Source organism: Amphiura filiformis, chromosome 5, assembly GCF_039555335.1.
Source record: "Amphiura filiformis chromosome 5, Afil_fr2py, whole genome shotgun sequence".
Classification (NCBI taxonomy): Eukaryota; Metazoa; Echinodermata; class Ophiuroidea; order Amphilepidida; family Amphiuridae; genus Amphiura; species Amphiura filiformis.
In genome coordinates this window covers 24,721,823-24,789,921 of record NC_092632.1, presented here as the reverse complement: position 1 = coordinate 24,789,921, position 68,099 = coordinate 24,721,823, and the positions used below count along the sequence as shown (strand labels likewise).

At 36.5% G+C, this 68,099-nt stretch overlaps 1 protein-coding gene across 1 annotated transcript; it reads left to right on the top strand.

The window, feature by feature from the left end:
• Nucleotides 1–10,767: 10,767 nt before the first annotated feature.
• On the top strand, nucleotides 10,768–54,810 carry LOC140152844 (ATP-binding cassette sub-family C member 9-like). Its single transcript, XM_072175367.1, has 32 exons — nucleotides 10,768–10,833; nucleotides 15,810–16,470; nucleotides 17,190–17,429; nucleotides 17,841–18,014; nucleotides 18,432–18,590; nucleotides 19,704–19,859; nucleotides 20,066–20,200; nucleotides 24,116–24,278; nucleotides 26,196–26,236; nucleotides 26,883–27,113; nucleotides 27,851–28,018; nucleotides 28,174–28,252; nucleotides 29,112–29,223; nucleotides 30,065–30,181; nucleotides 30,524–30,689; nucleotides 31,044–31,181; nucleotides 31,426–31,675; nucleotides 32,110–32,315; nucleotides 33,590–33,753; nucleotides 34,283–34,352; nucleotides 39,388–39,545; nucleotides 39,858–39,950; nucleotides 44,505–44,607; nucleotides 45,180–45,296; nucleotides 46,737–46,848; nucleotides 47,516–47,643; nucleotides 48,076–48,154; nucleotides 48,281–48,389; nucleotides 49,482–49,585; nucleotides 51,419–51,552; nucleotides 52,414–52,476; nucleotides 52,886–54,810. The coding sequence occupies exons 2-32, from the start codon at nucleotides 15,868–15,870 to the stop codon at nucleotides 53,021–53,023; spliced, it is 4,710 nt and encodes a 1,569-aa protein (XP_072031468.1). The 5' UTR covers nucleotides 10,768–10,833; nucleotides 15,810–15,867; the 3' UTR covers nucleotides 53,024–54,810.
• Nucleotides 54,811–68,099: the final 13,289 nt, after the last annotated feature.

The window sequence follows — 68,099 nt, the reverse complement described above, 5'->3', positions numbered from 1 at the left end:
TTATGGCATTTTGATATTTAACAGTACTCGAAGTTAACTTTATAAATCTGATGATTTATACTTAAAGGTGGGATGAAAATCCGACGATCAATTGAAACTTTTGACCTTTCGTATTGAAGATATGGATTTTTTCCCCAAAACACCAAAAAAATTAGGTCTTTTTGGGAAAAAATCCATATTTTCAATATGAAAGGTCAAAATTTTCAATTGATCGTCGGCTTTTCCTCCCAGCTACATACACTTTAAAAATATGTCATTAGATTTATAAAATTTACCTCGAGGACTGTTATATATCAAAAATGTGAAAAATATCAAATTTTAATAATTTGTCATAAAATTTGTATTATATCGTAAATTTCAAAAAATGAAAATTATTTGATATCATAAAGAAATTCTTCGTATTCAGAATGCAATTCGATATGTCTGATGTGCTCTCATGTCCCACAAAAAATACTGTCGAAACGCTCAAAACGCTCATTCCAGCTCCCTGAATAATTTTACATCAAATACACTGCGGCAAATGATTCTGTCAGTACTATTGTATAGACCCAGTTTGTAAAATAGCGCCCGTCCACAGGTCCACGACGGACTATTTTGTCATTGGACGACGGACACCTTGAAAATGTTCCCAATATTATTAGTGGCGTACCGACTGTCGAAATGCCGGGACAAATTGTTGATGTTCATCTTCCATTTTGACACACCTACCAAAAGAGAAACATTATGTAAAAATAAGCAATGCTAGCAACAACTTGGTGTAAATGTCATAAGTCAAAGAAAGGGGGTTCAATCAAAACTTACGAAAGGTATGTTACATATAAATTTATTCCGCACAATTTGATACCTCATTTGTCCAAATCGACGCAGAATTGGTGACACAAATCCACAATGACCTTTTGAATGCAATCACCTCAATTTAAAAAAACAATTAAAGCATGAGGGGCTTAGATTCCTATCAAAGTCAAAGTCATACTGTTTAGAGAAATTTTGGTTCCTTAAGCTATATGCATGTTTTCCCTATATGCCTTCTTAATGCTACACGATGTATTGTTGGTCGAAGCAGCCCAAAATAATTATCATTATCTAAATCAATGTATTATTGAAAATTGACGTGTTGGAAAAAGTTCATTCTACTAAACGTATACTTTGAAAACCTGCTTGATTTATATTGTTGTTAATGAGTTATGTACGTTTTACGAAAGAACCACAGGACCTACAAAAGTATAAATGTGATATTTGAATTCTTCTACACACTCGCTATGAAATTAGCAATGAAATTTTTGCCAAAGCTCACTACCATTGTCTGAAAATGAGCGATGGATGTTAAATGGCATGTTAGATGCTGGAATGTCAGTCAGTGAGGCGGCGAGGCAGTTAGGGGTAACAAGGAAGGTGGTCGGAAAGAAGAGAAACTGACGGCAACAGGGTGCTGATCATCCCAGTCACGGCCAATGGTGACCTCAGTCAATCAAGACGCTTCGATAGCAAACAAAGTGGAGGGGAACAGGAAGGTCACAGGTGAAATGAGAGCATGCGCCGCAGATGTCTGGCACTGGCAGTCATTGATGCAGCAGGAAAGCAGGAAAGCAGGAAAACCACATCAATATGAATTACTGCAACTTTAAAATCCTGGATAGGTGTATTTAGAAGGTCATTGTGTCATCAATTCTGGACAAATGAGGCATCAAACTGCGGAATAAGTTTATCTATAACATAGGCCTAATTTAAGACCCCGTTTTTGACTTATGAACCAAAACTCTTTTTGGGATGGGTTTATATTTTAAAAAATAAAACGTTTGTCTAGTATGATTTGTATAATTAATTATTTCCTCTGAATGACAATGATTTTAAACATTTTCTACGTACGGAGAAATAAAGCAAGAAAGATGCCAATAAATAAAGTGTGCAGTATTTTAGGTCATTAAACTATTGACCTATTAAGAAAGAAACGATTTACATGTAGTTAAAGGTCATGTCTATTGCATATACTAGACTTCTCCGTAGTCCACTTGCCCATTGTGCATATTCTGGCTATTGCATTTAAGCTTAAAACTCTGATTTAATTAATTTGTGCATAATTGATAGATTTTCACATCTGATCTTTAGTTCAGTCACCGTACTCCCTCTGTTTGTTACCTTTAATCGGGCCTTCGCGAATAAACTGTTAGATTCCAAAATCAGAATTGTTCAGTATTAAAGTGAGTCTGAAGTGAGCCATTATTCAAGAATACTTACTTTTACTGTAACTAACTCTTTATGACCATTTTACTATTAATTTTAATACACATCAGTATACTTTTGAGCTCCAACGGATGCGTTCATCATGATTTAATAAAAATAACATATTAAATATGTTTTGGCAGGTCGAAGGGGGGGGGGTCAAACGATGTTTGGCAGGTCGAAAAGGGGGTGGGGGGCAAGCGATTTTGTTGCATAGATATTTTGGGCACCATTTCTATATTACGCCCTAAAAAGGTGTAGGAAAACATTGGGAAAACATTAGGAACACGTTCAAATATGCAAAATTTCCTGTTCGCTGCGTTCGCATTTAAGGTTTTAAATTCTTGTTCCCCAAAATCTTAGTGTGGCACGACGAAAGGGGGGAAGAGGTTTTTGGCACGTCAAAGGGGGGGCAAAGATTTTTGGCACAGCCAAAGGGGGGAACGATTTTTGGTAGACCTCTTTGGGAATTCACCACCCCGGGGTACACATTATTATTGTACAAACCCTAACATTGCTCTAAAATATTTTTTATTTTTTAGTCCAAATTTTTCTTATCAAGTTGATATAGCCTACATATGAATTGTAATATCACAATTTACTAATATATAATAAAGCAGCGGCCTGAATGTGTAAAAACCATTAAGTATGTCATTCTTGATTCAGATTTTTTTTCTGATAAAAACAGTATACGTTCTGTGCATTGAGAGTGTTGACATTTCAAGACAACACACTATTTTCTAGGTCAAATCTGTCTCGTTCGAAGGAACTCGCCTCTTACAATTGGTTTTTGCAGGATATCAATTTAAAAGACTTATTTTCTCAAAAAAGGAGTAATTTTCAGCTATTTTCATTGTCCTCATAAACTCAATTTCCCCGGGAAAATTTGTGGTCAATTTTTTCAACCCCCCCCCCCCTTTTTGCATCAGCCATCCCCCTCCCCTAATGCTGGTTTCATACTTTCCTACCGCTTGCCGCTTTGCCGGTCTGAAGATGATTTTACTTCACTGCGCAGTCGCACCAGAAAAGCTCAGAAACGCTAGCGGTGACCAGCGGCAAGCCGATATATAGATCACTCCACCGCTTTGCCGCGGCGGTAGCACCGCTGGAAGGAATTCAAATCAACTCGGAGCGGTGCCGCTCTGACGTATGAAAACAAAATACGATTTTGGAGCGGTGCTGAGCGGCAAGAGTGGCTTTCAGAGTCATGCCACCGCAGTGCCGCTCAGCGGTGTGCCCGCTCCGTTTGCAAACAAGTGCAAGCGGCATGATGAAGCGTCACGCCACTCAGCGGCAAGCGGCAGTATGAAACCAGCATAACAAGTGTTTGTGAACGGTCCCTAAAGCCGTACTTCGTGATCCACAGCCTCATCCACCCAACTTACTCCAAAAAAGGTGAGATTTTTTTATACCATCATAAACCACTGACTACGGTACGTAAGCTTTCTTGTAGATTCGGTCGATTGACAAAGGTATCGTTCAATCCGTATCGTTTAATTCTTTTAAAGGGAATCATAATTTATCTATAGTCTCTGACTGACGTATGTGACCCGGTGCTGCGTGCAAAACCACACAAGTATGAAGTTGATGCAAAACTACATACTTCAGCAAAATATGTATTTTATAGTCACGGACGGACCATATTCGATATCAAGGGGGGCTAGGCAGCCTAGTTGGGGTCGTGACAATTTTTTTCAGCACCGGTGAAGCAAAACCATTTTTAGCACCTCGATGAAGCAACAAAAAAAACCCACGAATTCAAAGCCATTCTGGTTACAAGTACATTGGACATAGTGCAGTTTTGTCCACTGCAAATTCACCGTGACCTTTTCAGCCATCAACCTGCTTAGTGAAGACATGGAAATTATAGTATTTACATGGTGAAGATTAAACCGAAATATGCAGTACTAAACAATAATAGTAATCGATTGTCCAATGCACATTTCTTACCACGTGATAATATTAATCCATTGAGCGATCGAATTGTCTGCTACGGTCGACTAATCCAATCGATAATGACGCTATTGACATGTACGGGTGGAGCTGACTGAGTTTTGGAGATTTTTCACTGGTTTGCTATCATTTACTCATCAAGGCGCTCCAACGTTATTATAAGGACTATGCTATTAAGATTGACATGTAGACAATAAACCATACTTGATTGACAGAAAGTATTAAATTAGCTTAAATTTGTACCTATTACGGTTTGGTGGCACTTCTCTTCCAAACGCGACCAAGTCAGGGCGGCCCGGTGAAGCAAAATATGCATTGGATTAACACGGGAGTTTGGATAAGATTGTAGATTTCCTTTCTCATACAAATGCATGCTCCCCCGTTATTAAAGCTTGTACCGGATTAAAAATTCAGATATTTTGAAAAGAATAAGTAATTGAAACATAGAGCAAGTACTAATAGCTACTAATCAGAGCTTTTATACCGTTTTTGATATGACGCAAACTAGCCTCATCTCCTGGCCCACAGCACAGCAGCGCTACTAGTACGGGTCAATTACCTATGTGAGTGCCCCTGTGGTGTGTGCATACATGCATGTAGTTAACAATAACTGCATGATGGCGTTGAAGAACTGTGTCCTGCAGGTAGAGCATGATTGAGAAAATACTAAGGTTAAAACCACAAAAAGGAGGCCATATTTTGTGAATATTTTCAGGTCAATGTTATTAGAGGTCACTACCACACGGCCAGTAAATAATAGACATGACCGTTTCCAAAGGCCCCATATGCACATTGCATTGTCAGTTTCCTCAAAAATTCTTTTATAAGTGGCCTATAAAAATTGTTTTATTGGCGTAACTAAAATTAGGTCCAACCCTAGATTGCCAAAAAATGTATTTATTAATTTTAAAAAAAATTGTCATTAGGGAGTGTTCATAAATACTTTGGTAGGGGGGCTGGAAAATATGTAGGGGGGTCATAAAATTTTAGGACTTCTGAATAGGGGGGGTTAAAAAGTTTTGGGTGTATGAACAGGGGGGTTAAAAGTTTTGGGGCACGTAGAGGGGGGGGGATGTAAAAACTTTAGTAACATTAGTCCTGAAGCACAAAATATAAAATAGCCTGACATTTTTTCCCGCGCTACGCGCCCAAATGTTCCAGTAAGACCAGAACAAAAGTTCATTCTAGGTAAGGGTATTTGATCGGGCCCTTTATGTATTTTGATAAGTCATTCAATAGTCAAAGATATATAAGTATGAAATGTTAAAAAATTGTCTTGTTGTCTATAACTTAATTTTGAGGTTTGTGTCAGTTCCTTCTGGTCTGCTCTTTAAATCACTAAAAAGATGCAATATCTTTGTTCTTCTCCCGGGGTTCTTCTTTAGTGTTGACAATTTTTACAATGATGTTTCATGCAGTACAGATTATTAATTTATTATCACTATATACTAAATCATGTTGCATTACAATCACAGGCAGAGGAAGCTTAGAGAACCGGGTTACACATTTCCACCCCCTAATTTTTCCACGGGGGACATCCTCCTAAAATTCATAGTCTTGAGAAAAAAAAGCACTGTGTTTTGGGCTCAAATAGGCTAACATTGCAAAATTGTGCGCTTCGCGATCATGCGAACTGGCCCATCAAATAGCAAAATACACCCGATGATTTCGGCAGTAGCGTAGCCAGGGGGCAGGGGGGAAAGTGCCCCCATCCATGACAAAGACGAAAGAAATTGTCTCCTGACAAAAAATGAAAGATAAAATCTGGAGAGCAAAGGAAAAAAAAGGGGAAAGGGGTCCTTTTCCACCCCGATCATGGGCCAAAATACAAAATGTTTGCGCACTGTGTGCGCACATTATCACAATAAAGGCATTTTCATTTCCATCATGGGCGAAAATAGTGTAAAACACAAAATTTTTGCACGCTACACGCACACATCGTCCTAATAAAGCCTTTTTTGGAAGCTCAAATACATGAAATGCTCAAATACAGTCTCTCTAAAAAACAAAACCAGTATATGTATTAATTTATTTGCAACTGCAATTTTTTTTGTCAACTGTGCCCCCAAAATTTTATTCCCCCCCCCCCAGTTCCAGTAAAACCAGAACAAAATATTCTCGTCCCCCGACCCCCTAAATTTCAATGCTTCCATCGCCACTGATTCCAATCATATTATGGATGGTTTTTTATTACTGGGTTGCATAAAACATACTTACAGCTGTATGAGGTACTTTACAAAATGATAAAACATTTCCACAATTTCACATATTTTATATCAATGACATGGACGAACAATTTCATTGCACATCAATACAAATTTTAGTATCATTAATATGTTTCCTCTGTCCTTTGATGTAGAATGGTACATTAAAATGAGGGGGGGGGGGTCAAAATAGTTTTGAACCTAATATGAGGGGGGGTCAAAAAAGTTTAAGGTCCATTAAGAGGGGGGGGGCAAAAAAGTTTTGGGTTCACGAAGAGGGGGGGTTAAAAAAATTTTTGACATGAAAAAAAATATTTTCCAGCCCCCCCCCCCACCAAAGTATTTTTGAACACTCCCTTAACAAAAGAAGAACTAGAGCTAATTGCGCATACACATATACGCGACCTTAGCAATAGCTAATTAACTAGGCCTATGGCTAATTAGCCCATCAGTAGTATAATATGCTGATTTTACTGAGAGGTCTTTTTTGAAATGCACTGTAATTTGAAATTGACCATAGGGACAATGGGAGCAAGGTTAATTTGTAAGCTCACCTATAGCATATGTGAGTTCAAAAGGTCCAGCAGTTTGGTGTAATTCATTGGAATATACATGAATAACTACAACAGAAGTTTGTAGTATCATATAATTAGACCAAGTAAAATAAAAAACATGTTTCAAGTCCAGGTTTTTGTAAAAAAGGAGGAAGAGGGGGCTTTTTATTTTATATTTTCATGGCAAAATCGGTGTGATTACCCATCATTTGAGCTGTTTTAAGCATACACAATAATGCCTGGAAAAAGGAGGAGGCCTCTTTTTATTTTTGTTCTGAGGATATAGGCCGGCCCCTCTCATTTTCATAAAACCTTCCAAAAGTGTTTCTTGTATATTAGCAAGGCTTAAGAAATATTTCTGCTTCCAAGATATATTTTTTGAAAAGTTATAACTGAATAAATATATAATTGAAGAAACCTCAAAAAGGAAGCGGGTGGGTACGTGAAACATGTTTATTTTTTTTATTTGACCTTATAATTATTAATTATATTACATAATTATTTTCCATAGTTGTGAAATCATTTTGTTAACCAAAAATTATTCAATATTCATGTAAATATTTCTGTGCAACTTTGGTCATGCGCTATTGGAGTGCGACTTCCTAAGGTATTTTTCTACATACCGGAAGTAATATCTGCATGACCTTTGACCCCAATGACCTTGGACCCCAATGGATGAATACAATGTGTAATGTTATCATGCTATATTATAATTTGTGGAATGACTTAGCATTTTTAGTAACAGAACAGAAAATCAGCATCAGCCATAATGACCTTCGTATGACCTTTGACCTCAAGGCTAATGCATGCGTCAAGTGACATCATCTTGCGGTGTAATTTGTGTAAGGAGTAGCAGTTTTAGGAAAAAATAACAGGAAATAACATTTTCGGCCATAATGACCTTTCCATAACCTTTGACCTTGAGTTGGTCACGTGACATTTGTGCCACCAGCTATTGGTCCTGATGACCAAGTAACATTGTTGTACCATATATATTTGCGACAGCAGCAGCATTTTAGGGTATTTTGTCATATACCGGAAGTATCCCCTTAATGACCTTTGACCCCAATTCTGAACATTAACCTTTAGACACTGGGTATAGCTGATGCATGTACCCAAGTGCCATCATCGTGCTGTATAATTTGTGGAAGAAGTAGCATTTTTAGTGAAATCACGTTTTTGGCCATTGACAGGAAGTGGATGACCTTTGACCTGAAGTTGATCATGTTTCATTTGTCCCCCCACCCAATGGTCCTAATAACCAACTATGGTCAACATGGCTCAAAGCATATGGCTACGGTGGCTCATTATAAGATTGACAGAAAGAAAGAAAGAAAGAAAGAAAGAAAGAAAGAAACAAAGAACTTGACAGAAACAGACCTTAGCAATTTTGCAAATTGCTAAGGAACAATTTTGCAAATTGCTAAGGAAAAACGATCCAAGGCCTAAATGCAACAGCTTTAAAAGTTGCATTGGTAACATTTTATGCAGAGAAGGTCCTTGAACATGTTGAATATATACTAAAAAAAATAAATCCCTACCTACCTACCCTATTTTTGTTATGTTCATTACGTTTGGGAATTGGAAAGAACCTTCTGTTAAATCATGCATGACTCAATTACAAATCTCTACATCCCTTTCTTCTTGTCTATTGATATTTTGAATAGTGTTTATCTTTCCCTAATAGATAGCGCCCTGATCGATTCTTCCTGCATATCAATATGCTTCATTTACATTACATTACAGAGATCGGACACTAATCCCTACCATAACAAACCATGTATAGACTCTACATGCAAATACAGGTGATATAACAGGTCTATATTACAGGATTAGATTAGTAAACTATGATCTATTTGCAAGTATTATATTGATTGAGCAGGAAAGATTTGATACTATTTTTTTGTATAGTAGTCTAGTTGCCGGCGTGCGTTATTTCTTTCTGCAACCATAATGGGCCACAATGCGATAACACATAGTACATACATGTAATTAATAGGCCTATGAGGCTAGATATAACACGAGTTTATTACCATTAATATTTCCTCTTACTTAATAAAATAAAAAGAAATCGATAGAATTAAAATTCTATAACGGTTTACCTGGGGTTCGAACCCACAACCTTTGTATCCATAGTCTAATGCCTACACGACTGTGCTATGATTCGTTGTGCCAGAAAGGTGTTTGTTTATGATACTTATTGATTACGGAATAAACTGCATACACACAATATACTATTACTAGTATAATAAATACGAATATAATCCTAACCCTAACCCTAATCCCTAACCCTAACCCTAACCCTTACCCTAACCCTAACCCTAATCCCTAACCCTAACCCTAACCCCTAACCCCTAACCCTAACCATAAGACCCTAACCCTAAGACCCTAACCCTGACAATAATGAACCTTGCCTCGGACTATGCGGTTAGTGATATATTGCGGCCCATTATGGTTGCAGAAAGAAATTATTTATGTCCTCTTTTGCACAATTACTGTATTTTTGTGGGACCTGAATTTTAAATTTTTATGATGATGACATAGACTCGCTTGCCAGTCCTATATACGCCGTACCTATGTATATTGAGGACTGGCTTACGCCATTTTGGATGTCAATGGGAAATACACACTTAACGATTTGCGCCGGTTAGAAACTTGAAAAAAAATCTTTAAAATTTCATCAATGTATATAAATGTGGTACCAACTGTATTGTGCTTGATAATTTAAGACTCGGTTGAAACAAAATTAAGGATCGAAAGCATTTAAGTGTCCAAAAAGGCAAAATTATCGTCAAAGTTCTGCCGAAATCGGCACCCTTGCGAAGGGTTCAGAATTCGAATCGGGAACGAAAATATCCGATCTTTGCGATCAAAAACACAAAATTACAACTTTAAACATACTATTGGCAAAAGACATTATTACCAAACAATATAGAATAGAAAATTTGACATCATTTTCTCAAAATATTGAAAAAATTTGCTCACTAGACATCGAAAAAGTACGCAATCCAATTCCCGTTCAAACGCGTGGGAAACTGAAAGTGCATAATCGTGACTAATGATGACATGTATGATGCAAACTCATAGGTGTTGTGCGTTTGGCAAGTTGGGAGGGGTGGGGGTTCAAAATGACCCCATAGGATTATAAAATTGCTCAAATACCTCTTTCAAATATATCAAATTATTTACATAAATAAACAAAAACAAACAAATAAATAAATAAATAAATAAATAAATAAATAAATAAATAAATAAAAAAATAAATAAATAAATAAATAAATAAATAAATAAAAAAAAATTGAACAAATTTGAGCGTAGCATTAAAATCGATAATTCAAGAGGAATAATCATGATGGGTAACCATAGTTTTTGGGACAGGATTCAGTTTATATGGATTGTACTATAGAATGCGAGCCATATTCTTTTAAGGGATTTTAATTTTTTTTTTAATGATTCACACTTCATGGCATTGAACTTTGCAGTATGCCCTCTGTTCTGATCACTTTAAAAACTTCATGCTGCTCTACGCAACTTAGAATATCTGTGAATCAACGTATTATTTGGTGTAATGCAAGGTGTAAAGTTCAAATTGTAGTAACAGACCTTGTTGGCTTCTTCATAGTATAGCAGCCAGGACAGCTGTTTCATGTACATGTACCTATTTGCCTGGGTGACTGGGTCTATGCCTAACCACAGATATTGGAACACAGACTCCTAGCATGTACTATTACTATATTGCTAGTAATATTTAGTGTGTGACAAACGACAAGGTGTTTGTCTTTCAGGTCCTTTAACTTCATATAAAATTGCCTCGAAAAGGATTAAAAATAGGGTCCTATGTTTCTGCCGTTTCAATGAGCCACACGAAATAGACGTATATGTGACCAAAAATCTACAGGAAGGTGAGTACAAATTTTATGGTACATGTATATATGCCTACCGTTATAAGCTGTTATAATAGGCATGTATTATGAATTTTATGATAACAAAATTAGAGCTAAAATATGACGGCATAGATTAAGATTTCCTAGCACTCCTAGCGATTTTACCAGTAAACTTTGAAGTGTGTTTGAACTTAATAATATTCAAAGTGTGATGGTGTATTTATGATTATATAAATAACTAGGGCAGCTGTGAGACCACCACCATAGTGATACATTTTCCCATCATATTGAAAATTCTTTTCCCTTCCAACTGGACATATTTTAACGTTTAACCAATTTTGATTTTGTTCATTTTTACCGTGATATGGAGATACTTTCAATAAGTTTCAAAAGTTAAAAATTTAGCCCCTGCATGACCTTTGACTTCGGATTACTTTCAATTTTATTTCTTGAACATTTTTTTCCGGGGGGCATTGAGAGATTGAGGGGGCAAGGTGAATTTGAGGGTGGGGGCAAAATCAACCAATTTTGCGCACAATTACCGCAAAAAGGTTACTTTGTAATTTTGGGTTTTTACTGGGGGGAAACAGGGGGCAAGAGTTCTGACGGGGGTATTTGCCCCCCCCCCCATGTCCCCCTCCCCCGTGGTGCCGCCACTGTTTATAATATTAATTTCATTATTAATGATTGAATTAAACGAATTTCAAAAGGTGAGCCGAGGTAGAGGCTTTTACAACTTTTTTTACATTGTCAATATGAATATAGCCAAGCAGCTCCAGGATTGGGAAAGTCATCAGGTTACGAAGTGCTCCATAAGAAACCGAAAAATGGATGTCTAAAAATTATGTTATCCTTGCTTTATGACAATAAATAATTTAATTAAACTTGATCAGTCGTTTCAAAACTTGCTTTTCACAGCTACCGCGTGACTATAAGGGGTGGTGCAATAATTATGTGTACCCCTGGGGTGGTGAATTCTCAAAATGGTCTGCCAAAAATCGCTTGCCCCTCCTTTGGCCGTGCCAAAAATCTTTGCCCCCCCTTTCGACGTGCCAAAAACCTTTGCCCCCCTTTTGCCGTGCCACACAATCTTTGCCCCCCCTTACACATGCAAGATTTTGGGGAACCAGAATTTAAAACCTTAAATTGTCTTATCATATAATGCGAGCGTAGCGAGGAGGAAATTTTGCATATTTGAACGTGTTCCTAACGTTTTCCTACGCCTTTTTAGGGCGTAATATAAAATGGTACCCAAAATATCTGTGCCAAAATTGCTTGCCCCCCCTTTCGACCTGCCAAAATCGCTTGACCCCCTTTGACCTGCCAAAAATGCTTGCCCCCCCTTTTGGCCTGCCAAAAATCTTTGCCCCCCCTATAATTCACCACCCCGGGGGTACACATAATTATTGCACCACCCCTAATGTCAGTAGGGATAAATATTATCAATACTAAGCAACTTAGGAAATGTAAATGTGAACAACACATGCCCATTGTTGACAATGCCAGCGAGACACAGAGTCAGTCCGAATAACTTCAAGTTGGAACTGGGAAATGCGCATAAATGTAGCTAGGCTTATATTACGGAATGCTATAATAGTGCCAGACTTCGCAAGATAATTAGATAATTATGTTTTAATGTTTGCGGTTCTTTGTAGCCCTGCGGGGCAATCTAGTTGGATATCCAAATTTCGCGGTTTGTGGTTTTTGTAGCCCTGCGGGGCAATCTAGTTGAATATCCCTATTGAGCGGAGGTTGTAATGGTGGTCTTTCGCGGTTTGTGGTTTTTATTTCCCTCATTCTTCAAGCCCTGTCCTTGAAGGATAATTTATAGCTTTAGCTTGTTGAATAACCATGCTTCGCGGTGTGTGGTTCTTTGTAGCCGTGCGGGGCAATCCATATCTTGAAATGCCAAGAAGGTATGACCCTCCAAATGGTGTCAAATGAAAGAGAAAAAAGTAAAGAATGTATCATTTTTCCCATCGGGGGTAACACTCTTCAGAAGACCAGGGTCAATATTCATATTTTGAGTCCTTTTCGAAATCCCAAGAAGCTGTGACCCCCGATCCGAGTGGTGTCAAATATAAGTGGTGTCAAATTCCAAGAAACTATAACCCCACATCTCAAATCTACCACAATATACTGCCAAAGGTCCATGGTTCAGCTATGGTGCGGTAACCGCTCTAGTTTTTTTCGAGATTGTTTGTCATATCGTGTCGTTTTAGCGTTACATGGATTGGGTTAGGAATATATTAGTATTTATGTTAATATTTGGGACTGTGGTATTGGACACGGAGGCCAAGAGCCAAGAAGCCAAAATAACATCACCAGAAAGCTCAGAATTACCAGACATCACATTTTGTGAAGTAGAAACAGCAATCAAGGAGATGAAGAAAACAAGGCACCAGGACTAGATGAGATAACAAAGGATATTCTCGAGGAGGGAGGAAGTGAAGTAATAACCCATCTAGCAAAACTGTTTAACCAAATCATCATCAAAAATGCATCCCACAATCTTGGAAGGAAGCAAAAATCATTCTTCTTCACAAGAAGGGAGACAAAGCAGACATCAAGAATTACAGACCCATTAGTCTTCTCTCACATCTGTACAAAATTTTCACAAAAATTCTTCAAAATAGACTAAAGAAAGAATTGGATGAACATCAACCACGAGAGCAGGCAGGTTTTAGAGAAGGTTTCTCAACCATGGACCACCTACTTGCAATAAACCAACTCATAGAAAAGTCAAACGAATACCAACTTGACTTATGTATTGGATTCATTGATTACGAGAAAGCATTTGATTCCGTAGAACATCAGGATCTCTTCCAAGCACTGAGAGAAATAGGAATAAATGAAGGGTATGTTTGTATTCTGGAGGATATATACACAGATGCAACATCTCGAATCCATCTGGATACTGACGTTTCTAAAATTGTTAAGATATCCAGAGGAGTTAGACAAGGAGATACGTTGTCACCAAAGATATTCACTGCAGCTATGGAGGCTATCTTCAAAAAAACTACCTTTGGATGAAAGAGGAATCAATGTTGATGGAGAAAAATTAACAGATCTCCGATTTGCAGATGACGTTGCCCTTACTACCTCAACAGTGGAGGATATGGAAATACAACTTAATGACTTGAACAAAGAAAGCAAGAAGGTGGGATTGAAAATGCACAAAGGAAAAACAAAATATATGACAAATATGGCAACAGATAAAAAGATCGTTATTGAAGATCAGGAAATTGAAAGAGTACAAATATCTGGGCCAAACACTGAGGTTAAAGGATTGTTCGAAGGAAGAAATATTGAGAACTTGAGGATAAAAGCAGGATGGAGTTGCTTTGGAAGACATAAAGAAATCTTATGCAACAAAAATATACCCATGTCACTCAGAAGGAAAGTATATAATCAATGTGTCCTTCCAACAATGACGTATGGCTCTGAAACATGGTCATTAACTAAATACTTAGAAACTAAACTACAATCCGCTCAAAGAGCAATGGAACGGCAAATGTTAAACATCTCACTGCGAGACAAAGTAAGGTGCTCGACCATCAGACAGCTGACCGGTGTTGCAGACATTTTGAGAAAAATCAAACAATCAAAATGGAGATGGGCTGGACATGTTGCCAGAAGAAATGATAACAGATGGACAAAGAGATTGTTAGAATGGCAACCAAGAATGGGGAAAAGAAGAAGAGGTAGACAGAAGAGGAGGTGGAGAGATGATATAACATCATATATTGGTACAACATGGGCGAGAGTAGCATTAGATAGAAAGGTATGAAGTGATCATGAGGAGGGCTACATCCAACAGTGGATGGACATAGCCTAGATAGATAGATAGATAGATAGATAGATAGATATTGGATTTCAGGTATCACATGCTTGATGTTGAAATAGTGCAAGTAAACATGGTGTTTCACTTTCGCATTTTGTATGCTTATAATTCCCATAAATCATAAATACTGTGAAGTCAAACTGAAGTTTTTTTGAAGTTCTTCCAAATACATGTCGTTTGGGCTTTAATCCTGAATTCCATTACAAGAATAACTATAGATTGTTCTTAGGACCCTGTTTTATTAGGGTTACTGAGGGTTCGGCATATGATTAGTGTGAATATTATAGGTAAGGTTTAGGAGCAGGATTTAAGGTTAGTGTTACTGGGTTAGGCCTATGTGATTTAAGCATATGCCCTTCCCAATAATTGCAATGATTGCAAAACTCGATTTCAATTTTCAAAATACGTTGCGAAACGAGTTGCAAACTGATAGATTTTAAATTAGTACGGAAATGTTAAGCATTATTAACCTTGGTATACTGCTAATATAAGTTCATATTTCTGTAAACGGGAAAACAAACACGTACAGGGCTAACGTTATATTACACCTTGAACTTGTCCTATATTGTGAACTCAGATTGTATTACTTCCTACAACTCAATAAAGCACTGTCAGACTTGAGAGCTCTAAAAGACACAAACTCAGTTTAAGAGATTATATATTCGGCAAAATGTTTGTTATAACATTAAACTTTGAACATTGGCTCAAAGGATAGTGTGTTCTTATCTTACCATTTGAAAATTAAAATTGTGTGGGGTATCAAATGATCAAAGAGCGTCGAGCGTTTTGAAAAAACCGAATTTTTCATCATACTGACTCATGTCGACCCCTGTACATTATTCTATTATATTTATGTATTGGTCAACTGTGGATAAAACATGCATTTTGCAATTGCGTTTTTAAACTTAAGCATCATTTTTGTTCCTACTTTTTCATCAATATGAAAATCGACACCAGAAACTAAGCTAGCTCAATAGCCTTTAAAAGTGCGAAAAACTGTATTTGTAGTCCAATTTTTGACCTAATTTCAAACATCTCTATTTGTTATCTTTGCTAGACAGTGAAACACCAAAAACACTTGGCACACAGTGTCATCGCCCCGATATCTTCATGACATACTGACCGCCCCTCGTACAACTTTCTTTTTTAGATATGCCCAATGATACACCAGTGAGGCTCTCTACATCATTCATCAACAGTATTTTGCAATGGCGACCGAAGATGAAAACAGATGGTCTTGGTTTTGTCACGAAACCAACATCTCATCTGAAGCAGGAGATGATGGGGCATACATGACCGAATGCACAGTCAATTTTGCCGCCTTTTTGCTTCATCTTCTATTTGTGATCATTGCATGTCTTGTACTTATATGGAGAAGATGGTGCTGTGTTTTCCGTGACGTGACATTACCATATCTTATCAAATGGCCAGGGCATAACACAAGATGGATTCTGTCATTTCTATTGGTGGTATTAGCTATCGCTTCATTAGGAGAAGGGATTTTAACAGAGATGGCAAGAAAGGAACCAAGTCCTCAACTGCAATTTTATCTTCCGGCATGTTTACTCCTTATTGCAACTATTGTATCAGTGTTATATTACCAACTGACCGAAAACTGGAAATCACCAGGATTACTGTGGTTACTTCTTGCATATTGGTTTTTCTGCATCATTATAAATATTATGAGAATAACACATCTCTTTCAAGAAAATGTTGCTGGTATTGATGCAGCTATCCTATGGATCACAGTTTTATTGTTGGTGTCGTATGTACTATTGCTAGTATTGGAACTTAATTTAGTCACTCTTAAGGTAGGTATCATTTATATAAACATAATAATATATTAAGACATCATTCTGGGGCGAGATTCATTTCAAAATGAACGCTGGTATCAACCTCCATAAGGCTGCTTTGCCCACATATTATAATCTGTGCTTTGCCGCGTTGCGACACAGATTTCCTTCTATACTTTGTGGTTGCAACCACCTTCATGACCTTGAAATGCGGTTGGCAAACAGATATACTGGCCGTTGAGGTATAACAAATTGTATACAAATTGCTCAAACTTTCACAGTCGTGACATTTTAAGCAACTTTATGTAATTTGATCACTTACGCAAGTATTTTAGGTCATTTGGTAATCACTTGTACATATTACCCATCCATAGAATTTGAAAATCATTTTCAAAACAATGCTTCATAATCCTATTCGGTAACGGCAAATCTCAAAATACCAGAAACAAGTTTAAAAAGGGAACAATAATAAAAGGCTCAAAATATCTGATATTGACTTGTTTTTATACATACATAATACCCATATAACCATGGAATCAAACAAATTGGTTTTTAAGCTCAAGCTTTAATCATTTTTTAGCTTATTTTCTAGATAATTCTTTATAGCCAGATCAGAATCTCAAGACAATTAAATTTGGACAAGATCTGGACTTTATGTTAATGGGTCACAACTAAAGTACAAATTCAAACATTGAATTACAACTCACATATTAAGAATTTTGTTTTCATGGATTCAGGTTTGCCGGATACGCGAAGAACAATATGATGCCTCCAGTAGCGAATCAAACAATGATGATATGTGGTACACAGAATACTATGTGTCCTTTCTCTATTACATCACATTTTGGTGGATGAATTGGGTCTTCAAGTTGGGTTTTCAACGGCCTCTCGAAATCAAAGATCTGGGAAGTTTACCTAAGAATCACAGAGCAGAACACCTGTATGAGATCTTCAAAGTAGACTTCCAAAAGGAATTGGTATGTAAGATTACCTTTATTGTAAGCATTATGACTCACTATTTGTTAGTAATGGTTGGCATATAATTGTACCTCCCTTTCGTCGTCCTTTGCAAATCCCTATTTTAATGTCTGTATTACCGTTGCTGCACTTTTTGTGTCATTATTGTTATTGCACTGATTAATTAATGTCGTCGTTGTTTGCATGGTGTTGATATATTCATCTTCACCGTGTGAGTCAGCAAGATACAGAACTTGATAAGCACACAGTCTTGTGCTGGGTGTGAAAGGCATGCTATGGATTTTTAAAACATTAAATGGAGAGACTACTGTCTTCGTTGCATTTTATAAATGTTAATGTAATTTAAAATAGGAATACAATGTATTAATTTCATTAATAATTGATATTGTCGTTTCTACAAATACACATAGGAATACCAAACGTCAATCGGTAAGAGTCCGTCTGTTTGGAAAGTTTTCTTGCGAGTATTCAAGGGTGAAATCTTCTGGGCTGGAATTACTCGTCTCATTTATGATATCATGTGTCTTGTTGGACCACTAGCTCTTAATGGAATCGTTGCTTATGCCATTGCTTATGGAGAAGAGGTAAGGGAACCGCGTGTTATCCTTTTGAGCCCTTTGGTTATTTTTGTTTTTCATAAATTGAATCGATTAAAGTGTTCAAAATGTCATTTCATAGTCTTAAAAGCGATATCTCGAACGGTGCAATACAAGACAATAATATTGTGTTTATCACGTCCATTATAATACTGAGTCAGTTGTAAAATAAAATGATATGTATTACTTATGTAATTATTTAAGGACTCAGAAGCCCTGCAAATAGAAATAATAAGTCATCATTTAATAATGAACATCTTCTAATGAAAATGACACGCGTCGCGTTGATTAATTTAATGTTTATATCTCTTCTATTTTAAACCCGAATGGTAGAAGTTATTTTTCTCGAATGGGAAGTTTTTATGTTGCTGTAAAAGTCTATTTTGTTTTTCTTTGTTTTGGTAGATTGAAACCCATTACTATATTACAGTCAAAGAGTTTTTCCTCAACGGCTACATTTTGGTAGGTGTTATGTTCCTCGCTAATATTCTGCAGTTTTTTTCGTGGCAGCAAAATCTATACTTGAGTAATGTTATTGGGCTACATATACGGACTTCACTACAGGTACGGGCATCTTACCAATTAACCATTCAAACTCATTTCGCTTTACCAATGTAATGAATTTAGTTTATTATGTTTTATGTAGAGTCTGCGTATGTTCGATTATTATCTTCGTGGTACCGTATTGATGCGAAGGTCTCACAGCACAACATACATACGAATACATAAACGTGTGAGCTCACAACATCCACTTTCTGACACCCAAATATCCTGTATAACACCCCACACATCTCATACACACTCCCAGACCTACATACCCCTCCCATCATAGGTATTTGAGGAACTCTCAAATACATATGCTCCCATACAGTGGAAATACCTAATCACAAACAAACAATCGTACAATATAGAATTATAGCAACATACATATCATTTAAATTCAAGCAAGGTGGTACAAGTTTTGATGCCAATGATACCTTTTCCAGATAGGACCGGGACACAGCATAACTCAACCACCAACAACAACAACACACCACCTGCTGCGTACATCTTCAGAAAAAAAAGAAACACTTGAGTATAGGGCTACATGCATGGGAAGAACCGGCATATCTGACCATGACCATTGACTTTCAATCAACAATACGCCATCTATATGATTTCGAATACAGACGTACACACACCACACGTTCTCCCCACATCCTGTCATATCACATACACCCCCCCCTTCACACCCCCCCCCCCCGCGACACACACACCCACCCACACTTATACATACCTGCGCATCCTGCATATTCGCATTTTTGCCCAATATTTATAAGCTTTTATAATTCAGGTTTTTGATTTTCGGTTTTTTAAGCTCTTCGTCCTTATTATGGCAATTTGCAAACTCACGAGCTTTGTATTTCTAGCTTCTAGTTATAAACATGAAAAAGTGTTAGGAGGTTTAAATGTGATAGATCATTAAACATGCGTTTAAAGTTTAAATGTGTGAGAAAACATAAAAGTAGCACTTCCATAACTCGGTCTCTATTTTTGTAATCCTAGGTTTCTTCTTTTGTTAATCTATCTCTTAATTTGATGTATACGCATCTCTTTTATACTGTGATAATGGCGTCGGATGAGTAGGCCAAGATAATTTTGTTGAAATATAAATTTGTATTCGCTTTATTTTTTTAGACGATGGTATACGATAAAGCACTACGTCTGTCAAGTTATACTATTTCGGGAGGGAGTATGACAGTTGGACAGATCACCAATCACATGTCCACAGATGCTTTCAACCTGTTCTTCTTTTGTCAGAGAATGCACTATCTATGGGCTGTTCCTCTCAGAGTACGTGATGACTTAATGGTATTTAATTTTCGAGAATGCAAAAGATGGCAACTTTAATGCCATGTCTACTCCAGTTTAAAAGAAAAGGCAAAACTGACCAAACCTTGTTTTTGGTCAAATTAGTAAAACTTTGCAAAATTTCATAATATATTTCAGTATTAATATAATAATTTCATTTTCTGATTTTTTCCATTTCCTGTCTCCAGCTTATTACAGTAACAGCTATGCTATATCTCCAAGTTGACTTGGCTACATTTCTAGCTCTTGGTACAATTCTGATCTTCGTTCCTGTACAGCTTATAACAGCACAAATACAAACAAAGAAGCAAAAACTTGTCATGGTAAGAGTTATTTAAGGATACATACTCTTGAATTCCATCCAACTTGTCCATGTTTTACATTTTGCATATTTATGAAGTACATAAATGTATTCAACACTTCAGATATTCAATTTGCAAAATTTGTGCCTAAAAAGTGCTTTTAAAATGATTGTAGTATATGGTCGAATCCAACCAAAAGTGTCCACGGGCCAAAAATAAAAGTCCGAAATAAAAATGTCTCCACAATTTTTTCCTTTTGCCCATTGATTGATGACATATTGGCCGTATAGGAACCAAAAGTGCCATTACTAATCTTGAAAAATAAATCCAGGACGTGTGATAGTAAATGTGATATCAAAACCCAATATTACCTACGAATACCACTAGGATGCTTTCACTATCGCAATACTAATCAACCTAAAACAAATGGAATATTCCCATTAACGCTTTTTTTCGTGTAATGTAGACCACAGGGTGTCAGGAAAATGCTAGCTCAACCAGAAAATATTTGTTTTATTTTTATAACGCGATCAATATGATCTTAGTCAATTTATGCTAGTTTATTTTTGAAAATGAAGTTTAGGTCAGTTTCTGTATTTTATTTATCAAATGAGTATGAATCAATTTACACATTGTATAAGAACGAGTAGGATATATGTTTTCAAGAATATTAGGAATTATACGTATGCACCTAATGCTTTATACAATGAAAAGGTGAAGAAACCCGGGTATTCGTAGGTAACATGAGCGATTTAACAATATCTATATTGAGTTTAGAGGTTTAAATTTTGCTTTTATGATAATGAATTAATAAAATGATAGTTTTAGATCTCTTTCAGATGGTACGTCCAAATGAATAAATGCTATTATACCTTAGATCAAAATTGATGCTTTTAGCAAGATTTTGACCACTTCATTTTGATATACAAGTAGTTAATCAGCAATTTTACATAACAAATATTTGTTGAATGAATCCGTATATGGGTAATAATAGTGTCCTGGGGTACCGCTTAAAGTTTTTGACAATTAATTTCCATTGGTAGGGACACTTCATTACACATGTCATGTATTATGCTGTATTCGTAAGTAACATTTCAGTATTTGTAGGTAAGAATTAGACTTTTGGTGGATATCGCAATCAAAACTTTTAAAAATTTTTATAAAGCACTTTAAATGTATTATTTTCTTTATGTGCGTTTATTGATACTTTAGACCCTATCATGTATTAATAATGTCGGTTCACAGCGGTTGAAAGAGGATTGAAGTAAGAAACAAAGGCACTAAAGTGACTTTAATTTGCTTAATTGCACACAAATCGCTTAAAACCGTTATTGCAGACTTGTGAAGTCCATCTTGGAGTCAGTTACGTCTTGTGGCCTTTCGTTTGAGGGCAACTACAATTAGCTTTATACCAGGGTCCATCACTGTGTTGTCTAGATCATGAGACAATGAGAACAGTCGTTTTTTCCATGGTATTCGTAAGAAACCTTAGCGAAAACGTCAAAAGTTACCTTCGAATAAATCAATTTGGACACAAATTACTCGGAAACCAGAAGGTCGGTAAACATTTAAAATGAAGCACACATGACAGTTGACAAATCCAAGTATTTATCCCCTTCTAATCTTCTTTGAATCTGATTTTTCTTTCAAATGAGCAGACCGTCGTCTATTTCAGTACATATTTTTCAACAATTAAGCCGTATTTAGTTTTGCATGGTGGGCATGTATGTGAATTCGCAACTTTCATTGACATATGATTTGATAGCAAACATACAGGCCTTCGTTATGTACCAAAATGGGCATTGGCATGAATGGCGGTTTTTCACAATACTGTCATGATGTCAAACGGTTACCGAAATTTACCTACGAATACTTGCTTTTATTGTTGACATCTCAGAAATATTTAAACGCAGGCTATTGAAACTTGGTAGAAATAAAGAGTGTATTACCCTGCACCTATTGCTTAACTATTGTTTACTATTCTCTCACTTTGTGGAAATGGCACAGCTTTTAACATGTATTCGGAGGTAATGCATATTTTTACCAAACCTACCTTTGTGCCATTTAGAATTTCTGGCAGCTAAACACAATAATAAAGATGTCCGAATGCAATGCATTTCAGTATTGGACATATCAAAGCTTGTATCAATTGCGCATTTATTAGTGATTTCCATTTTTAAAGATATATCTAGTGCTATGAAAAATTGTATTCGTAGGTAATGTAAAAAAATACCACTCAAAAAATTATCACAAAAAATTCATAATTGTGTACAAATATGTGAAAAATTGAACAGGCAATCTATGAATACACACCTTTCAGGAAATCAATTTTGATTCAATCCAATGACTTCTTTTCATAACTGATTTAGATGTTTTTAAAAACACTTTAAGAAATATTTTGAAAAAATGGGTAAAAATAGCATGTTTTGGGGTCTCTGTGTCTAAGTTTTTCACAGACGGGGGTCTCATTATATATGGCGCGAAGCGTATGATCAAGGCGAATAAACACAATACAAAAACGAATGCCAATTGATTAATACTTTTAAGTTATGGCCCTGAACATGCCGTGTACACTTTTCGTTGGATTCGACCATATATTCATTTTTACCCTGCATATATGTTGTTTACAGTTGCTAGGTGAGGCAATTGGGATTGCCAGACCCAGCCATAAACATTTTTAACACAGCTGAGCATAAAAATCCCTCTCATTCACAATATGTATTATCACAAGGCAGAGAAAATCCATAAAAATCAATATATTCAGGCAATGACATAACACCAGCTCTGTTTCAGCATTATTGAACACCATCCCACAATTCACCTGATTTTGACACCTCTTGATCTAAATAGCAGTGTATTATAATACATGTTAGTTTGTCACACATCAGCACACATGTATTGACTGCATTGATTTGTGGGAAGTGCTTTGACTTGAAAGATTAGGCTCTTCACCAACCTTCAAATTTTTCATCACTGCTGTAGTTTGGACATACAAACTTTGTACCTATGGCTTAAGTAGGATTCAGTGATATATTGCAGCTAGTTTAAAATAAAAAAATATGGGTCAAGAAAGAAAATAGAAGAACTTTAATGAATAAGCTTATGACCAAATGTGGAGCACTGAAAATGTACGTTTTCTAGAACTTGTAAATTATATTTCGGAGGTTCATATACCAAAGTTTGATAGCAAATTCATTGTGGAATGTTTGACATATGCCTACAATTTGGTAGAGAAATCGGTGTGAAGTATGGTATGATATCAAGCAGGAGTTCAGTGACTGAAGACAAGCGGTTCGTTATTTATGATAAGAAAAGAGGTACCGCTAGGATGTACCTCATTTCCTGTCATATATACTGAACCGCTTGTCTTGAGTCACTGAAATTTCAGTGTAGTAATTGCATTCCTTGCCCCAATAATATACATAACTTTTGTTACCAGCGTGTTATTAGTTTTTGAGAAAAATGCAAAAATAGTCACAAATCTACCACATGGGTGTAGTACCCCCTTAATGTGGCAAATTCATCCCATTTTTTTGCTCAAAACCTCAAAAGAGGCAGTAACTTTAAACTGATTTAAAGGGGAATCAGCGTTTTATAATTCACAAAGATGGATTGATTTGAACCCTTTTAGAACTAGAATGTGTAAAAATCGTGGCAATTGCAAACGTGAATTAAAGCATCCCAATAAAGACATAAGATGATGCACACGAAGAATAATATATGTATTCGTATTTATACACAAGTGCAAATCGAACAAGAAAAACTTTATTAACATGCAGTTTATCTGGAGCTAATTGACTATTTCAATTAGGCCTAAAAGCCAAAAAAAAGTGGGAGATTAAATAAGAAGACCGAAGAGTCCTTAATGAGTATAAATAAATACGTATATAAAAATGATAATGTAGTCCTAAATGCCTTTTTATTATTTTATTACAGAAAAATTCAGATGAGCGTCTCAAGCAATCTAACGAGATGTTACTAGGAATCAAACTCCTTAAGATGTACGGATGGGAGGAAATGTTTTGCAAGGCGATTGAAGCTGTACGAAATCTAGAAATGTCGTCTATTTTCAGTTACAATGGCTGCTATAGCATTAACTGTAAGTTTTGGATCCCTGTTTTAAGCTAAGTTTATAATCAGTCGGTAAGCGAGTAACTACTGAATTTTGGCCGTTCAGTTTCCCAAAAAGCAAAACCCCCTTGGTCAAATATCAATCGATCGCTTGTCGATTAGTGACCTATCAAAGGTCTTCGGAACAAGTGACAAATTCTGAACGGCTTACAATAACATTGTACATGTATGATCATGATCAGAAGTAACTTTGCTCTGACGCCGACCTATTTTGCATCCGATAGACAGATAGAAAGAAAAGAAGGAAAACTGATGCCATATCCTCTCTGACGTACCACCAGAGTTAGTGGGGGTACGCAGTGGATGGGTTGGGGTAGACATTGGGTCTTTACTGTAGTTTAATACTGTGGTCATGTGATGTTGGCGGCCCAACTAGGCTAGTTTGAATGGCCAAGTGGTCCAAAAACGTGTAAGACAAACGTGTAAGGTTACACGTGTAAGATGCAATCTTACACGTATATGGTTGCATCTTATACGTGTAAGATTGCATCTTAAACGTGTAATGTGGCATCTTACACGTGTAATTCTTAAGTTGACGAATCACAGAGTAAGAAATCACAAACAACCAATCATCTTACGCGTAGCAAACTAAAGACGTTTTTAGATTTGTAACACCCACAACTTCTTATACGTGTAAGATTTGAACTTAGTGATGGAAGATACGCGATATTATTGGCGGCGTACCGAGGATAAGTAAAGCTCGTCAACAACATCGTAAATAAGGCATTTTCTAAATTTGTATGAGTGCATGCTACAATGTCCTGTATTGTATGCCGAAAATATATCAGGAATTGTTCCGATTGTTAGACCGTCATGGTCACAGCCCTATTTATCTCACTTTCTGGTTTTCTCAGTTATCTGGAGTCAATTTTGTACTCAATATCAATTATTTTAAGAGGTGAAAGTAAAATGATCACGTTTGCGAAATCTAACATGTCTACCGTGGTATATCTGTGATATTGAGGGTGAGATTATTCAAGTCAAATTGTACTAGTCAAATTGGAATACCGTCCATCACTAATAGGCCATTCTTACGCGTGTAAGAAATGTTATGGCGAGATTTCATCGGTCGAAGATGAATACGCGTAAGATGATTGGTTGTTTGGGTTTAAATATGGGTTCTTTATATATGATTCGTCAATTTAAGTACCCCGCTAAATTCTAAGACGTATAAAAAGCAATCTTACACGTGTAAGGCGCAATCTTAAACGTGTAAGATCCCATCTTACACCTGTAAGGTTACACGTATAATCTTACACGTTTTCGGTCCACTTGGCCATTTATAGTAGGCTCGCTTTGCTCGCGCGTCTTGCTTGCCTTCGGTAAGGGGTAGGGGTCCAACTTCCGAGTAGCAGCGTATGGTAGGATTTTGTAGCTTACCTTCGGCAAGCTTCTGTAAGTAAAACTCGGAGTGGTATTGTTAGTATTTTTATAGAACGGTTAAACCAGGGATTGACCTTACTAGACATTTCCTTTACTAGTCACTTGCTAGAGTTTATTTTACTCGGGGTCACTCGGGATTTTCCATGGTATTGCTCTGATAATAGATATGATGCCAGATATGTGTGACAATGCCTTTAACAAATGGCATTTTTTAGCGATGTCAAAGGTGGGTGGTCAGATATTTTCATATCGTCTTTTTACTGCTTTTTTTGCTGTAAGGGTCACAAGATGTGTTTCACAATTACCCATATGTAGTCAATGTAGTAAGTTCATCAGTGGTAATCAAATCATCGTTATCAGTGGCAATGAACATGTGGGATGCATCTAATACTATTTTATTATAACAAAAAGTGCATATGATTGATTAGTTAACAGCATTTTTAAGTTCGTGTTTATTTCCCAAATATTCGAGCTACTCGTTTTATATTATTTTATCTTCCAGTATTTATTGTCCAATGTACGCCTATACTGATGAACCTGACGGTAAGTAGACTGTTGAACCATTCAATCCCTTTAAAGAAAAGGCCGAATAACATGACCTTTAGGGGAGGGGGTATTTACATTACCCTGTTGAAAGCGTCACAAGGCATATGACTAGCATTTTAGTCTTTTTGATTCAGTCTCAGGAACATTGAAACACTACCATAAGCAACCAAATGACTTGGGTTATGTAATAACCATCGATCTTAACCAATTTATACCGATAACCAATGATTTTACCTACCTCTCTATACACTTTTTTTGAGTAAAAAGGTCACAACTCAACAAATTGAGTAAAACATTACTCAAATTAAAAAAATAATACCCAACATTGAGCTCATAATTATTGATAAATAGTACACGACATTGAGGGTATTATTTATGAAAGAAGGTAAAAATCAACTTTGCACTAAGAAAAAGTTAATTTCAGTTTCTTCCTGCGCATTATATGATCTCATTAAAAATGCTGGTGCTTCATGGGCAAAAATAAAATTGCCTATCCCTGTAACATGATTTTTTAAAAGAAACGGCAAATGATGCCTACGTCATTTCCTCATACCCGGTTACGAATGAGTGTAGCATTCATACACAATTTTAAACATAGAAGAGTTTAACCGATTCTATCTGCCATATTTTTCTCTAATCGCAGGTCTATATCTCTTACCCCTACTTTACTGGTAAACCTTTGGAACCAAACACTACGTTTGCGGCTCAATCGTTGATGAATTTACTCCTAGAACCCATGTTTTTTGTACCTATGATCACTTCATTATTAGTGAATGCATTCATTGGTGTACGTAGATTTGAGGCGTTCTTTGCGGCTCCAGAAACGGAAAGGTCTCATGAAATCCAGTGGATGGAGTATTTTAGCAAAGATAAGGTAGGTCTTGTTTTCATCTAGCCCGAGGTACTTACACCTCCGTCACTACGATTTCCCCTGGCCTTCTCCGTACGAAGGTTTGAGGCTCCTGAGTCTATCTGGTCCAGTGTACACAGTATCGAATTTTATTAACAAAATATCACTTCTTCTCGTTCCTCACGTGAAGATAAGACTTAATAAAAACATATTTGGTGCATGTGTGAACATTTTGGGTAAATGACCAAATTTGTGACCGTAGCGATCGGCACCATAACAAAAATTAATGTCTCATAGAGATAACACGGTGGCACATGGTGGCGAAGAAATTTCATTTTTTTGTGGTGAAATGCAGATTTAATGAAGGAAAAAAGATGCAGGAAGTCTTCATAGTGTTATTTTTAAGGATTATATCACAAAACTTAACACGTGAGTATTTATATGAATGCAGGGTGAACCTTTGAAACTGCGACATGAGTTCACGGTTCGGCTGCCCCGCTTTTTGCAATAGTTTTCATCCATGTGGCATGCCCTCGTATATGGGTCGACAGTGGGTAACCAAGGACAGCTTCTACCGTTGGGACATCTTGTCCTCCTCTTGCGTCCCTCCTCTGTTAGTCTGCTCACTATCAATATGAACTTGCCCCAAACATATTTATGCATATTAAAATATTCCAATTATACTTTTGATTGTCTGTGTTCTAGACACATTACTCAAGTATTGATAACGTTACGGTGAATGTAAATATTTCGTTTTTCAGAAAAAACCTACTGATCGTTTACACCAAAAGAAGCGGCAGAATTACTATGCCAACGAGAAAACTCCCATTCTCCATGCGAATGGTACCGATTATGAGAGTGTGTTGTCCCAAACCGACCAAGAAGCAACCCGGTTAACACGAGGATTAAAGTGTACTAACGCGCTTAAGGTATTTTCAAGTTAATAACAGCTACTTAAATTTCATGTACCTCTCAACTCAAGAAATATCGGTCAGTATCACTGGCCAACAAGCAAGTTATTAATAAACCGGTAGCCGGGACTGGAAGTGACAGTTATATTTTGTGTGCTTGTACTTAATTTCAGATTGTAAACGGTGATTTCACGTGGGGTAGTGACAGTTCAGCACCAATTCTCAAAGACATTAATTTGGAGATACCCTATGGTAAGAGTCGAACGCCAATTTAATTACAAAATTTGTTATGCATAAACGACTTCACTTCAAAATACATAATAAAACCCTCCGGTTGTTTGACTTAAAAATATTACAATCTTTATTGAAAAGTATGATTAAACAATAATTATAATAGTTCTCATGATTCTCTGATATAATGTCCAGTTCCAACTTTGTAAATGGCCTCATATAAATCACATGCACCTCACTTTCTATTTATGACAATCTGCCTAGACAATCTCTTGATTTCCTTTTTATACAAAACTTAGAAATCTAAAAAGATCCATTCTATTAATAGCTCATTACGTCATATCTTTTTACATACATGATGCAATAAAATGAACATTCTAGAAACATCTCAAAAATTTTGGAGATTTCCAAAATCTATAAATGATGTAATTTCGTTGAACATTAGAGGAGATTCCCATCTTTCATGAAATAGCTTTAATGATCAAATAAAATTACTCAGGGTATATCACACCTAGTCCGACGAGTAGGACCTGTTTTTTTGTTAGTTTACTAACTATACTCTAACTCTGATCGCTCAAGAAAGATTAACCACAACAATCCACTAACCGCTCCGCGGTCACTGGACTTTCGCGATTCGTCTTTCTTGCGCCATGGGAGATAGTGATCATAGTGTGAAATGTGTATAGTCTGGTAACTTAGAAAAAAAAGGTCCTACTCGTTGGACTAATCACACCCGGGCATCACACCAAAATTATTATTACATTTTTCATTATATTTATATTATGATTTTCAATGATATACGGTATCAGATTATTATTGCAAAACCATTTTGAATAGCGTCAAGCAAACATTGTTTTCATTTACCTTGAAATTATTATAGGCGAGCTAACGATGGTTATCGGAGGTGTTGGCAGTGGTAAATCGTCTTTACTCTCTGCCATTCTGGGCGAAATGACAACTCTTAAAGGATCTATAACATTTGGTAAAGGAGGGTAGGTATATCATCCAAAAACTATGTGATCCATTCATTGGATACCTTCGCGGGATCTCTTCCATTATGTAAAATATGTTTGATACATTATGATCAGCGTTTAAGCTATTTACAATATTACTGCATATTCCATCGTAAGCATTGTTAAATTATCAGTTTAAAAAAAAAGCGATGGTCTTACAATGATCTATGATCGTAAATAAACAGTGATTACAGCTTTACAGGAACCAACCATTACTAGAATTAGGCGATCATGCACGGATGCTGTCATACAGGCACTGTCATTGATTGGTTAGTGTTAGTTTAGGGTTAGAGTTAAGGTTAGGATTAGGGTTATGAATAGGTTTAGTGTTAAGGTTAGGATTAGCTTACACAAAATAATTACATGAAGGTTGGACCCCGCCTCAAGTAGCTTGATGAATCAAAGCTAGCTAGAGAGGGCTCAAACAGGATCAAAACGCTCATCAGAAAAGTTTAAGAACCGTTATCGTGATCGACCAGTAATATTCAGACCTATTTTGAAATGGTCCTCTTCTACCCCTGTCCAATAAGGATGTGCATAATGTTCTACCAAGTTAATCGGTGGGCACAAGGGGAGGGTATATGAAAGAGACAACATTAAGGCAATTGTATTATAATCTTTCAAGTGACTCAAATAATAGAGCACTAGCATAAGAGCAAGTTTTTTTTCTGATACTGCAGTGTTTATTGTGAAAAGTATAAAATACAATACAAAACAGACAAATTATATTTTACTAACTAATCCTTAATCATAAATGCAACGTGTTGATTTCAAACGAATTCTACGACATATGATTCAAGTCATTTCCTTTCTGTTTCAGAAATGAAACTGAATCACCGTCCTCGTCTGGAGTTGCCTATGGAGCACAGAAGGCGTGGCTAATGAACGCAACATTACGGGATAATGTGTTATTTGGAGTTCCCTATAATCAAAGCAGGTTTGTATGCTGTCAATTATCGTTATGATCAAAGATAAATCGATCATTATTCAGCCCACTTTTGTTTTCAACTAGTCGGGTTCATCACACAGTGACGTGTCGTGACTTTTTGTCGTCCTCTACAATTACGCCAAGTCCCAAAGCTGTAATTTAGTAATTATAAAATCAAAAACTCGTTTTCTCCTAAAAGCAGTTTACAGTTCTCCTTACGATACCTATGGTGGCGGACCCGACGAAATGTGCTTCTTAACTAATATAGGGCTGGTTTACTTGTTTTCTGTATTGTTCATCATCCGGAAATGCAAATTTGATGATATTTTCTCATTTGTATGTCTTAATCAGATATCGTAAGGTAATAGACGCTTGCGCCCTGAAACCAGACATCGACATTTTACCGGGTGGTGATATGACAGAAATCGGTGAAAAAGGAATCAACTTGAGTGGTGGCCAAAAACAACGCGTCAGTGTTGCAAGAACAATGTACTCCAATAAACCTATTGTGTTGCTGGTAAGTTAATTGCGTGAGTAGTTCATATTTCATATTTAGGGATACAATTTGTGATATGTAGTTGGAGTTAAACTGTTTGAGATGGAACTAATTCAAATGCAGATAATTACAGACGTAAACGTTCAGTTTATAACGTTTTTATTTTTATGGATGTTAGATTGTTTGCATAGCTGATGGAGACATGCTAATCCGTTAAAGGGTTAAACGCGTTCAAAGAAACTCTTCCTTCTTAATGTTTATGTAGTCTTTCGCACAAAAGATCTAAAGACCTTACGGTATTAACGCCACTTAACATATAAGACTGATTATTGCAAGTGCATTGTACATATATTGTCCTTCTACGTGTATATATAGGATGATCCATTGTCAGCATTGGACGTAAATGTAGGAGGTCATTTGTTTCGTGATGGCATCATGGGAAGGCTACGAAAGGCAAACCGGACTGTGGTTCTTGTGTCTCATCAGCTGCAGTATCTTCAGCAAGCCGAGAAGGTAGGTACTGTTTACGTGGTAGTTGTATTTGAATTGGTAAATTGAATGTGCTTTGTAAAGCGTGTGAAGCAATGCCGTCTAAATCTATATTCAAACAGCTTTAATATATAGCATTCGTGAATAGCAACACATAGTAGAAATAGTATACCAGAAATTGATACTGAGATACAATGAATTACAAATTATGAGATACTACTTAATCCCATGAATGGTCTTATGGTTCTTGATACTGTTTTATTTACAGATTGTAGTTATGGAAGAAGGGCAAATCACCTTCCAAGGAAACTTTGATGACATGGTACGTTCAGATCCGGGGCTTCACCAAAGATGGCAACAAGATGTAATTGCAGCCACTGATTCGGAGTTATCGGATGGCGTGTCTGGAGACGAGTCGACGGTGGAGGAAAGACATATTCTACGGAGACGGGTCTCTGAATCTCTTTTGAAAAGTCAATCGGAACACAGTATGAGCAAATCTACCTTGGCTATGGAAGGTAATGTCTGTACCGTTATCCACAGGAAAAAATACAATTTTGCAACCATTCTGCGCAAAGCAGAATATACTGGTCAGAACAAAATGAGGATGATGTTGAAATCTAGACTACACTGTTCAAAGAACTACACAGACCCAACTTGGAAGAACTCAACTCTTTAGTAAAATGTTTGAAATCATTTTCAATGAAATATTTGAAGTCATTTTGAATGAAATGTTTCTTACCCAATAGATTCATAGTTGGGCAAACAAAACCCAGCATATTAAATGTGTAAATTTATATATCTTCCTTCCTGTGGTTCAGTTGCTGTGTTTAGAACGAATTTCAGCCAATTGAAATTCAAATCATGAATAATCATTTTTCTATATTTATTGCAATGTGTTCAGATTGATTTTAAGATGTACAATATTCATAATTCATATTTTATTTCATAGAATCATCAAAAGGCAAACTTATTCAAACAGAAGAGTTGGCTCGTGGTTCCGTTTCTGCAAAGACCTATTGGTATTATGCTCGCAACATGGGAATGTTTTGGGCGATTTCATTCCCATTTGCGCGTGTGGTGCTAGAAAGTTTTACCATGACCAGAAATTTCTGGCTGGCGGATTGGTCTGAAGCTGGACTTAACCCAAACACAACGGTTAGTACTTGTGGTAACTTCTCACTGTAAATTCGGTAATGGGACATGCATCAGGATGTCGCTATAATTTATCGCGTTGAAATTCCAGCCTCAGGGCCGGTTTCTCAGTTAATGTTCGTAAGCATTGTAGTTCAGAAGGCTACTATCCCGGGGCTACTGTTAGTATACCGTAAAAACTCGTCTATAGTTATGTTGATGAAAGCTTAATTAATACGATTAATGCGTAAATATGCCAATACAATAGATTGGTCTTACAATAATACTTGTTTGTATATGCTTGGATCTGGATCTGCGCCTGGATTAATTTAGCTTTCATCAGAAACACTCTATATACTTGCAGACGGGGTTTTACGGTATGTGATTTTTCTTTTTCAAATATTCACAAACCTTAATTATGAAGCAGTTGAAAAGGCAAAAGAAGCAACAGGTGAATGTGTGTGATCTTTTGTCATTAGTTTCAAATTAGGAGGTAGAACTTCACTGTGGCTGTAAAGTTGGGTATGATTAACATCTTTGCTTTTATGTGATGTCTGATGTATATAGAATAAGAATCTATGGATGCCCAATGGTCATCTTTGCTTGTTCCGAGAATTCCAGTGTCAAAGTTCAAAATTATTCCGATTGATTGAAACCTATATATCACAAGGATTCAGAAAAAGGAATAGTTTGCAGTTTAGGTATCCCATTCAGAACTGGCCTATTTTGCTGTGAAAAATTGCCCAGATAGTGTAGGCTATTTTTTTTTTTTACAAGACAACATTATTTCACACCATTTCATCAAAAACAGTGGAAATATGCTGTTTGATCCGTATGGAATCTAAATATGGACCTTCGACCTTGTCACGAATACCTAATCAGACTGATATGTCTATATATCTGAGTACCATAGGTCCCCACATGGGCCCCAATAACTTATAATAAATTATGATCTTCCGAAGAATATTTTTTGGAATTGGATCAATGCTATCATTTAAAGCAATGAAACCCCAATCACACACTACTTTTTTTTTGTCGTTTGCATGGCTGCAGTGGCCTCGGTAACCTTATTATAGGGGTTGTCATTTTCTTCGGAATGGGGGGTGGTCATGAATATAATGGGGTCATAGAATTTGTAGAAATTTGTAGACCATATTTTTAACATAATTGTTTACACCAAATATAGAAGGGTGAAATAAAATTTTCGCGCGCATTCTTTTAACTTACAATCAAAATCTGCGCACATTGTTTAGTTATATAATGCAAGTGATTCCCTTTTTTATGTGTGTACTTTGAAGGTTGGAGATATCAGCCAAGAGTTTGTAGGTCCTTACATAGGATTTGCATGTGCATGTTTAGTGATGTCGATCTTCTTTAATACTAGTATGCTGTTTTCTACGTGGAATGCTGCAAAAGATGTGTACTTACGAATGCTAAGAAACATTGTAAAAGCACCAAACAGGTACAGAAATAAGGCCAAATGTTTGTTTGTCTTTTCATAAAGAGGATCACTTGTAAACCGCGCCGACGACGTGGACGCATTGTTGTAAATCGGTGATGAACAAAGGTGAAACATGATTGAATCCAGTTTTAAAAAGTAGACACTCGAATCGACACATAGATGATGCTCTTTCGTCAATGACATGATATTAACCCAGAAATAATGTAAAACAAGATAAATAGAGTTTTATGGGCTTTTCTTTTTCTTTATAGCTTTGTTCCAATGTTGGCGAATGTTTGTATTTGGCCGCCCCACATTTTGATACCCGACTTACATTTTCTAACTTAGCTTCGGTCCTGCTAGAATGGTCTTACTATGTGTCATAATATATATAATAATGTGTGTTTTAAAACATTTATAAATGTCGTGGGCGGGGTGTGTTTGTAGCCAGGCTGGTCGGGCGTGGATTTGTCCCTTAATTAGTGTGCGTGAGAGTACGATTGCTTCTGTTATATATAATTTTCTCCATACCTTTTCTGTTTTTCCATAGATTTTTCGACACAACACCAATCGGTAGGATACTAAACCGATTTTCAAGTGACACCCAGATTATTGATACAGTAAGCCTCCTTTTTGTTCGAATGAATTTTACCGTATCTGTAATTGCTGTCTGTGTCACAGCAAGGGAAACTGCTAAACTACTAATACCTTCTGCGCTCGATATGGATCCCGAAAATCTTTAAAGGGCAGGTCTATTGCAAAAACAACATCATATCATTGGCAAGCTAATATTATAAAGACAATGAAAATGACTCCTTTTTTTGAGAAAATAAGACGTTTAAAATTAATATTCCGCAAAAACCAACTTAAGCGGTGAGTTCCTTCGAACGAGACAGATTTGGCCTAGAAAAAAAGTGACGTCACGAAATGAGATGTGCCCGCTTTGAGAAAAGGGACTATAAACGCTCTCAATGGACAGAACGTATACTGTTGTTGTTCACAGAAAAAACTCTAAATTAAGTATTACCAATTTAATGGTTTTTAAACATATGGATAAAATCAGCCGCTTTTTTTTTTTTATATATTAGTAAATTATGATATTACAATTCATATGTATATCAATATCATGATTAGGCCTTAAAAAAATAATTTGAGCTTAGAATTTCATCTGAGACTAGCATATAAACCGTGTTAAGTCCACAAAGTCATGTATCTGATTTCCCTGTGGGATATTCAGTTGGATGAAATATTACAAAGCAAACGCATAGTAACAATACTGTGTGCGCTTTGTTCCCGAAATGAGAACAATAATCTGCATATTGTTATGCAGCATTGTTATGGTAAATAATAGTACAACTCATTGTTGCTAATGTCAAACTTGTCAAAGTGATTGTGATTGTATGATGAGAGCATAATATAGTGTCCGCTTCATTTACCTACGTCATCAGCCAAACGGGGGAAGGACACGTACGCTTCAAACGGGGGGAAGAACACGTACGAGGTTGAACTTTACCCACACAATTTCTCCTTTTTCAGGAGAAATACGCATAAGATAATAATTATTCTCTTCGAATAGAGATAAACTTGTTTTTGCAATAGACCTGCCCTTTAACACAGACTGCATATAACTACTTCAGTAATTTTATGTTTTGATAGGGAGATCCAATGTTTTTACTCAGTTTTTGAGCACCCGATGACAGGTTATGTCATCTTGATCACAAATGTCCAGGCTCACTGAACTTCCCGCGGAAAATGGTAGTCTCATTCCCACGGTTTGGTGTTTGCATGAGACGTGATCCAGAGAATACATCCTTATGTCTCGATTCATGGTTTTGTTGCCCACTCTCCTGATCCACATAGTTTCACGATTTTTCTGGTATATTGATTTGAGTCTTTGTCTATTATCTTTGCCCCTTCCCAGTCGATAGCATTTTTTTTCTGTATTTCTTGCTTGAAACCATCACATGAATACAAAACAAGATACAGAAAAACAATGACACCAGCGGAAATAAAAATTTCATAATTATAATCAATCAATTGCAATAAACCTTGGATGAGCGTGTATTTGAAGCATACAACACGTATTTACTGTGTTGGACGCACTTGTCTCTGATTGGCTGCTGAGGCGATCTACTGTTGCCGAGTGGAAATTTATGAATGAACTGTGCGCCGTACCCCGCGCCGTACGCGTTGTTAGCTCCGAATTTGCAACATCACTGTAGTCGCGCTCGTCAAATATTTACTGCAAAATAGTATGATAACACTTCAAATTCTGAGTCGCCATTCCAAAACTCTACCAACTGTCAAATACCTCCGCCTCCCCAACCTGTCTATGGCCTTCATGGGGAATAAGTGACCCAGATCATGCCCAGATCTTAATTTGTCAAATGTTACTGCCAAACTGAAAACAACATTAAAGTACGTCAGTAAGGAAAACACGCAAAACAAATGTCTCCATGCTCAAACTTAGGCGATCTCGGTCGCCGTGTAATCCGTATGGCGTTACTATACGTCGGCTTCTTTCCATAGTGACGTAATGTGATTTTTAGTCATTTTGTTTTTAAATTGGCGCATATGTTTTTAATGATGTTCTTTTTCGGTTTGATAAGTCTCAGCTGTCAAAATTAGCTAATTATTCAAGGGTGAAGTATGTTGGCCGCCTGATTCTTCATTATTTTAATTGATAATTAAAGCCATATTATAACATTTGCTGATGAGAACGCCCTCAAAAATATTTAAATTCTGGTTTTTACACGATTGTTATGTACTTTAATCAATAAAGATACTCTGCAAAAATCAAGACTTTAGGTGCTGTAGTTTTGTCAAAATCCGAGATTTTGAATAAAACGATGGAACCGGCGTTTTATTATTACGATGGCCTTTATATTAGTCGAACACGTATCCACAGTACGCACACGGCGTGCGGGATACACATACACACACCCCGAGGATCGTACCGTATTACAATGTACAACCGCGGGAGTAACATGCATGGGCGCTAGTAGTAAATTCCAATTTTTTATGCTTTACCTCACTTGTTCGGCTCAAAATTAAAAGGGACATATCTGACAGTAAAAGCAAACATTTTATGGAAAATAAATACTAATCTATTTTTACAGAAATGTTATAATATGGCTTTAATTAATTAAATTTGGCGTATAGTTACACAAAGTGAAATTTTGTGTTTTCCATAGTGGCATGGCATATCCACCTTTCGGCACTTTTTATACACACTTTCTATAAAATTTTGAAACTTATACAGGACAAAATCTATTTATTTACTTATCAAGTACAAAATATAATGAATGGCTGATTTACACAACTCGGTTTTATATTGACATTTCTTCAAACCCGATTTTCTCGACTCGAAAAGTTGTTTATTCGCGGTGCCCACCTTACACCACTATGGAATGAAGCCGACGAAATGATATGCATCAAATCGTGGCATGCATGGTATCAACTCGTCAGAGACAATACAATCGATAAAATGAACTCTTGCACGATATGATATGAAAGTACAGATTTATTTTCTTCTGTTTAATAAGAATTCTTTCCTTTTTGGTGTAACTTCTGCTGTTTTTAAAACCTTGTCGCGTCTTTCTGGTGTTCTCTCAATCCTGTACCGAATGCCCTTCCTCTCTCACCAACATAATTTATGTTTTGTCACATCCCTTGACCCCCCCCCCACACACACACACACACACTATAAAGTACGTACTTCACAAGTATAGCTGGGCTCTCTTATTGTCTTGTGCTGTCTCATGACGCTGACTATTCGGTATATCTAGAAGATGCGTTGGAGCTTTTATAAAAAGTCCCTGTATGTATGGTAGAACTGCTATGCCTTTTGCTTGATCATTTTTTGTTTCGTTGGTTTTGGTTTCATTCTTCTATTTATTTGCCATTTGTTGTTTGGCTTTGTCACAATAATAATCTACGATAACCGCTATTTGTTAGAGCTTTCTTGATTCTTTCCGTTTCCTCTTTCTTGTCTTCCTCTTCTGTTCTATTCTGCATTCTATCAAGCGTATGGACGATGCCAAGTTTTTAATGTAACGGATGTTTGGTGAGAATTTTAAGAATAATAGTATGTGTGCATTTTTTTGTGGTAGCCTAGTAATTTCGCAGGGTCGTCATATTTTCTAACGATTAGTGTGTCTGAGAAGGGTACCTTTCCTTCAAATTCATATGTAAACGTAATGTTGCCTATCGGGTCTACAGCGTTTAGATGTTCAGTTGGTTTTTCAGTTTCAATAACACCCAGCAAACACAAAACGTTTTCGACATCATTCGCTAAAGGTTATAAAAGGTTGTCAGAAAACGTTTTCATAACATTAAAAAACATTTTATGATAATCTACTGCCCAGCAAACACAAAATGTTTTACAGAAAACGTTTAAATGTCGGGTTATATAAAGGGTATAAAAACGTTTTAATAACATTCCAAAAACATTTTTGAAAACTTGATACAAAACATTCTAAACAGAATGTTATTTTGGGGTTGAAAAAATGTTTTGCGAAAAATGTTTGACCAAAATATTTTCAATAACGTTTTAAAAATATTTCCATGACCTTTATATAACCCGACATTTAAATGTTATTAAAACGTTTTGAAAATAACATCTTAAGAACATTTCTGTGTTTCCTGGGTGCAAATATTTTAACATTATGTTATTTAAGTGTTGACAAAATATTAGGCAAAATATGTTTGCAAAAATAGTTTACAATAGCATTTTGAAAACATTAAAAAATATTGTTGTAGTGTGTTTTCATACAAAACGTTTTAAAACGTTTTCATGACCTTTATATAACCCGACATTTTAATGTTATTAAAACATTTTTACCTAAACCAAAAGCCAAAATATAACTTATTTAAAACGTTTTTAAAACGTTTTTGTGTTTGCTGGGCAGCGCCATAATTTAGGTTGGCATTGCAAAGGGGCACTAGATACCGCTTTTTCTTCAAAACATTCCATGTATTATTTTGGCGACGATTGCACTCACTGAGCTGCACATCGCTGCACAAAATCGCTGGCGGTATATGTTGCCGAGGAAGCAGGGCCATATTTACATTTTTGGGGCTCCTGGGCCAGGCTAAAATTTGGAGGCCCCAATCTCACCGTGAGGAAGGCATGTATACTCAAGAGGCCAAGTTTTGGCAATTTCAGCTGAAACTGAAGGTGTATTTTGCCATGTAAAGGGCTAGTGCGCGCAAAGTACTCGCAAAATTTTGCAATATCACCCTATCTTGGTCCAAAACATTATGTTTGGGGGCTAAAAAGGAACATGCACAGGGCATTTTTGGGGGCCCCCAAATTTTGGGAGCCCTTGCCCGGGCCCAACTGGCCCAATGGTAAATCCGGCCCAGTGAGGAAGGAAAAATATGTTGTTAAGATGAACTCAAAGACTTCAATAACGTTTTTCTGCTGTGAGATTTGTGCTCGCGAGTAGTGAAGAATCTTTGACGAGTTTATTCTTGGGGATGTTTGTAAATAATAAAACAACATCATGTAAAAACTCGTCGTAAATACCAGTGATTTCTACTGCCAAAGATTTGGAGTTGGTCACGTGATTCGTTAGACCCCTTGCAATCAATCTTGAGTTGCCCGTCACATAATTTCTAAAAACAAGTATTCTATATTTTCATTTCTTACAGAAAATTATTTTTACACTCGGCATGTTATTTAACTTCATTTCGACCTTTGTTTTTGCAATCATCGTCAATTCGATCATAACACCTATATTTATCGCCGAAATTATCCCTATTATTGCAATTTATGTCGTCCTGGCTGTGTACTTTATTCGCAGTTCAAGGTTAGTATGTACTTTGATATGTTAAATGAAAACTAAAGACCACTTTAATCTATTATATTTAAGGCGTCCTTTTAGTTAATTACAAACCAGTCAGTATTCTGTTAACATGCCGACTGATTGCGTCATCGTATCACGTAGAATGCATGCACGCCCAGTGGTTTTTCGACATTTAGGTTGCTTGTTTTCTTTCTATAATCTGATAATTAGTCAATTGTGAGACATCCTTTTATGCGCCATGCATAAATAGACGCTCTGAGTATTGATAATATATAATTCATGATACAAAAATATGAATTTTGTTCTTTAACCTAGAGAGCTTCAGCGATTAGACAGTGTTACGAGATCACCAGTATTTGCCCATTTCTCTGAGACTCTGGGCGGACTAACAACATTACGAGCGTACAGGTAAATTATACTGTAAAATGTTCATATTAACATCTAAAACAAGATCTCAGCATGTTAGAGTTATCTTTATGTTTCGACTTCAACATGAATCTGTTTAATGACGTCCCTTCATTTAGTATATTATAGTAGACGAGCGGGCATTTGACGTGACTTATCTTGACTAATACTAGTTGATGAATGAAGTGAGTGATTTTAGTAGAAAATGTGTGGAGTCATGGGATACGAACCCGTGTGCCGATTCGTGCTCCATAATATTTGATGCAACAGGTATTCAGTCGAGAGGCCAGTCCCATGACATGTTCGTGTCGTTGGACAGATGTTTCAAATGGACAAATTATAACTATATCAAAATGTACCAAGAAGTCTGGAGAATCTTTTCTGTTATGTTGTCAAATTTGTAACACGCGTGTTCTATTTCGTTTTCATAATAATAATAATAATAATAACACACTTTTATTAAGCGCACTTCACGGAGCGTCACAGTGCGCTTTACAAAATAATTATATGAAAAGCCTTAAAATACCTTAATTACAAAATACACATAACCTTAAGCAAATACTATTATAAAACAAGTAAAATACAAAAACAACTTATACACAAAAGAACTATATATTAAAAACAGCAAAAAGCTGGAGAATTCTGCAAGTACATGTATAACTCAGTCATTATTGCACGAAATTAAACACACTATTCACACTTTAAAAACATATATAATCATGGGGAAAACAGACAATTCAGTTCAAGTTCGTGAGTCAGGGTGCGTCGAGTTGTATGAACAGATGAGTTTTGAGTTTCTTTTTGAACAGTGCAAGTGAAGATGAATTTCTGATGTGTGGTGGCAGTTGATTCCAGAGTTCGGGAGCGGCGTGCTTGAATGAACGTTGTCCGTAGGTGACAGTGTTGACAGATGTATGATGAAGTTGAGGAGCCACGTTAGATCTCAGCGAGCGAACAGGATCTTTGATGACGACAAGTTCCCGGATGTAAGCTGGGGCGAGATCATGAAGTGCTTTGTATGTTGTCAGCAAAAGTTTGTATGTGATCCTGCTTTTCACCGGCAACCAATGAAGATCACGGAGAATTGGTGAAATATGCTCGCGTCGCTTGGTAAGTGTTACCAACCGAGCCGCGGAGTTTTGGAGACGTTGCAGCTTCGCTAGCTGGAACTCAGGAAGACCGAACAATAAACTATTTCCACAATCAAGCTGAGAAGAAACAAAAGCGTGCACAAGTTTTTCTGTGCTCTCTCTGTCCAGGTATTTCCTAATACGGCCGATTTTCCTGATGGCAAGACAAGCTTTTTTTCATTTTTGATTGACGTGCGAGGTCATGGTGAGGTGCGTGTCGACTACAACACCGAGGTCTTTTGCTTGCGACGCAATTGGAACATTAAATGTACCAACTTTGAAGTCACCGATGGGGTCAGAATCCACGTAGCGCGAGCGTATATGGATGACCTCAGTCTTATCATCGTTGAGTGCGAGTTTATTTTCAACTGTCCATTTCTTGATGTCGTTAACACAAGCCTCAAGTTTTACAAGATTATCATTCCTGTTGTCAGCATTGAAAGACACATACAGCTGACTGTCGTCCGCGTAGAACATTCCCTGGACTTGATGATCTCTAACAACATTCTCGATGGGAGCTGTATACATCGTGAAGATCTGTGGTCCAAAGACCGAACCTTGCGGGACACCGCAGGTAAGATCACAGAAAGATGATAAAGTGTCACCAATCTTGACAGCTTGCTTACGTCCATGCATGTATGACTCAAACCACGAAAGTGAGGTACCAGTGATGCCATACTGATGCTTCAGACGCTGGAGGAGGATTGTGTGGTCAATAGTGTCGAACGCGGCACTGAGATCAAGTAGTACAAGTACCGCGTCCTCCCTCTTGTCAACAGTAAGAAGAATATCATTCATGACACGTAACAACGCCGATTCGGTGCTGTGGTGCTTTCGGTAGGCACTCTGGAGGTTAGAGTACAAGTTATTATTGATGAGATATGCTTGAATCTGTTCAGCAGCTGCTTTCTCCACAACCTTCGACATGAAGCTCAAATTGGACACACTGCGATAACTCTTCAGCTGTTCAGCATCCAGCGTTGCTTTTTAAGCAATGGAATGACATGCGCTATCTTGAAACAATCTGGAAAGACACCAGAGAGGAGCGAATAGTTGATAATACGCGTAATGACAGGCAGCAATTCATTCAAACAAAGTTTCAACATCCACGTTGGCATAGGGTCTAGGGAGCAAGTTTTTGATGCCATTTTGGAGATCAATTTCCGTACATCGTCTTCAGCTAACGCGTGGAAACCACCAAACTCAACTGCGCAATGTGGATGTGACGAATCGTAGGATGTGTCCGAAGATGGAACAGAGTCAAGGTTCTGACGAATGTTCTTAACTTTGTCGTCAAAGAACTTGACAAAGTTGTCAGCCAGTGTCTGAGAAGAGTCATGAGATGGCAACACGTTAGAAACCTTAGCGACACACATGTTGTTGACCACCTTGAACAGGTTGCTGTGATCACAATCCAAAATTTGAGATCTATGGAATGCTGTCTTAGCACAATCAAGCATAGTCTTGTATTGCTTTGACTTGTCATTGAAGATCTGTCGGTGAACTTCAAGACCTGACGAGATCCACTTCCTTTCACTGCGACGAAGTTCTTGCTTTTTGCACGGAGATCATCCGAATACCACGGTGAGTGGGGTCGTAGAATCCGCGTACGTGTTTTCAGAGGAGCATGCTTGTCCATCAGCTCTCTTAGGACAGCGTCATATTGCACAGCTAACGAATTGATGTCATTTTCAGGATCCGTGGTCAAAGATGATGTTAGAATGTCTTGCTTCAGTTGAGTTATATCAACACTGCGGTAACGCCGCACTTTTACACGCTGTTTTGTTGACGCAGGTCGAGCAATGTCGATGTTACAGGTTGTGGCGAAGTGATCTGAGGGCAGTTCACGTTGTATTGCGATATCTCCTGAGACAAGAGATACATCCTTTGGCGTAATAATCAAGTCCAATGTATGGCCATGGATATGTGTAGGCCCAACCACGTGCTGATGGAGATTTGCGGAATCAAGAAGGTCAAGGAACTTAATTGCTTCACGATCAGTTGAAACATCTACGTGAAAATTAAAGTCTCCGACGAGAAGCAAATTGCTGGAACCAGTAGCAAGTGATTCCAATAGGATTGGAAATTCATTGAAGAACATATTTGCAGTGAGTTTATTTTTCTTGTCAGGTCGCAATCTGTAGACCACAACTAATCGCACTGAAGATGAGGCTGAAGCAATCGTGAAATCTCCCATTTCGAAGGAATTGAAATTGAGACGTGGATTTTGGATGACTTTAAATCCTTTGCGCAAGAGGAGAAAAACACCTCCACCACCACGATCGCACCGTGGTATACTATAAGAGTCAAAGTCAGGTAAAGTACTTTGCAGATCGGCGAGGGCTTTATCATCTTTCCTATCTCCATTCAACCACGATTCCGTGATAGCAAATACATCAAGTTTATTTGAAATCACAAAATCACATATAGATGCAGTTTTGTTTCCAATAGACCGAGCGTTCCAATGGGAGAAACGTGCACGAATTGATTGTTTATAGCAGGAAGAAAATTTCACTGGAATGAGATTGTTTTTGTTTACACATCTTGACTTTGGTGTAAAGCAATCATCACGACGTATTCTTGTCACTGAATTGTCAATTATACGAATCTTATTTCTACCGGCACGGCTGCCACGCATACGTTTGTTTATATCTAGTTCTTTCAATTTATTCCATGAACAATTGTCCAAGCGAGAAAAACTGTCATTGTTGATCACACTTTTATTGATCTGTAACAAAATTTTGCGACTGTAGGCTAGTGGTTTCATAGTTCACAAATCAATGTTGGCAAATCGATGTTAAGTATGCCGAATTCGAAATACGGTGATAAGCTTGTAGGCTATGAACGATGCACGATGCAGTCACATAGATTATTATCAAAGTACAGTTTCAAATGTTATCAATCCGCATCAAAATTCGCGTAGAATGTTACAGCAAGTACTTACAGATCATCCACTAGGAAATGTTGACCCATCAGACGCATGATAATAGGGTAATTTTGCTGGTTTTTGGGAGAGCAAATTCTCCCGTGGCAGCCGTGTTGAGTGGCGCTCTATATTTCATGGCAATAGTCGCCCTATTGTAAAAAAAAAAAAAAAAAAAAATGAAGTCGAAACTTCATACTTGAGGCAGAGAATACATGACACATGGATATTTATCAATTATGAACAAAATCATCACTTCATATTTATGGTAAAAATGCAAATTTTGTTAGTGATGTTTGTCCAATTTAACTAAGAAATGCAATTTTACATTTTTTAATGATTTAAGCTTCATGAAACGTTTATCATGGCCTCCCTACTGATTCTTTATTCTATCAGTTTCAAGTAATTTGTATCTTCTAAATATAGGTTGCAATTATATTAACTATACTAACCAGACGCCTTCATTTCCATTTCCATTTTCTCTACATTATATTGCCACGTCAGTGAACAGAAGAAGTTTTTTGGCACTTTGCTCAAGAGAATCGATACAAACAACACAGCCTTTCTGTATCTACAAGCTGGCTATGGATGGCTGGGACTGCAAATGGTAAAAATTAAACCACAAAACTAAGCATGGACACTGATTTGCGTGTTTTCTGTTCTGTTCTCATGGTACTGACAATTTTTTTGCCAATGTCGTCAGACTTCTACCATTCAAGTGTTTTACTGTCTTCACATTATACTAAATGAAATAATTTACAATGGAAATGCTGTTATTTTAAATCAGTACTTTGTAATTGTGTTTTGATTTGTCATAAACCAAACTTGCCGGTTTCCTACAATGCTTTATGAACAAGATATTTTATTTTATTTTATTTTTTGACACTGTTTACTCATTCAGTGTAGTTATTTATTTTATTTCTTCTTTAACCCGGGTTAGAGTACTCATTTAGTGAATGTTTTATTTCTACTTTAACCCGGGTTACTCATTTAGTGAATAATACAAATATTCCTCTGTTTTAAGGTCCAGGGATCCCAACAATATAACTTCCAAAATACACATATAAACAACAAATCATATTACCATTTTACTTACATAAAATGCCTAATCAATATGTTGACTGTCTTGATACCAAAGTACATCTTCAAATTAACTTACATGTGTTAATGAATTTTCAGAGCATATGCGGTGGGATTGTTGTACTTGTCGTTGGCTTGACAACTCTACTGCAAGCGACAGTATTTGGAAGTCTGGATTCCAGTTCAGTTGGATTAGCTCTTAGTTACGTGCTCATGGTATGTATACGCTTAAATCTTTCTGGAAATAAATCATATACTGTATTAAAGTCGATTTGTTCTGAAAGATCTCCATAAAAGTTAAAGACCCCTTCAGAGATCCCAGCGAAAGTGTAAAAAAATAATAAAATTGTTTATAAATTGCTTGAAAGTGAAGGATAAGTCATTCAAATTGTCACTTGGTATTTTTGAAATGAAAAATTTGGCAAACACAAAGACAATAGCAGTATTAAGTTGAAGCCTCATTCAAATACATGTAGCTAATTTAGATACTGACAGTATTCATGTAAATTCCTTATTTTTTTCTTAAATACACGGCTTTCGGCTGAACTACTAGCAGGCTATGTTTACATATTTATGACCATGACAAAGGTACAGAAATCTGAATGGGCCTTTAATAATGAAACGTATCACTCGGGTAGCTAGGAACACCTCCTTTGCACCTCCACAGAACCGAACCAAACCAACGTTTTTAGGTTCCTGAGATGACCCAAAAACATAATCAGGATATTCCCAAAAATATAAACTGGTCCTAAGGGGGGGGGGGGTCATCGAACTTTGCACAGAGACAAATTTCAAACTTGCTCAAATTGTGTTAATCACAAGGAATCAGAAAATGGTAAATGGTAAACGACAGAAAAGGTAAAAAGACAGAAATTTAGAGTTATGAAAGAAAGAGTTGGCAGGAAGTTATAGGAGTTGAACAGGCATAGATTGTCATGGACATGATGGGTGTACGCGCGAAAATTTAGAAGGTCATGTCAAGATCATCCGATAGATTGTCAGATTGTCGATTACATTTCTGCGCCAAAATTGTTAAAGGTCATTTGAGGTCGACTAAGTATATATTGTTGGATTAACAGAATGTTCAAGGTCGTGTCAAGGTCATTTGATGTCAACTGAGTACTGATAATAGATAATTGGATTGTCATGAATCTTGGTTGATATGATAACCATTGAGTAGAAAACATTCTTAAGGTCGTCTGAATATTGCTAGATTGTCGTGAAACTCAGTGGATGTGATTTCCATTGAGTCCATTGTTACAAGTATGTATTAAATGTAGACCTATTTAGCACATATGTTTCAATTCAGCTTTGAACATGAAAATTCTTGAGTATTTCTTAGTAAAAGTGGGTAATTGATGGTATTTACCAGTAAATACCGATATTTTCCCTCGGTTAGTTTGCCACACATAAAAATTACTAGCATTTCAAGTACTTGTCAATGCAAAATTATGAAACATGGTCTTCATCTGTAACGTTGTCTTTTTAAAGACATTTTTGTTTGTAATGATTGTATTTATTGCAACCTGTCCTTTTAGTTTCAAAAACTGATTGTTCTTAGAAGTAGCAATTTGTGTTACACTATAACTCTACGTTAGAGAGATTTAGTTTAAACTTAAGTTAAACCAAGTTTTTGTCATGTTTTCTAATTTACAGGTATCGATACAATTGTTCAACTTAGTGCGATCTGCCGCAGACACAGAGATGCAGATGAACCCCGTTGAACGTGTACAATACTATGCAGGTGTGCCCACAGAGCATTACGGAGGTTGGTGTGGCACATTTCTTTCCATCTAAAAATCATAACATTCTCTAAAGGTGAAAGATAAGTCATTAAACTTGTCATTGGGTATTTTCGAAATGAAAATTGGCAAAATAATAAAGAAAACAGCAGTATTACGTTGACGCCCCATTCAAATAAATGTAACTAATTTATTTACTTAAATAGAGAGGAGATTCCATATACACGACTTTCGGTTTAACCTCTTGCAGGCTATTTTAGCACATCTATGACACTAACAAACTAGAGCAAAAAACTATTTTTTTTATGATTTACGATTTCCTGAATGACAAAATCACTGAATCATTTTAAACTCGTATTACAACTCTCCCCGTGGTATATTTAGAATTGGGTAAATGAAAAGTGAGAGTACCCCGTCCTTCGGAGAGGACATAAGTTCTCGGCTCCGGTCCGTGTGTACAGAGAGACACATCTCCGTCGCAGTGATGTCTGGATACAGCTGACACGATGCGCACTGCAAGGTTGTATTTAGTATAATATGTATCGGTTATGATGCAATTGTCTTTATCGGAATCGTATCGGTACCACTATGTTATGTTATGTTGGTTTGTTTGTTTGTTTGTTTGTAGTTGGTTTTTTTGTTGTGGTTTTTTTGTTTTTTTATTTGTTTGTTTGTTTGTATCTTTGTGTGAAGGCAAGGAACCTCCATCCGATTGGCCTAGTCGTGGTGCAATCCAAATCGAACACGTATCAGTGCGTTATGATGAATCTCTGCCACCAGTGCTACAAGATGTAACTGTATATGTACAACCTGGAGAAAAGGTTAGCATGTTCGTAGACAATTCCCACAAATTGTTTTTATTTCAAGGATAAAAACCCATCTAATGTTATAGATTAACTGGACTATAGCTTCATCGCACTAAACTCTTGTCGCTAATTATGCAAGTTCGTTCATATTCATGTTTATTAAATATATCGTTATTATGTAGGGTTGATTTATAGGTTAATAAATGCCTATCACTTGTTGGGAGTGAAATTGTACAAAATAATACACGCTCACAAGCCTCGCGGGGGTGGGCTGCATTAGACGCATCAACATCTCAGTATTATTAAGTGCATTATTTTACAATTTCTCTTTTTATATTATGGTTCGCATACTTCTGACGTTGGTCTGATTGCTTCTGATTGGTTCTCGCTATCTTAAAGTGTATGAAATATTCTTAACATGTCACCTCTTGAAATTTTGTGAATCAGGTTGGAATATGTGGACGAACTGGAAGCGGGAAATCTTCACTAACGCTATCGTTGTTGCGAATAATTGAGACATTCAAAGGTAAGTGGTTCAAAGATCAACTGCTGTTATTACTAATTTTTACAATTTAAAAAACAAAAAATACGTCTTCAGAGAGAATATGAACTACCTAAAAGAATAGTTTATTTTTTCTTTACTTTCACGCAGGCAAAATAATCATCGATGGGGAAAACATAGCACTGATGCCTCTGACAACATTAAGACAACGATTGTCAATTATACCACAAGATCCTATACTATTTACTGGAACAATAAGGTAATACCTTTTGAGTACTGCATACTGGATAATAGCATGCGAAAACAGCCGTTTTGTATTTTTCTTTCTGCTACAGAGGGCAACCTATTTTCCGTTCTTCCTTTTACAAACGTCTGCGCATGTGCAAGAACAGACAATTTAAAATACAAAGCCAGTGTTTAGAGACTTGAACATGTTAATATACATGTAGTGTGTAGGCCTATCATATTTTCACTGATTTTCATTAAGGGATCTATTTTGAGCGTTTCGACAGTATTTTTTGTGGGACATGATAGCACATCAGACATATCGAATTGCATTCTGAATGCGAAGAATGTCTTTCTGATATCAAATAATTTTCATTTTTTGAAATTCACGATATAATACAAATTTTATGGCAAATTATTAAAATTTGATATTTTTCACATTTTTGATATATAACAGTCCTCGAATTAAATTTTATAAATCTAATGATATATTCTTAAAGTGTATGTAGCTGGGAGGAAAAGCCGACGATCAATTGAAAATGTTGACCTTTCATATTGAAGATATGCATATCTTCAATACAGTATATAAATCATCAGATTTATAAAGTTTACTTCGAGTACTGTTAAATATCAAAAATATCAATTTTAATCATTTGCCATAATAAGTGTATTACATTGCGAATTATTTGATATCAGAAGGGCACTCTTCGTATTCAGAATGCAATTCGGTATGTCTGATGTGCTCTAATGTCCCACTGACAATAAATACTGTCCAAACGTTCACACCCCATCCCTTAATATTCAACGTATTTTCACCGTTATAACGGGGAACTTGGTATTTTTCCTACATATATGTTACTTTTTACTAAGGTTTGGATGAATTTAAACTATCAAAAGTAATTTTGTGATGATAGTCAATATTATACCCAGCAAAATGAATTGAAACGGTATATGGTCATCGCATTAAAAAGGATATCTCGCGGCATTTGATTGATTTTGGTCAGTCAGGATCCCATGCTCGTGTGGGACTATCAAATTAAAACTGTTACATTTTTACCTAAACATTATAAACTTTTCCATATTACATGTATTAACATTTCTAATACTCAATACCTTTCTGCACCAGGACCAATTTGGACCCAAACAGTAGTAAATCGGATAAGGAACTGTGGAATGCACTAGAAATAGCACAACTCAAGCCTATCGTTTCTGAGTTCGACCTTGGCCTTGGTAAGGTGCTAAATAGTTTTTCTTTAAATTTGTACCTATTTTTCCAGTATACTGTTTTATCAAATGAAACACACCCAAATTTTAATCCTTATAGATGAACCTATAACTGGTAATAATAAAAGTGACATATTTTGTAATTTACTAAATGGGACAAAAAAGGACAAAAACCGGCACATTCACCCGAGACTTGCGCACGTTTGCATTGTGAGTATTGGCTATTACTCTTATTCTTTATATTGGTATATGTCAATTTTAATGTGTTTGCCAATATATAAGAGTGCATATTATACTTGGTTGTCAGATTGTCAGACTGCATTTTTGGGTCTGCATTTCCAAACATTGCCCAAATATTAAAATTTGATTTCATCAGGATTGTTTGATATCAATTATTGGTAAATTGTGCTTTACAAATCCACTTGATTACTCATGTTTTTATACGTTTCATCTTCCGATCGGAAGACTTCATCAGTAATGCGATGAACCAGCAACACTCCTACTCCCATCTCCAGAGTGCACAGTTCTTTGCAGTAGCTGGTCATGTACATGATTGAGTGAGTATGTCCCTTCATTGCGGTTGATAACGTTGGCCCCCGTTTCCTGATCCACATGGCTTCTCTGATCCATCTAGTTTGCTTGCAAGAGTCTTTGTCAATTACTTTGGCTCCATCCCAATCAATAACATGATTTTCTTGTGACACATGGTCTGTGATGGCGGATTTATTAATTTCGTCGACCGACTCCTTGCGTACTGCGCGAGTGAATTTCCTCCCTGTTAACTTTTCTGACTCCTTTAGGTGTTCCTTGAGTCTTACCCCGAAAGGTCTGCCGGTTTCCCCAATGTACGACTTCTTGCAGTTTTTACATGGTATCTCATACACAGTCGCAAGTTTTGTTGGCTTCAATTTTGTCTTTGGGGTGCAAGGAGGTTCTGTTTTAGCGTATTGTGTGGTCTCATCGCTGTCTGGATGTTGTGCTTGTTAAACACTCGCTGCAGTCTCTCAGACACACCTTGGACATACGGTATAACAACCATGCCCTTACTCTTTTCTGCGTTCTTGTCCTTTGCATTCTTTTTCGTTTTGGTCTTATCGCTTATCTGATGTTTTACTTTTTCAATAGTCCAGTTCGGATATCCACATTGGTTTAGCGCATGTTTGATGTATTCCTCATCCTGTTGTTTATCCTCCTCTTCAGTTACAATCGTGTCTTTCCGATCTAACAATGTTCTGACTACCCCCAACTTCTGGTGCAAGGGATGTTGGGAAGCAAAATTTAAATACTGGTCGGTGTGCGTCTTCATAGAGTAGGAGTGTTGCTGGTTCATCGCATTACTGATGAAGTCTTCCGATCGGAAGATGAAACGTCTAAAAACGTGAGTAATCAAGTGGATTTGTAAAGCACAATTTACCAATAATTAATTAAAGTTTGACCTTTTATTGCCAATAGGTCAAACTAAAGGATTAGGATTGAACTATGTTTATTTGGCAAAACCGGATAATATTTTTTTAATTCCAAAAATTTCTTGATAGCCAGCTTGAGGAGAAATATCTTAAAGAGGTATTTTGTAATTTTAGCATCCTCTTTCTAGGTATTGTTCAACAGATATCCACAAATAAAAACTTATTTCCAAAATGTCAGTTTTGTTGATTTGTTGATTTGGATATTGAATTTGCAAGTTACTTATGCCAGAAAATACAAAATTGGACAATATCTTTGTCAAACGACCGAAACTGCTAGAAAGCTTATACACACAACCATGATGAAGTCCTGGGTTTGTGATGGTATAAACATTTCAACCTTTAAAAATGACATACTTAACATTTATACTTGTAGACACTCCCGTATCAGAAGGTGGTGAAAATTTCAGCGTTGGTCAGCGTCAGCTATTTTGTTTAGCTCGAGCTTTTCTCCGGAATTCCCGCGTACTTATCATGGACGAAGCCACGGCATCCATTGACTACAACACGGTATGATGCGTAATTTTGTATTATTTTAAATTACATTATAATGACGCTCAGACTATTGGATGTTGTTTCTCATAAAATAATTTAACTGACCCAAAAAAGATCTTCTATGCCTGACCATGTAGTTATGATTTTGGCAAAATGCCGAGGACCGATTTTTGTGTTTGATAAACTCATGTTAGGCATGAATTGTTTTGAATTAGAGATCAGGGATTAGACGGTACAGCACTATACCAAATCACTACGCAAAAGGTGCTAATGGTAATGAGTTCAGGTTAAAAGTAAGACAATCCCAGCAAACACAAAAATGTTTTTAAAACGTTTTAAACATGTTATATTTTGGGTTTTTGGTTTAGATAAAGACGTTTTAATAGCATTTAATGTCGGGTTAAAGAAAAGTAATGGAAATGTTTTAAAACGTTTTGTATGAAAACACACTTCAACAAATGTTTTCAAAATGTTATTGTATGCTGTTGCAAACATTTGCCAAATATTTTGTCAACACTTAAATAACATTATGTTAGAATATTTGCAGTAGGTTATCAATAAATGTTTTTGAATGTTGTGAAAACGTTTTATACCCTTTATATATCCTTTATTATAACCCGACATTTAAACGTACGTTTTTTGGCAACCTTTTCTAACCTTTTGCGAATGATGTAGAAAACGTTCTAATGTAAATGAAATGTGCTAGGCTATTAACCACTAAAAAGATATGAAATTATACAAATCAATTTCCCATGAAAAGTAGACCCTCTCCGAATTACTACTAACGGAGCCAGTTTAAAAACTAGTGTCGGTGTTGAAATAGCGGCGTCGCTTTATAAATCAATATCATGTTGTTATCCTATTCAATTAATTCAGGAGAAGTTACTGCAAGAAGTTGTTGGTTCCGCTTTCGAGGACAAAACTGTGCTGACAATCGCTGTAAGTTCGGTTCTAAAACTTATATTCAACAAGAATTGTCGTGCCACGAGGGTAACTCACTAGAAACATTTAAATATCGTGGGCTCCAATCCAATATCACCCGAAAATATTTTCAACGATTATTCCCCTATTTCTGTTACTTTCGGCTGAAAATATTTAGATCAAAGAGTACAGTAGAGCAAAATACAATACTCTACAAATACGCAAAATTGCAAATACACAAAATTTCATAAATTTATATTTACATTAAACCTGAAAGCTACAAAATATGTCTACATGTTGTTGTTGTTGTTGTTGTTGTTGTTGTTGTTATTATTATTATTATTATTATATTAGTGTTATTATTATTATTATTATTATTATTATTATTATTATTATTATTATTATTATTATTATGTTTGCCTTTCAGCACCGAGTGTCCACCATACGCGAATCAGATACAATATGGGTTTTAAGTAATGGTGAGCTCATTGAATGCGACAGCCCTGGAAATTTACTGGCGAGAGAAAGTTCGGAGTTCTATTCCATGGTTCAAGCTAATAAATAAACTTATGATATGTGTTGGTTAATGTATATCTTGCAGTGTTCGTACTTAATAATTTTACATCAAATATACTGCGGCAAATCATTCTGTCGGTACCTTATAGGTACTATTGTATATTAGACCCAGTTTGTAAAATAGCGCCCGTCCACAGGTCTGAGACGGACTATTTTGTCATTGGACGGGCTTACCAGCCCCCGACGGACGCCTCAGTATCACTAGTGGCGTGTCGACTGTCGAAATGCCGGGACAAATTGTTGATGTTCATCTTCCATTTTGACACACCTACCAAAAGAGAAACATTATGTAAAAATAAGCAATGCTAGCAACAACTTGGTGTAAATGTCATTTTATATAGAAGTTCCTTTGTTTACATTTGCACAATTGTGCTCTCACAAGAATAACAGTAAACGGTGTGTTCCCAACTGTAATAATCTAAACCAATCCCAAAAAGTCCATAAGTCAAAGAAAGGGGGTTCAATCAAAACTTACCAAAGGTATGTTACATATAAATTTATTCCGCACAGTTTGATACCTCATTTGTCCAAATCGACGCAGAATTGATGACACAATGACATTTTGAATACAATCACCTCAATTTAAAAATAATTAAAGCATGAGGGGCTTAAATTTCTATCAAAGTCAAAGTCATACTGTTTAGAGAAATTTTGGTTCCTTAATGCTACACGATGTATTGTTGGTCGAAGCAGCCCAAAAAAATTATCATTATCTAAATCAATGTATTATTGAAAATTGATGTGTTGGAAAAAGTTCATTCTACAAAACATATACTTTGAAAACCTGCTTGATTTATATTGTTGTTAATGAGTTACGTTTTACGAAAGAACCACAGGACCTACAAAAGTATAAATGTGATATTTGAATTCTTCTACACGCTCTCTATTAAATTAGCAATGCAATTTTTGCCAAGGCTCACTACCATTGTCTGAAAATGAGCGATATGGATGTTAAATGGCATGTTAGATGCTAGAATGTCAGTCAGTGAGGCGGCGAGGCAGTTAGGAGTAACACGGAAGGTAATCTGAAAGTGGAGAGACTGACGGCAACAGGGTGCTGACTTATGATCATCCCAGTCACGGCCAATGGTGACCGCAGCCAATCAAGACGCTTCGATAGCAAACAAAGTGGAGGAGAACAGGAAGTTCACAGGTGAGATGAGAGCATGCGCCGCAGATATCTGGCAGTCATTGATGCAGCAGGAGGACATACCAGATATTGACTGTGAAGAGTGAACATTGAGGAAGGAGTATCCGTAATAAATAAAAATTCCCTTTAAAAGGGAAGGCCAGCCTCAATGCAGAAGAGGTCTTGTAAATAGTTTGGGTCACCGTGAAAGGCATTTTTTAGGATCACGCTTACATCCATGTTACATGACAGTTCACCAAACCATCAATGGTGAGAACATGCACACCGAAACAGCAAAAACATTAACTCCTATAACTCCTGTCAACTCTTTTTTAATTCATTACTCCAAATTGTTCTGTATTTTTGTCTTTACTGCTTTTTACCCATGCTTATTATTAAAATCAAGAAATACACTGCAGTTGTTAGTTAATTCGCTATGTAAACTCAACTTACATGCACATTTTATTTTAAAATGATTTTATATTATTTCGCAATGTATAGTTTACTATAAAGTAGATAGTGGCAAGCACATGATAAAGGACTGATCATTCACTACAATCTTCACTTTTAAACTGTATTTTTTGAATGTGTTCATTGTTAGTCCGAAACTCCTACAAAGCTATGGACATGGCATCTTACCTACTCCATTCTGTAATAGTCTGCATTGTGTGTTTTCTCAGTCTTCAATCATTTTGTTGAATGTAATTTTATAAATAAAATAAAAAAGATAGAAAGTGGCCTCACTTTAGTTATGTGTCATTTACAGTATTTGTAATTTATAAAGTAAGACAATAATTTATTTATTTTCTATAAGTGCATGTGCAAAAATATGGGATATATTGTTCAATATTATAGCTAGCCCCTAAAAACTTTATTTTCCATCGGATTTTTCCCGTTGAAAAGACAAAACTGATGTTAAAGATAGCAATAATATCATCAATAACATTTTGAGTCATTTTATCCATAAAACGATACAGGATAGGATAGATAATTACTTTGACTTCAATGTGGTCCATATAATGAAGATTTTGATTCTACAACATTATTAGATCTGTTATCAACATATCAATTATGCACTCACAGGCAACCAAACATCATGCTATGCTCAGTAGTCCACTGATATGACCTCGTTCCAGTGATCATTCCCCGCTAATTACTAATTGTTGATCATGTCATTTCTTTGATATGCTGATTGCTGAACAAGTTTATGTTTATATGTGTAGGCCTAACCTATGATAACTTTTTAAGTCATAATTAATTCAAACACAACTTTGGCAATACTCAATCGTTTTCGTTCGTTGAAACGGCAAAATATACTTTCTCTTCTTTGCAAATCGAATTAGTAGACATCAAAAACATTTCCACCACAAGAAGTAAAAAAAATAATTCATACCAATAGAAGAAGGCTATAATCTTAGCTAATCTTTAGTGTACACAAATCCCATCTAAGAATTAGATACCAGCCCTATGGGCTGGCGATAAAACACATGAAGTGAAGTCAAACAGTCTCTGTTAATTGTGTACCTTTATGAAGAATCTTGAGAAGCAGGAAAACCACATCAATAGGAATTACTACAACTTTAAAATCCTAGGTAGGTGCATTTAAAAGGTCATTGTGTCATCAATTCTGCGTTGATTTGGACAACCTGATTTTAACAGGTCTTGATTTAAGACCCCATCTTTGACTTATGAACCAAAATCAAACTGGATACTTTCTTTTTGGGATGGGTTCATATTTTTTTTTAAATAAAACGTTTGTCTAGTATGATTTGTATAATAAATTATTTCCTCTGAATGACAATGATTAATAGATTTTCTACGTACGGAGAAATAAAACAAGAAAGATGCCAATAAATAAAGTGTGCAGTATTAGGTCATTAAACTATTGACCTAAGAAAGAAACGATTTACATGTAGTTAAAGATCATATCTATTGCAAAAACAAGTTTAACTCCATTCGAAGAGAATAATTATTACATTACAAGTTGACACTCGTCAATTTTTTTATTCGTATTTCTCCTGAAAAAAGAGAAATTGTGTTCGTAAAATGCTGCCTCTTACGGTCCTTCCCTCGTTCGAAGCGAAATTGATTTCCAATGCAGGAGACTGATGACGTCACAGTAAATGAGGAGTAAATGGTCACGAGCAGTTATACACATGAGCCCTCGATGTGAGCTCTTTTGATAGTCAGTCATGTGTATAATGCGCGACCTTGTACCACGTGAAATCGGGAAGTTTCAACAATGAAAGGCCATTGAAATTGTTTATTTGCATAATAAATACAATATGCATATACATCACGCTCAAATTTTAAGCTCACACGGTAAGGGGTGGTGCAATAATTATGTGTACCCCCGGGGTGCCTGTGAATTATAGGGGGGGGGCAAATATTTATTGGCCGGCCGAAAGGGGGGCAAGGATTTTTGGCAGGTCGAAAGGGGGGGTCAAGGAAAAACAGGAAAACATTAGGAACACGTTCAAATATGCAAAATGTCCTGCTCGCAGCGCTCGCATTATATGATAAGGGGTTGTCTGGAATGGCAGGTGAGTCAGGGGTCAAAAACAAAATTGTTACCTTTTTGACCTCAGCACGTCCATGTGTATGTATGAATTTTTTGGATATGCATTCTATTTATCCTATTTATAGTATTAGCGACAACAAACAATACTAATCTGACAAAAATGTGAATTAAGGGGGCTAAACTTGCCAGTTTACAAAACATTACATTTTTGCTTGCATATTTAATGACCCCGTGACACAACGCGCAATTTTTTACTTTTTGACAAATTGGGCATGCAGTTAGTGTGTATACAAGGTTTCAGACCTCTCTCTCTTTTTAATTTTATAAAGGCACAGACTCCCAAAGATGAAATTTATTTAAAGGGCAACTTTTGGGTATGGTGTGTCAGTTGTCAGGTCGATGATAGACGGTCAGACCTTGAATAATAAATATTGTGTCTTTACATTACGCATTGCTTAAGGTTAAATACAATTGATTTTCAAGGCTTGATTCCAGAGGGGCGTAAGTTAATAATGGAAACAGCCATGCAGAAAAGAATGAACTCACGCGTACATTTAGTGTATCAATCTGAACTAGGGCCACGGACAAACCGCGGCTCGTGAGTCATCCTATATGTTGCAGGGATAGGGAGGGGGCGACCATGATAGGACCATATGGGCTGATGGGGGGGTTGATTGTGGGCAGCCGTTTTCGGCAATTTTCCTTTGGATTTTCAAAATTTTCAATTTTTAAAATTATCCTGGATGATATCTGTCGTGAAATAAATCAATGCTTCCTAGTAGGCTATAATAGGCCTAGTAGGCCTATTTATACCCTGATTATGCAATATATAGGCCTACAACAATAACTACAATAACAAAACCAACAACCAATATTTTGTTAATCTAATTTGTAAAAATATATTCATAGGCTACGCCTATTAGACTAGTATAGCCTAAAAATTCCTGAATTATATAATGAAAAAAAAAAACCGGGCAAAAACAATCAATCGCTGCAGTCAGAAAGAAAGAAACGAACAAGAAAAAGGAAAAAAAGTGAGAGAAAAATAAAATAAAATAAACGGAATGGACAACGTAGGGACTCGAACACGTACCAAATTTTCCAGCTCAAAAGTATAGTATTGCATAGTCGAACGTAAGTCCGGCGCGCTAACCGATTGAGCCACTGAAGGGACATGAAATTGATATCTCAAACTGACTATTATGGAATAGTGCATAACAATCTCTTATGATAAACAAGCTCATTACCGCTGTAAATGTCGGAGGTATCGATGGCGAAAAACCTCGTTTTTTGCAAAAGTAGCTTAAATTTGGAGCGTAAGTTAATAATGGAAACAGCCATGCAGAAAAGAATGAACTCACGCGTACATTTAGTGTATCAATCTGAACTAGGGCCACGGACAAACCGCGGCTCGTGAGTCATCCTATATGTTGCAGGGATAGGGAGGGGGCGACCATGATAGGACCATATGGGCTGATGGGGGGGGTTGATTGTGGGCAGCCGTTTTCGGCAATTTTCCTTTGGATTTTCAAAATTTTCAATTTTTAAAATTATCCTGGATGATATCTGTCGTGAAATAAATCAATGCTTCCTAGTAGGCTATAATAGGCCTAGTAGGCCTATTTATACCCTGATTATGCAATATATAGGCCTACAACAATAACTACAATAACAAAACCAACAACCAATATTTTGTTAATCTAATTTGTAAAAATATATTCATAGGCTACGCCTATTAGACTAGTATAGCCTAAAAATTCCTGAATTATATAATGAAAAAAAAAACCGGGCAAAAACAATCAATCGCTGCAGTCAGAAAGAAAGAAACGAACAAGAAAAAGGAAAAAAAGTGAGAGAAAAATAAAATAAAATAAACGGAATGGACAACGTAGGGACTCGAACACGTACCAAATTTTCCAGCTCAAAAGTATAGTATTGCATAGTCGAACGTAAGTCCGGCGCGCTAACCGATTGAGCCACTGAAGGGACATGAAATTGATATCTCAAACTGACTATTATGGAATAGCGCATAACAATCTCTTATGATAAACAAGCTCATTACCGCTGTAAATGTCGGAGGTATCGATGGCGAAAAACCTCGTTTTTTGCAAAAGTAGCTTAAATTTGGAGTGAAATTCAAATGGTAAAGTAAGCGACAGACATTTGAGAAATAATGTAGGCAGTTAGAAATCAAAATTAACGTTCCACAATCCAGATATCGATAATGTTACATAACAGTGTTTTGTGGTACAAGATTCTCGAAAATTGTTCCCAAAAACGGGCTAATAAAATTTAATCGGATACTGTCTTTGGTTCTTCCGCATGGCAACCTTATTTCTTTGGTCGATTTGTAGTACAATACAAAAAAGGAGAAAACAATCACTCGGCGTGGTTTTATACGGAGCGAAAATTTGAAAAAAACTGCATGGAACGCGTTTTTGATCTTGTGAACATGGTGCGTAAAAATGATTTAAACGAAGGATTTTTAAACGGATTCTAAAAATTTGTATAAACACACAAAATAATGTAAAGATACATCCATGCACCAACATTTGACTCACTGCGATATTTGATTGGTGAGAAAACGCGGTTTTAGAGAACAAGTTTATACGTCTTTTATACGTTTCTTCGTGTAACCTTAAGGATACGATACACGATTTAGCGACAAGTGACTCATTTCGGAATGCGATCATGAATTTTGAAGAAAAAAAAAGTTCCCACAGGCTTCGAGGGGACTCGAACCAACGATTCCACGCGTCGTTGATTATCAGTCCCGGTCTTCACCGCTCTGCCACGGAGGCAGATGCACGGAAGAGTGTAATAATAAAAGATAAATCTCATAATGCTATCTTTAGCGTTTTGTTTACATTAAAATGACGCATTTTGTAAAGATAGATTGGCCGTTTTATGTATAAATAGCACGAACATTTGGAAAAGGGCTCAAACAAATAATAAAGACACTGATACGATGATGAAATTGCATAAGTCGGGGAATATCTGCGTCACAATGTTTTGTTTTGATTTTAGAAAGATATTTCAGCAGTATATGGCAAAATTCTTTCACTAATGGTAAAAACAGCCTTGACCTGAAAAAGGGCGAGAGGTGCCATATTTACGGATTCAGGCTAAATTCAAAATTTGTATAAAACGTTTGGTTTTTGATCGATTACAAAAATTCATTTTTGTCATTAAAAGAAATTGTATCTGGCGTGAATTACACTACAATTTTTATTCCTAGGGCTCTTTGATTTCTTTAAATATTTTTTTATAATGATAGAGTGAATCCCCTGGCCCTCTATAATTACGCACAAAAGACCGCCTCAATGACCCTAAGAAAGCTCCCCCCCCCTACTAAAGTCAAGAGTTACAGATGGAAAACCAAAAGATTCAAGGAAAGCCCAGTTCCATACATGGCTGAACTCCTGAATCATGCTTAGTGTTCTCTTGTCCATCTAGTGATTTGGTTTGAATAATTGTTTGTGCGAATGGATGGATGGGAGGGGGCTGGTGTGATTTGGTAGTTCAAGCCATCAAAGTGCAATTCCCTCTCCTGTCATATTGTCAAATTATCATATCTTTTTATTATGCTGTCACATAGATATTTTATTAGGTTGAGTTTTTGTGCCATGATAAGTGTGGGAGTGCATCAGTGGATGGGGTGGGTGGGGGTGGGTTAGGGGTGTGTGCATGTGTGTGTTTGAGATATGGTGTTGGGTTGAGTACGGTTGAGTATGAGCTACAACTATATTATATTTGTCCTTTAATTCTTTGATTGTACTTTAAAAAAATTTCATTGAGTATGTATCGTGCAATAATTCAAGTTTTTTATGTATTTTATTATTACTTGCCTATCTTTACAAATTTGATTGTAATTTACCAAGCAATTCAGCCATTTTGGCTGTTATTTGAGTGTTTAATAAAATATACCTGAAATATAATATACTTGAATAGAATGAATTATATTTTGTTATGAAACACACATCTGAGTTACTAGGATACAGTAAACAAAAAAAAAGGGCCAAAATCATTTACTAAAATGGCTTAAAAACACTTTATTATGTAGAGATATTTTATAAGTTCAGGACATGAGGTGATGTACATATTTATGTACTTCATAAAGAAAGAAAAAAGAAGAGGGGTACTGATTAAAATCATGGTATTACATACCCTTAAGTAAACACTGCCTGTAAACACAGATCTAACACAATATATGATTTGCAAGCAATACGATTTGCTAGCTAGATTTGTCCTGTGACCTCCTCTTACCAATAACCAAAATAGTCTAATATCTCGTGCATGGCGGACTCAAAAACACAAACTCTAATCTCTGTAGTGATTAAATCAAACCTACATGCATGATATTATTACAGAATCGGAGGATGAGACCACCTGGTCACGTGAAATACATGGGCTAAAAAAACAATTTCATATTAATCAGCGGCTCTGGCCGCTGACAATAATAATATATGTATTGATAAGAATCCAGGTGTTGATTAATAGGGCAAGTGCCGGTGCAAGTACGTGGATCATCCAAAGTATTCCGCGGAATACTTTGATGCAAATCATCAGTGCAGGGCGCCAATAATATTATTTTCGTGTGAGCTATTGTGATACCACAACTTACGTTATTTTCAATATTATGTACCAGAACAGTTTACCAGAAAGGTAAGGATAATAAAGGGGTGTTTTGGAAAGTATAGCATATCATTGTTTCCTTTAATTAACTCTAAAATTGCTTTTAACACTGCTATGACTATGAGTGTTAAAACATTAAAACATAAAAGTGTTAAAGGCTCATTCAGTGATCCTAGCGAAAGTGTAAAAAATATTGAAATTGTGTATAAGTTGCCTAAATTGCTTAAAAGTGTTGTCATAGGTATTCTTTTAATGAAACATTTGGTAAAAAATGAGGAAAACAGCAGTATTGACAAAGTTGAAGCCCCATTCATATACATGTAGCTAATTTCTCTATATGAGTAGAGAAATTACAGATTCATGTGAAATGTCTATTTGTCTTTAAAGCCACTAGCCGAAAACGAGTGGTTAAAACCACTCTAAATTTTGACGAATTTTACAATCCTCCGTATGATCAAATCACTGAATATGCATTTAAATGATTTTAATATACCTGTAATACAGACAAGTGTTTCTGGGCAAAAGTTTGATCTCGGTAAACTGTAGGCCAAAATAATTCAGCTTTACTTGAATATTAAATTGGCATACATTGAAAACTAAGAATATTCATGCTTTATATTTTGATTTATGAAGATCAATAATTTGTTTCACAAGGGTTGCAATATCAAGATTTCATTAAATGTAACCGCTGTACAGTAAAATAAACTTAATTAGAAAAGCGAGGAACACAGGCAATTTAATGGATCGGAGAGCAACGTTTGGACAGTATTTTTTGTGGGATATTAGAGCACATCAGACATATCGAATTGCGTTCTGAATACGAGGAATCTCCTTCTGATATCAAATAATTTTGATTTTTTGAAGTTCGCGATATAATACAAATTTTATGGCAAATGATTAAATGTATTTTTTATTTTTGATATTAACGGTCCTCGAAGTAAAAAAAATGATACGCACTTACCTACAATGAACTGAGAACTCGGCCATTGTTATATCAAACAGTAGGACCAATGAGATGCTCTGTTACATCATACTGCAGTTACTGTCCGTTTTCCTATACACAATACACAGGGCTCTCACCATTGACGCGTAACCTATACAAATAGTGTATGTTAGAAGTATAGGCAATTGCCTAGTTAACGTCGCTGTGTGAAAAATAACCGGCCAATATTTAAAGTACTCTTCTGAAATTCTAGAAAATATAGTTTTGTAACATGTCCTAAATTTTTAGCTAATTTAGATGTTTGGAAATATTCGCACTTTGGTGTTTTAGTGTATGTTATAAGTAATAGGACATTGCCTTGTTAACGTCACTGTGTGAAAAATAACCGGCCAATATTTAAAGTACTCTTCTGAAATTCTAGAAAATATAGTTTTGTAACACGTCCTAAATTTTTTGCTAATTTAGGTGTTTGGAAATATTCGCACTTTTGTGTTTTAGGAAGGATGTGTCAACGACAGATAACACCAAAAAATATGAAGAAATTATTTCCAAACCGTGTTACGGTCCACAGCCATTATGTTTCTCATTTTCAAGAATTCTGGTTAACAATATGCACACTATTGTCTCATTTCGTGAACAAAGGCCCACACCGTATTGTTACCTTGCGATTGCTTTATAATCGTTCACCCAACTGAAACTATAATACCAGCTCATTGCTCATTGCACAGGTAAAACAGAAACATGTGAAGTGTGGATTTAACCAAGAAGATCTGATGTAACATAGTTGAGCTGTTTTCAATGAGTGTTATCTTGGTTTAATAGCTTTTAATAGGGTTTAAGTCCTGCAAAGGTCGTGGTGAATTCTACTGTAGACATGACTGCATCATGTACTAAACAGAGGGTAAAGGGTGTCTGCTACATCTTCTGGCCTACGTGCACTTGGCATGACTATTCGCCGTCGAAGTGATGATGTAACAGGATGAACTATATACCATAGCAATAGATGAATACAATTTTCGAATAGATCGCCATGCACTACAACGTTCACGCTGTACCTATGTATTGAAGAAATCGCACCTGCAAGATTAGTATCTTTGAAAAGAGCAGTATTGTATTAAATCTATGATTGCAGACATTGCAAACATACACAGGTGATGAGTTCGACCTGCTTGTTTTCCATAATGCCTCCATCCAAGCTTGTTTCTTCTCTTTATTTCCTGCTCTTGTCCTTTTTCCTTCAGGCTTAACCGCTGTCCCAGGTATATATACACCTATTGACTTCTTCTATGTTGCATCTATTGGTAGTGACTATTTTTGGCTGAACAAGGGGTCCTGTTATTATTTTTGTCTTCTGCATGTTCATCTTGAGGCCACGTTCCTTACTAACTTCAGCGAGCTCCCTGAGCGTGGTTTCAATTTCTTCCAGGCTCTCTGTTATGATGATTATATCATCCGCAAATCTGAGATGGTTGAACTTCTCTCCAATGATATTGACACCCTTTTCGTCCCCCCCCCCCGAAGTGATTGGAATATGCTTTCTATGCATGCTGTAAACAACTTTGGCTAGATTGTGTCTCCCTGTCTCACTCCTGTTTTGATGTTGATCTTTGCACTTTCTTTGTGAAGAGTTACTGTAGTTGTGCAGTTTGTGTATATGTATCCTTGTTGATGTAATGCATCAAACACAGACTGTGTTTCAACAGAATCAAATGCCTTTTCATAATCTATAAAGGCAATGCATACTCGTGAAATGTTTCCTTTATTTGATTGATGGCGTGCATATTGCCCATGGTGAAATAACCACTTCTGAAACCTGCTTGGTTAGGAGCTGTTAGGATTGTTGTGAAAATTTTGTGATGGGTCTGTAGTTTTTGAAGTCTCGTTTGTATCCTTTCTGGAAGAGAATAACCATATTAGCCTCTTTCGACCGTAGGGGGTAGGTACCCCTACCTTGCCATCAAATAACTTAGGCTCCTGTTATTTGCTATTGTTTCCTTAATCTTCTGAGTGCTATACAATCGGATATCTTCCCTCATGTTCTTTCGGATTGTTTTACATATCTCAGTGTATTCTATGTTTTGGATTCCTATTCCATCTCTCTTCATGTTCCTTCTTTTCTCCAAGAGTCGTTTGGTGTTGTCTGATATTCCTGTTTCTTTATCTTTCATTGCCTTTCCTGCTACTTTCATTGCACTATCTTGGATGATATCAACAAGCTGGTCATTCCAAATGTCCACGTCTGTGTCATCTTCCCCTGATGTGCCTAGAACCGTTTTTTAAAGCTCCATTTGGAATTCCTTCTTATCTTCTTAATTTTCAGGTTTTCATGGTCTGCTTTCCTGTGTTTTGGTCTTAAAAGTTCGGCCTCTCAAGTCTGGTATCTGATATCATTTTGCAAAGAACTGTGGTCACTCCCTGTGTTCACTTTATTCAGTACTCTGACATCGTGGATGATATTAGGTGTGTTTGTTAGGATGAAGTCCATCTCATTTATTTATAGTTTTACCATTTGGACTCCTCCATGTCCATCTTCTAGATGTGCTTTTCTTGAAGAATGTGTTCATGATTTCGAGTTAATTTCTGATTGCAAATTCGACGAGCTTGTCTCCTCCTGATCGTTTTTTGATCCTGATCCAAATTTCCCAATTACTTTTTCTTCTCCATCTTGTACTAAACGTACTTTGTTATTGAAGTCTCCTATTACCATGTTGTAATGCGTCTTTGATGTCTTCATACAATTTATCCACATCTTCATCTTCATGGGCTGTTGTAGGCAGTGGCGGCGCTACGGGGGTGAGGGCAACCCCAAGTATACTTTTCTTGCCCTCCCCAACTTTGCCCCCCCCCCCCCAAAAAAAATTCTTGCTGCCGCCACTGGTTGTAGGAGCATACACTTGTATCATCTTGATGCTGTATTTCTTATTTAGCTTAAGTGTACAATATAACCTGCGCCAATCTCTCATTGATACCGCTTACTTCTATTATGTGTTTTGACCATTTTCTATGGATCATGAATCCAACTCCTGCCATAACTTTGTTTTCTAAACTATATTGTATATGATAGAACTGATGTCCGCTCATGAGTTCCATGAATTGCTCACCCCGCCTTTTGACTTCATTAAGTCCTATTATATCCCAATTGACTCCTTCTAGTTCCTCCTCTAGTTCCAGTAATCGGTCGTCCAAGTAGTGATCTGATGTTGTAAGCATAGCAACTCTTAGATCCAATTGATGGCCTGAGCAATGATCTGCTGTGCTTAAATTCGATGAAACGTAGTGGCATTGCTTGTTTGTTTGTTTGAATGGTCACTCCATGTGGAGTGTTGCAATTATATGGGCGGGCGGTTAAATTGGGTTGGCTGAAAACGTCGCAAAAGCAGTGCCGCCGACAAGGAGGGTGCGTTACCCCGGGACCGAGGTCCTAGGGGGCCCGTAAAAACGTTTGAAAAAAAACCATACCTTAATGGGCCTGTAAAAGCAAAGAAACGGGACCTTCTTCCTTACAAGTGCCTCCCTCATATGTATAGTATTATCGCACTGCTTACACACTCATAGAAATTGTTCGTTGGCATTACTCAGTATGTTGATGTAAGTCGTTGCGTCAACTTTCCGAGTAATAACACGGAAAAACAGTGGCATGATCGACGGGAATTATATATTAATAAACATTAATTTTCACCAGGTTCTCCGTCACAAATAATAAAGGAGACAAGGAGAAAAAGTGATCCCGCCTGGGAATCGAACCCAGGACCTCAGGTTTACGAGACCTATGCCTTAAGTACTTGGCCACGGGAGCTTCATGATTAGGCTGGTTGAAATTCGAACCCATAAGCGGTCACTTAAACTTTCCGAGTAATGCCAACTCGTACAATTTTGAGTAACGCTGACTCGATATCATTATGTTGGTCGCACTCATTTGCACTTACTTTATTGAGTTGTTACAACTCAGAAAATGAAACTAGGTTAGCATAATTTTCTAGAGGTGTGCTATAGTATACAAAATTTTGCACTGATTACAAAAATAAATATTTGAATACTGCTAATTGTGCAGAAAATGATCCAATTACGTGAATTAAGTAACAAAGTACCAAATTGGAATAACTCAAAACAATAAGTACCAGTAACTTAATATGAACTCGAATTAAGTAACAAAGTACCAAATTGGAATAACTCAAAACAATAAGTACCAGTAACTTAATATGAACGAGTTACATCAACTTACATGTTGAGTTACAATAACTCAACTAATTGGTTCTTTGAACCTTGTTTATTTTTCTAATTTCCCAGAACTTGAATTCAGAAGTTGGCATTACTTAAAAAGTTGACGCAACGATTTACATCAACTTTTTAAGTAATGCCAACAACGTTGATTAGTTGACGAAACTTTTTGAGCTTTTTCAGCATTTTTTAAGTTCGGATAACTAAAATGAATTTTGTTTTGGCAACTTTTACACTATTTTTGAGTTGTCCAAACTTACTCCTTTTGAATTGCGCCAACAAGGCGAACAAGTCATTCCTATGAGTGCAGTGGGCCCGTAAGAAAGTAAAGAATAGATTAAAGCATATTTTCTTTGCTTTATTATATGGGCCAGTTAAGGTATCATTTCTTTTCTTTTTACGGGTCCATTAATGTATCCCATATTTCCTTTTTACGGGCCCACTATAAGGGCTCTTTTTTTCTTTTTACGGGCTCATTAAGGTATCCTTTCTTTGCTTTTTACGCGCACGTGGTAAATTTTCATTGCTTTGTAAGTTAAGCTGTCCATAGAAGGGGTAACAAGGTTTCAAGTTAAGAAAGACCTGCCCCACCTAAATATTAATGAACACTTCCTAGTAATATACAGTAAGCCAACACATTAAGGTACCAGTTATGTTCACCCCTTGTATATCCTAAACAAAGACAGGTATGTCATAATTGGAATCAGCAGCCAATAGCTGCATCTTTTAACTCGAATTTAAGACCTCATTTGTTGAAACTGTTCAAGAAATAAAGATATGACGATCCAGAAACCCAAGGAAGATGCCAATTTAAAAGTTGCAGTTTGCTCCATTGCGTGTCCCACTGATTTGCACACAATGCGTTCACGAACAAGAGAACCAACGCCGTGCTTCCATTGATTAACACGTTAAAATTAGCGTCGTGCTTTCATTGATTAGAACACAAAAGTGCAACTTTTGATTTCGTTTCTTTATTAGGTTTTAGACCACCGTTTCTTTTATTCTCAACCAATTTCAACAAGTGAGGTCTTAAATCAGAGCTAAAGAGTACAGGTATTGGCTGCTTGTTTTAATTTTGACCCATTTTTTTGTTTAGGATATACAGGGGTGAACACAACTGGTACCTTAATTTTTGGCTTACTGTATATGTAGTCAATGAATTCTGTAATTTCTCTCCGGAGTTTTTCCCTATGATGATGATAACATTGGCTTGAGAACAGATCAAATTCACCATCCATCAAACTATGTATGTCGTCAATCAATACCCATATCATTCGTATATTACCATGATTACAAAGTTCAAAGTCTAAAAACTATTATGTATATATTATTACTATATATGTGAGTGGACGCGGCGAATCAGCCGTAAACTCGGCAAATTGTATTCTGAGTTAAAGTGTAAAATGTATGTGAAGGTCGTATTCATAGGTGTATCAATTCGTTGCGACAAGTATCTTATCAAGCGCTGTGTTTAAATTAATCAATAATACTACTGCTGAAGAGGATAATAAGCTTCTACCTATTTCTATAGTATAGTTCTTGTCTTTGTTTGCTTTGGCTAAATCCTGTTCAAGTGGTAGATAACAAAGCATTGTATTTTGTCTAGGTATGTATAATCA

What these genes read in the sequence shown, in the direction of transcription:
- LOC140152844 (XM_072175367.1), top strand. Translation starts at nt 15,868, where the DNA reads ATGGCGACCGAAGATGAAAACAGATGGTCTTGGTTTTGTCACGAAACC. An exon ending in AGTGTACTAACGCGCTTAAG is followed by an intron (nt 28,019 to 28,173) that starts GTATTTTCAAGT and finishes ACTTAATTTCAG; the next exon opens with ATTGTAAACGGTGATTTCAC. An exon ending in ACACCCAGATTATTGATACA is followed by an intron (nt 34,353 to 39,387) that starts GTAAGCCTCCTT and finishes CATTTCTTACAG; the next exon opens with AAAATTATTTTTACACTCGG.